A 72,089-nucleotide genomic window follows, 5' to 3' on the forward strand; every position below is an offset into this window, starting at 1 on the left:
TCCTCCCTGAATGAGCTCAGGATGTTTGGGGGTATGACTTCTGGGCTGGGAAAGAGGGCTTCAGACTCTCTTTATGCCCTGCACCTTACAAGTGACACCAGCTCTCTGCCCTGGTTCTACAGAAGGTTCCTGATGGTCTGTGGCTGTGTCCATGGCTCTATAAGGACCGGGAGTTGCCCCTGCTGACCTGGGCCCTTCTCACTGGTACCCGAGACCCAGCCTCACCGTCCCCCCAACCTTGCTCGGAGTATACATTCACTCCTGAGTGTTCTCTAGCCCTCTGACAGGGATGTACAGGCCCACAATTATCATCCCTGCATCACAGATGGGGAAACTGAGGCCCTTAGGGTTAAATAACTAGATCCTCCGGCTCCTTTCGGCACAGCTGGCTTTGGATCCAGGCACCGTCTGCATCTCCAGCAGCACGGCCTAGTGGGGGCAGTAATCTTCAGCCTCCCAACAGAACAACTGCTGGGACCCTACCGCTTTACATATGTGTACACATACCCCCCCACACACACTACCTTGTACCCAAAGCCCTGTACACACAAGCACCATTGCTCCCATAGACACACATCCTGTACACACAAACACGCACAACTTCTGGACACACACAGTCCCCTGTAAACACAAAACACATTTAAACACACACACACACCTGTACACAAACAGTCACACACACACACACACACAGACATACACTACACTGGACACAGACACACTGGACACAGACACAGGCCACCACCACCACCACCTCGCTCCCTGCCCAGCAAGCCCAGCTGACAGTCAACCCCTGGACCGTCTGCTGAGTTCTCTGCTGTGGCATCCGAGATATCCCAGCTCCTCTGTCTCTGCATTACTGAATATTCGGAAACAAATTACCCTAACACAGTGGCATAAAACAATGATTTTATTATCTCAGAATCTGTGGGTAGGAATTTGGAAGTGACTGGGCTCAGTGGCCCTGACATTCCTCTCATGAGGCTGTGGCCACACTTGTGGTTGGGGCTGCCATAGTTCGTAAACCCGTATAATTCCTACAAAGATATTATTCATCAAAGTCAGGAAGTGGACGCTGACACATTACTACAAGTAACAGTCAGAACCTTCAATTCCCCCAACTGTCCCCACAATGTCCTTTATAGCAGAAGGACCCCGCTCACACACTGAGATTACATGTCACCCCTCTTTAGTCTCTTTGGTTCAGTCTGGAACACTTCCTTGTTTGGTTTTTGATAAAAAACAAAATTCCAGCAAGGCAGCTTGAAGATCTAATTGGCTTTATTAAGGAATTCATGAATCGGAGCCATCCCACAGGCCAAGTTGACAGACGCTCCCAGGAGGTGTACAAAATGCAGGGTTTTCTAGGGAGGAGGGTGGGGCAGGAAGAGCACAGAAGGAAAACAAAGCATTGCTTCAGGCCAGGACACCTTCATTCTGGGGGATGGACTTGCAGGGTTTCTATCCTGCAGATGACTCATTAGTACCCAACAGGAAATTTCAGACGGACTCTTAAAAGGTCACCTTCCTGGGATAGGCTGATCCGGGTAATTAGGCGTTGCTTGCTGTGAGGTGCGGTTGGGGGCCAGTGACTCCACTCCTGGCTTGTCTTCTCCTTTTTACCGCTTTCAGGACCGGACTATGTAGAAGATTACACACCAGTACAGATTACGAGTAGATATTCCTTCATTTTGGTTTGTCTGACAGTTTGTGGGATTTCTTTTTGGGTTTGCCTCCTTGGCAAGAATATCCCAGAGGTGACACTGGGCTCCTCACCACGACCTGTCAGGTGATGCGCCATCACTTCCTCCTGTTCCTGATGATGCTCACTGGTCTGCCAGGTCTCTGCTCTGTGAGCTGCTCTTTCCTCAGTAACTCATGGGTGTCTGAGCTGTAGTACTTTGGAACTGTGTGAGTGTCCTCATCAACTGTAACCTATCCCTGAATTTATCTCCACCTCTGTGTACTCGAGTTTCCGGTTTTATTTAATGGGTTATAATTTCTGCCTTTCATTAGTTACCATGATGCCCAAATCCCGCCTGATGGGTGGGTGAAGCCCCTCACATTAGCTCTGCGTCCCGTGGACGTGTCCCCATCACTGTGTAGCACAAGATGCTCCAGGCTCGTCATGTGCTCTCTCAGCCTGGAATCACCCATTTCTCTAAAAAGCCCTAGTTCCTTTAAGAGGAAAAAGACATTTATGAGCCAAGATCTGGGCACAAGGTGTGCTCATTGCTCTCAACAGGTTCACCGTTTTAAGAGCTGTCTGTGGAGAGAGGTAGGGGGTATGTGTTTTTACACACAGACAGACAAACACACACATTTCTATCTCTCTCTACCAATCTACCATCTAGCCATAGGAAAGCATGACACTACACTGACACACTCACTTCCAGTCTCTGAATACACAGGCTTCATTTGGCTTTCTCCCTTTCCAAATCAGTGGCTCCCTTCTCAAACACCGAGAAACTCCTGAAACCATGTAGCTTTAATATATTTACTTATTTGATCAATCCCCCTTCATGTAACTAACCCTCAGTCCATCCCTTGACACTCATGTATGCCCCCACCATGCTCCTTGGGTTCTCCACACTGTAGTTCAGCTCTGGAGGCTCTCCCAGACCAGCCCTCTGTGTGGGCACTTTCTCACCTAGCTTGGGCTCCCATAGCCATGCCAGGCTGCTCCTCTATGTGGACACCCTCCCCACCCTACTCAGTCTCTAACTTGGAGTCACTGTGACCCCCCTGGTGTGGGGCTGCCCACCTGGCTGTGCCCTACCTATGGCTTTAGGACTGAATTATCCAGGAAGGAGAGCCAAAGGAAGAGTAGAGAAGGGAAAGAAGGGATGGGGAGGGGAGGGAAGGAAAAGGAAGAATCCTATGCAGCTCCTGATACCAGCTGAAATGGACACCTGCTTTGAGCATTTCTGTCCAATCACCTGGCCAATCAACCATCTCTGATTTGATGTTCACTGTGTCAGGACAGTTGGGAGCTGAGGCTGGAGCACAAAGGGAAAGCACGTTCCCTGCCTACCAGAACATCAGGGCAGAGGACATGAAAACTAATCATATAATCCTAAGTGCCTCAATCGAGAGTTATAAAAAACACGTGCTCCAAAACCGGTAGAAGTAAACTATGAATATACTTTCTGAGCCACAGGCAAAGTCACAGTGGATTAACTCTCACCTATCTTGACATATCACACTGGAAATCTGAACAAGCTCCATCCACCCAGTGACTGTGATGGTCAAAACGTTCGGTCACCGGCTCTCATTCATCGTTCTACAGAATCCCCCTTAATGTGCACGAAACCATCAGTTAATACTTTTGCAAAGTGATGCTCATTGACTTGCTCAGTGGGATATTTAATGTAGAATATTCAAAATTAGACATATGATAGAAATGTTCCTGCCACAGTCACCACAGTAATTCTTGTCTCCATTAAAGTTTGCTGATAAAATTGTTGAGAAAGTTTTAGTCTTGATCAGTGCTCAGGGGAGTAGATGATACTAACTGGGGGTCTCCTGTGTGAACCAGACAGGCTGAGTCTACATCTCTGGCAATTATTATCACCTCCTTTACTCTCCACAATATCTAATGCTCCACACAGACACTGGAGAAAGTTAACGAACGTACAGAATCCCTACTCGTCCGTCACAGGCAGTACATGAAGCTCATCTTTATTTCTGGGTTTTACGCACAAAGGAAATTGAGGTCTCTGGTGATTTGGGATACAGCTTCTTGAAGAACAAAGGGGAAGTCCTTAGGGAAAGTCTCAGGCTCCACTCACACTCCCATCTCTTGGCTCAACCTTGAGAACAATGGGTTTTTCTGGTTGAATTATCCCTTGAGTATATAATTTCAGGGGGATCTGCAACAGTTAAACAAGCACATGAGAACCAACAAATGAAACCCTTCCAACCACAGAAGCAAAGCAGGCAAGATACATGAAGGACAATAATCCATTACAAACATATAAATACTGTTTTTAGAATCATCTATCTCTGATTCTTTAAAATTACTCTGTAAACTGTCAAGACTGGAGCATGAAGCATTCATCCATCACTCTTTCAACAGATTATCCATTGAGTACTTACTCTGTACCAGGCTGGAGACACACTCATGTTGGCTGGTGTTCTTTTTTGATTTTAATTTTAAGGGAAAAGGATGAGCATTTAAAATTTAAAACAGGTTCCTAGCCATTATGGCAAAGAATTTTGAGAAGTGCCAGACTGAGTTTTCTATACATTGAATCCTGAGCATTTATTACACATTTTATCGTATGGACATCCACCCTGCCAAACATCCTGTCACCTCTGCCGTGGAAATATCCATTCATGATGACAGATTGGGATGGAAGGGAGCGTAGCCGGACTGGAGTCAGGCTTGCAGAAGGTGGGGCCAAGCAGCCAGGATGGCCTGGACCCTGGGCGTCCTTCACATCAGGCAGACATGCTTCACACCACTGATGCTCAACCTTGCTGGCCCTTCAGAATCATGGGGGCACTTTCAAAGCCACGCTCTGGGAGAATCATGTTACAATGTCTAAGATGACCTGGTCATCAGGATTTTTAACAAACACAGTGTTCCCATGTACAATGAGGGTTTAAGAACCCTGGTCACCAGAGTGTCTGTAAGTTGTGGTGGAGAAGAGCATCGTTCAAAAGTCACATCATGGTTTTCACTGCACGACGTGACTGTGCACAACGTGTTCCCTTCTTTTCAGCAGACTTGAAAGAAATCTAAAACACGGCCCAAGGTCATAGGTCTGTGAATAATGATGTCACGTGAACTGTATTGACTACATGACCCTTATGGTTGGGTGGTCATAAACCACAGACATGGCACTCAAGAGCTGAAGGACCCTTCAAGGTCACAGATGGCTCCAAATAGATTCTCTGGCTGACAGAACAAATTACTAAGCATAAATGAGTACATTCACACACACACACACACACACACACACACACACACATCTATTCCATATCTCTTAGTTTAAAAAAACAATGAAACATTCCTTTTGCAGAAAGTTCTCTCTCTGACCTGTGTTTCTTTACAAGGTTTGAAGGAGAAGTTCTGCAGGACTCTGACAAGGGCGAGTTTCATGTTCATGATCGCAAACCTCATCCCAAGGCAGTTTCGCGGTCCAGTTCCAAAAGGCAGGTATATATAAGGATTTATGCTGTCCTTGTTCTTCTTACTGAACCTGGTTCCACCATACATGTTGGAAACAAGTTAGGAAAACATAAAAACCACAAGAGCTACATATTCGGGGTTCTCAACCAGGGCTACATGGGAAACTTTGATGGGCCGGTTACTGAAATCCTGCTACGCTTACTCTGCTGTGACAATTATAAGCTACATTGGATACCCCTTCCCCTATGGGAGCATTCAGTGTTGTTGAAGAGATGAGGTGAATGGTTTTGCAAGGATTTATCTTCAACACTAGAATTATATTCATGGTGGTGAGATGTTCACACTCTGAAAGGCAAGGAAGAAACAAGCCTGACTGAAGGAAAGGTAGGATCCTGCCTCCACCGAATGATGTTTGTCATATATCCACGGACAAAGGAAGCAGGAGAAATGCCTCCCATGATTTACATTATTATTTTTTTCCCCTTTACTTCCCTACCCTCCCTGCTAGGACCACCCCAACCACTTACACAGAACAGATTTTCAGATGATTTACATAGGCACGTGGTGCTACTCCACTATAATCATACTCACAGATATGAACAATCACTATAATTACTGAGTTTTTGTCTATCTGTTCCCCAACGCTCTAAATTCCTTGAAGGTTTGACGTATACTTTATTCAAAATTAATTCCTCCATATTTATATCAAGGAAACGTGGATTTGGGGAAAGTGATAATGGCATTGTGGTGAGGTATTATTTAAAACTCATTATATCATGGAGAAGATGGTGGAATGTTTACAGATGATATGCTTTAAAGTAAAATGGAAAACAGATATGGAATTATAACAGTGTGCGGATGGGGCAGCTGATACAGGTTAGTGGTTGTTGGGCAGGTGATGGGCACACAGAGATTCAATGAAAGTATTTCATAGACTTGTGTCTATAGAATATGCTTGTGCATATGTCAAAAATTCTCCACAATAGGGGCACCTGGGTGGCTCAGTTGGTTAAGTGTCTGTGTTCAGCTCAGGTCATGATCCCAGGGTCCTGGGATCAAGCCCCACATTGAGCTCCCTGCTCAGCAAGGAGTCTGCTTCTCCCTCTCCCTCTGCCCCTCCACCCACTCGTGCTCTTTCTCCACCCTTGTCTCCCTGTCTCTCTCTCTGTCTCTCTCTCTCAAATAAATAAAAGTTTTAATAAAATTATCCATAATAGGCATGTTCAATACATGGATTCCACACTGCCTGGCACAGTCCTTGACACACACAGGTAAGCACTTCCTCTCATGACTGAATGAATCACAGACAAGTACCAGGAGTGCTCTCTGGTTTCCATTTGAGAAGCGACAGGAGAGGCAAATGCTGAGCTTGTGGGAACCATCAGGTCTCCTGGTCCAGAAAACAGATGCCTTGGTCATTTTTGAGTTCTTTCAGCAAGTACTATGTGTAGGTGCATTGCTAGCACTAGGGACACCACGCAACAGGATGAGGGCTCTGCCATCAGGGAGCTTAGAAGCAGGGGCTAAACGTCTAGATCCCTAAAAAGTTCATCCGAATTTTGCTCACCAGTACAATAAACAGGAAAGCATGGACTTAGCAGAATTCAAGCTGCACCCAAAGCCAGACTGTGCTCTGAATGATCAGAAGCTAGATAGCTCTCACATAGCTAGAGAGCAGAAGAGCTTGCTTTGGATGAACCCCAGGTACTGAGAGGGGTGGGAGCTGGCACAGGTCTGCAGCCACAGACAGCACAGGACCTGTGCACACCTCCATCCTCAGGAGGCCGCTCCTCCTGCCAGGGATGTGAACTCAGCTCCACAGCCTCTGCTGTCACACTACAGCTAGCAGAAACGGTGGCCCAGGGTTACAAAGATGGAATGTGAGAATGGGAGGAGTAAATTCAGAGCGCTAGAGAGGGCAAAAAACTTAATGAGAAAAAAGTCCCGTTTTCCTAAATAAGATAATGGTTAAGTATATCTTGGTATATGCATATAATCACAAACGCAAATACGGTATGTTGTTTACAGCTTACTGTTACATTAAGTAAGTAGTTCAAAAAAGATACAATAACATCCTAACTTACAGTAATCTATATATGCATAGAAAAATATCCACAAGGACGTACATCACATGATTAATAATGATGTATGTGACTGGTGATGACATTAACTTTCTTTTTTCTCAACTACAGTTTGTAAAAGTTTGACAACAATGATCATTTTGTAATAAGAAAAATACTTCTAAAAATAAAAAGATGTACAAATAAATAATTATACAACCACATGCTTGTCATCTATACTAAGGAAATATCAGAATATCCTCCAATATGAGGGTGGGTTCCCCTTTCCAGGGTTCTCTATACCTTTCAGGACGGAACTCCTCAGGCTCTGGCCAGAGATCCTGGTCTCGGTGAAGAGTAAAGACTGGCACCATCACCACTGTCCCTTTGGGAATGAACACACCACTGATTTCCACATCTTTCTTACACACCCTCTCAAGTCTACCACCGATTGGGTATAATCTGAGAGTTTCATTCAACACCATGTCCAGATATTCCATCTGTGCAAGGGCATCGTAAGTGGGCAGTGCCTGGAAGGAAAGAAACAGATTTTGATACATTGAGATTTGGGATCAACATCCGACTCACTCTATACACTACTACTGAAGTCTTAGGAACACCTAAGAATCATGTATTTTGTTAAAGGGCATTATGAACATTTTAATGTCTACCATGTCCTTTGACCTGCTCGACGGCCCACTGACATGTGTGTACTAGTAATGACAAGGGGAAACTGCTGGGACAATCCCCTAAACAGGGCCTGAAATCCTTCCCAGGTAGTGCTTTTTCTTCCTCCTGTGAACAAAAGTGACTAAGACTGTGACCCTTAATCTTTTTTTTTTTTTAATTCAATTTAGTTAACATATAGTATATTATGGGTTTCAGGGGTAGAATTTAATGATTCATTAGTAGCATATAACACCCAGTGCTCATTACATCAGGTCTCCTCCTTAATGACTATCACCCAATTAACCCCATCCCCCAACCCCTCCCCTCCAGCAACCCTCAGTTTGTTTCCTATACTTGAGAGTCTCTTATGGTTTGCCTCCCTCTCTGTTTTTATCTTATTTTATATTTCCTTCCCTATGACCCTTAGTCTTAAGTAAAATATGTTGAAATCACCATTTCCTTTCAAAACAGAAGTCACACATCCGCACCATGGAAGAACATACAACAAGAAATATCCCCTCTGCCTCACAATCTCTTCTAGTTGAAATATCCTGCTTCCTAGCTTTTCAATTATATTCACCGTATTTAGAGAGAAACACTATACTGTATACAAACCATAAATAATTGGGGGAGACACCAGTTCCTCTCAACACAAATAGGGCAAGAGAAGGGTAGGATTGGAGGCTACCAAATGTGGACACACAATTTCAGTTCTATGGAACGTTCAATAGGGGATCAGAACCCTATACTCAGCCCCACCCTCTGTTGCTGGAAAGGTCTCCTCATTGTTGGTCTGGGGTTTCACTGTTTGCCCAATAGGCCACTCCAGCCCCAGAGGCCAGGTCGCTTCACAAGTAGGGAACTCCAGGTTGGGCAGGGATCTCTAAACAGTGTGGGCAATATGTGCCTATCACTGGGTGTTATATTTAAGAGACAACATTGTACAGGTTAAGAGTTCAGTAAGGATCCTGGAACCCGGGCTCCTTGCTTGGCTTCTTCACCACTAGTTATGTACGAGTCTAAGGTCATTATGTTGTCTCTCTGTAGCTCAGTTTCCTGACTTGTTACATGGAGATAATTAGAATTGACACACATAGGGTGTGTGGCAGAGACACTCTCTGCTCACCCAATGTCCATGAATGGCATCTATGAACCCCATAGATCCCAGCCCATGTGAACTTAGGGGAAACTACTTTGCAAATGGGCTGTGAATTGATGGGATGTGTGTCAGTTCAGGGCCATTTGAAAAGCAAGTGAGCAATGCTCTAATTCCTTGTTCCCCAGCCAACAATTAGTCCCCAAGTTCCAGATAATGCAGGTACAAGAAAGTGGAGCCTCTTTCCCCAGTATCACCAAATGACTATATGAAGCAGAGACTCACCCCCATTCTCCACTATGCCCACGGTGGACATGCAAATGCGAATTAGAAGTAAACCTTTTTATGAAAACCCACTCAGTTTGAGGGCTAATCTGTTACTGAGACATAACCGAGCTTATTCTGACTCCCTCCTCAGGTATGAACCACTCACCTTATTGGGGAAAGTGGCATCAATCTCCTCCTGCAGTTTCTGCTGGACATCAGGGTGAGTGGCCAATTCATACACAAGGAAGGAAAGAGAAGTGCTAGTGGTCTCATAGCCAGCAAAAATAAAGATAATAGATTGGGCCACGAGCTCCAGATCAGAGAGAGCTAAAAGGAGAGGAATGACATTTTAGCTAGAGCAGGTGAATACAAAACATCACAGTTTAGGTGATAGAAATCTATTTGAAACTCCCAATTCCCTTGCAGGGAATATGTAAAAGCAATTCAGAATCAAATTCACAGTGGTTTGCACTCTGATGTCTATCTTACAGACCCAGAAAAGCCAGAAGTTGTCTTGATCTGGTTATTCCCATGGTCTAAACTATTCTTGGCCATCTGCTCCTGCTCATGCCATGCTCCCCACCAACACACATAGGTAATTTCAGGAGATGGCATTTCTGTCTAAAGTACACAGAGTTATTAGTACGTCCTTCGGAGAATCCTAAAAGGACTTCAGTCCTAAGTCACATGGGATAGCTTTCTCCCCCAGGAAAGTTTAAATCCTTCCAGCTAAAATGGAACTTAAATTTCTTCAGAGAGTTTGCAATGCTAAGGATTGATGGCCAGGAAACATGAATGATCGTTCATCTAAACATAGTTGCGGGAACTTAAGAGAATACCATTGGGCTACAGATAAACTCTTGCTGCTCAAAGTGCGGGATCGGCAGCACATGGAAGCTCATTAGAAATGAAGAATCTCAAACTTCACCCTAGAACTATCAGATCAAAATCTGACCTTCCATGAGATGTGGTGATTTGTGTGCACAACCTAGCTTGAGAAGCACAGATTATACCTTTCCAAGGTCTCAGCTAATAGAAGACCTGGCCCACAACTTCTCAAGTGGATGACCTCTGATATGTACAGAAACTACGACACAGACAAAGTGAGAAGAGTGGTGATTGAACCAGGATAATTCATGCCATTAAAGGAGCAGAAGAAGGAATGTGTCAATAGCAGGGTACTGGCCAGCAAGAAATAGAGACAAACTGAATCCAGTGAATGGAATTAGCAATGCCTATTCAATCATGGCCTCAAAGTCACCTTCCTTAGTGAACGGCCCCACTCTGAATATAAGTTGTTCTCTCCTTTGATTTTCTCCTGGCAGAAACTCTGTATGGTCATGCTCTAATCTCTTTCATCCGAACTGTATCAGGACATTTAAATACTTAAGCACTGAAATGAACACGGCGCCTGACACAAACATGTAATTCACAACTTAAAACAATAAAAAAGTGAAAAAAAAGGTCTATAGAGCTCTGATTTCCCAGTCATACTTTCTGTGATGCTGCTGTGGATAAATTTAACTATCGAATTCTTGCCCTTGATTACTGTGAACCCCATGATAATCAAAGTTTAGACCTGTGCTGTCCAATAAAGTAGCTACTTGCCAGATGCGGCTATTTATACTTAAGTTGTACTTAGTTATACTAAATTCAATATGGTTCCGATTTTCAGTGACACTGGCCACATGTCAAGTGCTCAATAACCACATGTGTGTAGTGAATCTGTACAGAACCAAGCATACATAGAATATTTCCTTCATCATAGAAAGTAGTAGAATGAGAGAGAGAGAAAGAGAGAGAAAGAGAGAGAAAAAAAGAAAGAAAGAAAGAAAGAAAGAAAGAAAGAAAGAAAGAAAGAAAGAAAGAAAGAAAGAAAGAAAGAAAGAAAGAATAGAAGGATACAGGGGCACCTGGGTGGCTCAGTCTGCCTCTGGCTCATATCATGATCCCAGGGCCCTGGGATCGAGCCCCACATTGAGCTCCTTGCTCAGCGGGGAGCCTGCTTCTCCCTCTCCCGCTCCCCCTGCTTGTGTTCCCTCTCTCACTGTCTCTCTCTCTCTCTCTGTGTCAAATAAATGAATAAAATCTTTTAAAAAATTTTTTTAAAGAATAGAAAGAGACATAGTACTAGATACAGATATATAGATATTAGTGGTGTAGTACAGTAAGCCCATCATTTGTCTCTAGAATAAACTGTTATATATTCAAGAATTTTGTGAGATGGTTGTCAAACCATACATAGCTTGAAATTAACCACAATGGGAATATTTTTGTCATAGAAACAACTATAAATCAAGCCTCTTTTTTCTTTCAGATGCAGAGACCATAATTAAATCACTGGTTATGGATATAAAAATATTTATGTTGATTACTCCTGCGTAAATATAGTTGATATTCTTGGCTTGACCCACTGAGAGGAAACAGAAGCAAAGAAACCCTCATAGCAACAAGCACTCCTAGGTCCCAGATTTTGGTTTTTAAATACGATTTTCACTAAAAAGAAACAGCTTCTTGGAGAAAATGGCTGATTTCAGGGCTCATCAAGGGAAACAGAAGAGAAACTGGACTGTCTTACACCAGAATATAAGGAAATGCTCAGAAAATAAAATGGAAAAAGGATACAGAATACTCTATGTGTTATAATGGTAGATATACATCACTATACATATGTCTAAACCCAGAGCATATACAACACCAAGGGTGAACTGTCAGGTAAACTATGGATTTTGGGTGGTGATAATGTGTCATTGTAGGGACATTGATTATAACAAAATTACCACATCGTGGGGAATTTTGATAGTGGGAGATGCTGTATGTAAGAGGGTCAGGAGGAATATGGGATAAATCACTGTGTCTTTCACTCAATTTTGCAGTGAACCTTAAACTGCTATAAAAAATAATGTCTATTGAGATGCCTGCTTGGCTCAGTTAATTGTCAGCCTTCGGCTCAGGTTATGATCCCAGGGTCCTGGGATCAAGTCCTGTATCCATCTCCTTGCTCAGCGGGGAGCCTGCTTCTCTCTCTGCCTGCCACTCCCTCATGTGTGTTCTCTCTCACTCTCTCTGACAAATATATAAATAAATCTTTTAAAATAAATAAAGTCTATTGAAAACATAAAAAAAGAAAAAGAAAGAAAGAAGAAAAAAAAAAGGACACAGGAACCCAATTGAAAGGGCTTCCAAAGGACATATCTGAGAAAATTAACAACCTAAATAAAAAATGACGTAATAGACTAAGTTAGTAATATATGAGATCATACTGAAATATATAAATACACATATACACAATACTGGGTGTTACATGCAACTAATGAATCGTTGAACACTGCATCAAAAACTAATGATATACTATATGCTGGCTAACTGGACATAATAAAAAATAAAATAAAATAAAATAAAATAAAATAAAATAAAATAAAATAAATAAGCAAATTCAATAATGATGATTAATGGAAAGCTCACCCTAACAATGGACTATCACTCCAAATGTAGAAGGAATGGTGGAAGTAGAAAGTCATCATTTTGCAACCATCATACTGATAATGGTTTTATCCAAATACCATCCATGGATGATTAAAGTAGTAGGTGACAGGTTAAAGAGAAATGTCATATGTATACAGTCCCAAAGGCATCCAGCACCAGTTACTTCTTAATTATAAAAGGAAAAACACCTTGCAGTAGATTAAGCCAGTGAACACAAGTTTAACCAAGTGTTCCAAGTGAAAGTCGCCTACACTGGGGCCTGGGGCCTTCTGATGTGATGAAGCTTTGATGTGAATTTCCAGACTGAGGTTCTGATTCAGTGGGTCTGGATTAGGATGGAGAATTGACATTGCAAACAAGCTCCCATATGGCAGACCACTGACTGCTTTGTCTATCATTGCCCTTTAAGCTTTGAACAAACTGTGGCTTTGTTCTTCTGGAAAATGCTTTGGCTACCATTTGTATCTGAACGTGTATCTTTCTTCGATTTTCTGATATTCCATCTGCTAAAAATCTCCCTCCATATCTCAGAACCACCCCCTATCTCTGAGCCACCCCATTAAGGCCATCTGAAGCTCTCCTTGCTTACCTTTATGGGTGTCCATTTCTTTGGAATTCTGGGAGTTAATCATCAGCTGGAGAAAATCCACTCGGTGCTGGAAACAGAAAGAGACATTTCAATGACAAAAGTCACCTGTGAAGTCAGAAGTAAATCAGGGGTGCAGCATCTAACTTCTCTCGAGAGAATGGCCCCTTCACATCCAGAAGTTTAACTAGTGTTGCCAGAGGCAAAAGTGAACAAAAATGTCCAGCTACAAATCTTGAAGAGCACGATATTTCTCATGCAGGAATCCAGCCATTACGTCCCACTGCTTTTTGGTTCTTGCTCTCTCTGATCCTCAGCTTCTCTGGTCTTTGAACACAACTTCCTGGCCCAAGAGGTGCCTGGTCCCTCTCCTGTCATACCTACTGCTCAGGAGAAAGTCCCTGACTTCAGTCCTTTTGTTTTTCCAGCCTTAATTCTTAATGAATGGCCACATAGACCAATCTCCTGACCTCTGCACAGTCCACGGGCAGCTTCTGTGTCAGCATCTTCGAATGCCCCACCCTCCCAGAACTCTGCACAATCTTCAGAGACATCCTGGGCTACCCAGCCCTGTCTCCCTGTCCTACACACATCCTAGTGCTGCCCACCAGGCCTCAGGAAGGCAAAGCCTGCTCAGCCAGCTTGCAGCCTCAGTACCCAAAGAAGACACCTGCACACTCTAGACTATGACAGGCTCAAATTTAACATGACCAGGTGCCTGAGGGGAAATTCCACGAGCGAATGTATAAGAAAAGAGGCTTAGAATTGAAGGGATCCTTTGCCAGTGTAATATCTGCCAAAATCATACTACCAGGAAAATGATTTTACACAGTAATTTTTATGTTTTGACAACTTACTGAAGGGAAGTCGCAGTTTTTCTCTCACCAAAGTTTATGCACTGACATACTCATTGGCATGCTTATCCTTAAATTTTAAACATTGTCTCTCTGACTCATCTTCTTATCTCCTTCCCTGACCTCCACCTTCTTCATTCTCTCTGAAATGTTAGAAATCTCCTGTTCTAAACCCTAGAGTTCCCTACCTGCCATTAAATCATACTTAGAAGTGTGCACGTCAAATGTATCCAGCTCAGTGAAAGATCAGAAGGGAACGTGCACATGTAACCACCACAGATTTACCTTTTGTTTATCTTTGAGGCGACTTTCCTTCATCCTTTTTACAGATTTTGTGAAAAAATCAGTAACTTTTTTTGGAAATAGCCAGATATTTAATATTTCAAAAACTGGAGTAAGGAATGGAAACAGTACTGCAAGGAAAAAAAAAAAACAATGGAAATAACAGTGAAGTGCAAAATTTTCTGGGAGCAATTACAATTTGGTCTACCAACCTGAGGACTAAAAGACACCAGGATTCATTCATATCAGGAGTTATTCCCTCTATGACCTTTACTCGAACTTGCAAGCCAATGGCTGAGCCAGAGCAAGTCACACATACGGGCCACCACTAGAGCAGTCAGATCAGTGTCCCTGGCACATCTTTGAAGTGACCAAAGGAACAGGATTACATTCCTGGATCTCTTAGCCTTTTATTTTTGGACCAGAGTTTCTTTGGAAACACCAGACCATAATATGCTACTTTAATTAATCATGCTGTTTAAGAAATTGTGTCAGGATGGAAATAATACGTAGTATGCCTTCAATTACAATGGAATAAAATTAGAAAACAAGAACACAAACAACATGGAAAACCCACAAATCTGTGGAAATTACACAATACGTTCCTATACAGCCAGTCGGCAGGAAAGAAATCAAAAGGGCACTTCAGAGTTACTTGGAGAATACAAAAATGAAGAAACCGCACACCAACACTCCTGGGATGTAGCAACAGCAATGACCAGAAAGAAGTTTTTCATTATATATGCCTACCTTTAAAAAGAGCCAAGATTTCAAATCAATGACCCAGTTTTCTGTCAAAAAGATGCCAAAAATACAAGGGCACACCAAACCAAAAGCAAGCAGAAGGAAGCACATAATACAGACAACAGCAGAAATTTAGGAAATAAGAGAATAAAAAACAGGAGAAACTTCAAAAAAGCAAAGCTGATTCTTTCAAAAGACATTTGGCTAGACTGACCAAGCAAAAAGAAGAGATTCCAATTACTATGATCAGAAGTGAAGGAGGAGATTACTGTGGACATTACGAAAATAAAAAGGACTATGGGGAATACTACGAACAACTGAATGCCAATAAGTTAGATGAAGTGGAAAAATTCCTAGAAAAAGATAAACTAGAAAGTGACATTAAAAAAAAAAGCAATCTGAAAGACAAATAAAAAGACTGAGTTATTAGTGAAGAAACGACAAAAAGAAGCTTGGCTCCAGATGCTTTCTCAGGTGAGTTCTAGCAAATATTTAAAGTGCAATCATGTATTGCATGGTGCACTGGGTGTTACACGCAACTAATGAATCATGGAACTTTACATCAAAAACCAGGGATGTACTGTATGGTGACTATCATAATATAATAAAAAATATTTTTATAAAAATAAATAAATAAAGTGCAATCAACATCAATTTTGCACAAATGCTTCCAAAAAATAGAAGAAGTAGGAACACTTCCAAACTCATTCTACCTGGCCAGTATTACCCTGATACTAAAACCAGATAATGATAACACAGAACAAGAAAACTACACGCCAACGTATCTTATGACACGGATGCACAAATCCTCAACAGAATACAAGCAAACTGAACCCAGCAAGGTATCAAAAGAAGGATAGACCATAACCAAGAGGGCTTTATCCCAGCAATTCCACGTAATATAATACTATATAACAACAAAATTTTTAAAAAACCACATGGTCATCTCAATACAGGCAGAAAAGGTATTTGACAAAAGTCCAACACCATTTAGCATAAAAACACTCAACAAACTAGGAGCAGAAAGGAATATCCTCAACCTGATAAAGGCCACCTACGAAAAACTCATAACTAATACACACAATGGATATAAACTGGACACTTTCCCTGAAGATTAAACAAAACAAGGATGTCTCTATCACCACTCCTATTCAATATTGTACTAGAAATTTTAGCCAGGAAAGGTAGAGAAAGAAAAGACAAGACAAGACAAGAAAAGAAAGAAGTTATTTGTAGAGGAAATAAAGAAGTAAAAGCATCTTTATTATAAGACAACATAATGTTGTACATAGAAAATCTGAAGGAATGCAGTAAAAGTCTATTGTAACTAATAAACCAGTTTAGCTGGGTGTCAGGATACAAGATCAACATAAAAACCAATTCTATTTCATACACTGCAATAAAAAATCGAAAAGTGAAATTAGGAATATAACTCTTTTACAATAACATCAAGAAGAACAGAATACTTAGGAATAGATTTAATAAAAGAAGTGCTTATACTCTGAAAACCACAAATATTGTTGAAATAAATTAAAGATGATCTATGTAAATGGAAAAACATCCAATGATCATGGGTTAGAACTTAATATTGTCATGATGGCCATACTCCTCAAACTGATTTACAGGTTAATGTATTCCCTATAAGAATCCTAGATGACTTCTTCGTAGAAATTGACATACTCAAATAAAAATTCATATGGAATGTAAGGAACCCAGAATGGCCAAAACAATATTGAAAAAAAAAAGGAATAAAATTGTAGAACTCCAACTTCCAGTTTCAAAACTTACCACGCAGCTATAATGATCAAGACAGTGTGGTCCGGGCATAAGGAGATCAATGGAATCGAATTTGGAGTCCAAAATCATACCCATGTGTTTATGTTCCACTGAATTTTGAGAAGGTTTCCAATACCATTCAATGGAATAAATAATCTTCAATAAATGGTACTGGGGCAGGTCACACGACCTCAGATTTTACAATAAATTCTTAAATACAACACTAAAATCACAGACGATAAAAGGAAAAATACACAAATTGTACAACATAACAATTAAAAATTTTGTACTACAAAGAACACTATGAAGCAAGTGAAAAGACACCTACAGAATGGGAGAAAAAATTTGCAAATCACTTATCTGATAAGGGTCTTTTATCTAGAAGATACAGACAACTCTTACAACTCAAAAACAAACAGACACAACTGAACTATAAATGGGCAAGAATTTGAATACACGTTTATCTAAAGAAGATATTTGCAAATGACATTACAGATAAAGGGCTGGTATCCAAGATCTGTAAAGAACTTCTCAAACTAGGGCACCTTGGCGGCTCAGTCAGTTAAGCCTCTGCCTTCGGCTCAGTTCATGATCCCAGCATCCTGGGATCGAGCCTCGCATTGGGCTCGCTCCCTGCTCACTGGGAAGCCTGCTTCTCCCTCTCCCACTCCCCCTGCTTGTAAGATCTCTCTCTCGCTCTCTCTCTCTCTCTCTCTCACAAATAAAGAAAATCTTAAAAAAAAAAAAAAACTTCTCAAATTCAACACTGAAAAAACAAATAGCCCAGTCAAAACATGGGCAGAAGACATGGACAGATACTTCTCCAAAGAAGACATACAAATGGCTAACAGACACATGAAAAAATGTTCAATATCACCAGCCATCAGGGAAATACAACTCAAAACCACAATGAGATACCACTTTACACCAGTCAGAGCGGCAAAAATTAACAAGACAGGAAAGAATAAATGTTGGCAAGGATGTGGAGGAGAAAGGGGAACCCTCTCAACTGTTGGTGGGAATGCAAGCTGGTATAGCCACTCTGGAAAACAGTATGGAGATTCCTCAAAATGTTAAAAATAGAGCTACCCTATGACCCAGCAATTACACTACTAGGTATTTACCCCAAAGATACAGATATAGTGAAAAGAAGGGGCACACACACCCCAATGTCCATAGCAGCAAAGTCCACAATAGCCAAGCCGTGGAAGGAGATGAGATGTCCATTAACAGATGAATGGATAATGAAGATGTGGTTCATATATACAACGGAATATATTACTCAGCCATCAGAAAGGATTAATACCCACCATTTACATCAACATGGATGGAACTAGAGGGGATTATGCTGAGTGAAGTCAGTCAATCAGAGAAAGGCAATTATCATATGGTTTCACTTATATCTGGAACATAAGGAATAGCATAGAGGACCACAGGGGAAGGGAGGGAAAACTGAATCGGAAGAAATCAGAGAGGGAGAAAAACCATGAGACACTCTGGACTCCAGGAAACAAACTAAGGGTTACAAAAGGGAGGGCGGTAGGGAATGGGGTAACCGGGTGATGGGTATTATTAAAGAGGGCATGTGATGAGCACTGGGTGTTAGACGCAACTAATGAATCATTGAACACGACACCAAAGTACTATATGTTGGCTAATTGAACATAATAAAAAATAAAGTAAAAAAAAAGAAGTTATGAAACAGGCAACAGGTATATAAAAGTTGCTGAACCTCACTAGTCATTGGAAATGCAAAACAAAACCACAATGGAATACCCTTCACACTCATTAAGGTGGCCATCATCAAAAAGATAGACAAGTGTAGACCAAATGTTGGCAAGGATGGGCAGAAACCGGAACCTTCACATTTTACTGGTGGGAATGTAAAATGGTGTCATTACTGTGGAAAACAGTTTGGTAGTTATTAAAGTAAACACACTAGACCTTAGCAACACAGCAAGTTACAATGCAAAGCATTGTATGAACATGACAAAGTTACTTTCACTATTCCACCGCTGATTACACACCCAAAAGAATTGAAAACAGGTATTCAAGCAAAAACCTGTGCATGAATGTGGATAGCACCACTATTCACAATAGCCTGGATAGCACCACTATTCACAATAGTCAAGAGTTGGAAACAACCCAAATGTCCATCAAATGATAAAACGATAAACAAAATGCAATATGTCCATACAACGCAATATTGTTCTGCCATAAAAAGAAAGTTCTGATGCATGATGCAACATGGATGAACCTTGAAAAGATGATGGTAATGAAGGAAGGCAGCCGCAGAGATCACGTGTTATATGATTCTATCTGTATGAAGAATCGAGAAGAGGCAATTCTATCAAGATAGAAAATAGATTAGTGGTTCCTTAGGGCTAAGTAAAGTGGGTAGTGATCGTAAAAAAGTACAGGATTTCTGTGTTGATAACAATATTCCAACAATTGACTGCAGTAAAAATTGCACATATCCTTGAATGCACCAAGCAGAGTTTTCCGTTTCCTTGAGTTACAACAGACATACAGGACTGTATATGAGACGGTGTACTGCACATACTCGACATACATATATACAAAATGGTTACCACAATAAGACTAGTTAACATCCATCATCTCATACAGTTATAAAAACAAAGTTTTCTGCCATTATGATGAGAACTTCTACAATCTACTCGCTTGGCAATTTATAAACACATCATACAGCGGTGTTAACTATAGTCATCATGTTGTATTTACCAGTCCAGTACCCATCTATCTTGTAACTGAAAGTGTGTACCTTTGGTCACCTTCACTGAAGTACCACCCACAACAACTGCCTCTGATAACCACAAATCTGATCTCCTCTTTGTATGACTTTGTTTCTTATATTGTTTTTTTTATTCCACATGTAATTGAGCTCATACAGTATTTGTCTTTCTCTGACTCATTTCATTCATCGTAATGCCTTCAGGATCCATCCATGTTGTCCAAATACAGAATGTCCTTCCATTTTTATGATTGAATAAGATTCCGTGGTATATCCATTCCATATTTTCATTATCCATTCCTTGGACAATGAACACTCAAACCGTAAAAATTGAATTGTACATTTCAAAAGGGGGAAGGTTTGTTAAATGAAGTTATATCTCAATAAAACTGTTGTAGAAAGGTAGGAAGGGAAGAAATGAGGGAGGGAGGAAGGAAGAAAGGGAAGAAAGGGGGAAGGAAGGAAGGAAGGAAGGAAGGAAGGAAGGAAGGAAGGAAGGAAGGAAAAAAGAAAGCTAGTACTGTACATACATAATGAGAAGAAAAATGGATCAAGGAAATCAAATTTTAAGAGCTTCTTGGCATTTTCCACAAAGGGATCCTGTGGGTTGTTGAGGGAATCAATGTTCACTCCAAACGATGTGCTGGTAATCACATCCATGCTATAGGCCCCAAAGACACTGTGAGAGAAAGAAAGACATGGATAATTAAAATCACCACCTCTTTTTAAATTATTTTATTATGTTATGTTAGTCACCATACAGTACATCATTAGCTTCTGATGTAGTGTTTCATGATTCGTTGTTTGCATATAACACCCAGTGCTCCATGCAATATGTGCCCTCCTTAATACCCATCACCGGGCTAACCCATCCCCCATCATCCTCCCCTCTGAAACCTTCAGTTTGTTTCCCAGAGTCCACAGTCTCTCATAGTTCATCTCCCCTCTGATTCTCCTCCCCTTCATTTTTCCCTTCCTTCTCCTAATGTCCTCCATGTTATTCCTTATGTTCCACATATAAGTGAAACCATATGATAACTATCTTTCCCTACTTGACTTATTTCACTTAGCATAGTCCCCTTCAGTTCCATCCATGTCAATGCAAATGGTGGGTATTCAACCTTTCTGATGGCTGAGTAGTATTCCATTGCATATATGGACCACATCTTTTTTATCCATTCATCTGTTGAAGGGCATCATAGCTCCTTCCATAGTTTGGCTATTGTGGACATTGCTGCTATGAACATTGGGGTGTTTGTGCCCCTTCTTTTCACTACATCTGTATCTTTGAGGTAAATACCCAGTAGTGCAATTGCTGGGTCATAAAGAACTTACCAAACTCAACACCCAAAAAACAAATAATCAGGTGAAAAATGGGCAGAAGACATGAACAAACACTTCTCCAAAGAAGACATACGAATGACTAACAGACACATGAAAAAATGTTCAACATCACTAGCCATCAGGGAAATTCAAATCAAAACCAGATTGAGATACCACCTTACACAAGTTAGAATGGCAAAGATTGACAAGGCAGGAAACAACAAATGTTGGAGACGATATGGAGAAAGGGGAACCCTCTTACACTGTTGGTGGGAATGCAAGTTGGTATAGTCACAACATTTTTCCTATCCTTATCCAACATGGAGCAAAAAGTGCATGTAGATTCCAATGTCCAGACAAGACAAAAGCCACACATTCAGTATCAGCTCCTGGATCATCTGAAGAGTTTATATGCCATCACACCCACTCATGTGGTGTTCATGTGATGCCATGATGCAACCGGCCTTGTGCTAGGGATCATGCGGACACTATGACAAGTTAAAACTACCTCTGAGCTCAAGGAGCTCAGTCATGGAGGGATAGAGACCCAAAGTTGGACAAATTACAGTAGTGTGTTGTGAGTATGGGCAGTAGAAGGTGGAGAAGCACTGTGTCTGAGCAGAACAGATGCTAGACTAATTAACCGTTCCTTAGGGAGTCAAGAAAGGTGAAATTGATCTGGTTCTTCTCTCACCACAGTATCTATGCTCGGAGCTGATTCCTCTTCAACACATGACAGAACACCAACACCCTGTTCTGTGCTGCCAGGAACACCATCCCTTCTCTACATCCCTGCTAAGTCTTCTGAAAGACCCACTCTATCTCATCTCCAGTGATCTGAGATTGCCCTGAGGACTCACTCATTTCTGGAAAATGTAAGAACTAAGAATGTTCCTAGTTTAGGGGTGCCTGGGTGGCACAGCGGTTAAGCGTCTGCCTTCGGCTCAGGGCGTGATCCCGGTGTTATGGGATCGAGCCCCACATCAGGCTCCTCTGCTATGAGCCTGCTTCTTCCTCTCCCACTCCCCCTGCTTGTGTTCCCTCTCTCGCTGGCTGTCTCTATCTCTGTCAAATAAATAAATAAAATCTTTAAAAAAAAAAAAAAAAGAATGTTCCTAGTTTAAAATATATATATATAATCACACCAAAATTAATTTAGGGGATGCCATAGCTAAGTGATTATATGCCAGTAGTTTTCCTAGGACAGTCCCTGATGTACATCTGTTCATCTAGTATAATTAAAATATATCCCAAGTTAGGCAAGAAAAAAAAATAGAGAGAGAGAGTGAGAGAGAGTCACCCTGCCATCCCATGAGCAGGGCCTTCTCTTTTTTGATTTTGAAAGGAGGGCAAGTACAGTCAAAGTTAATATTTAGTATTTTTCTAATATTCTCAACAAAATCAGGAAGGGACTTAAGTTGTTCCAAGTTCCACAAGTTAGTGTTTCTGCCCCACCCAGTGCCCAGCGATATGTACCAAGTGCCTTCCCGTCCCATCATTCCATACCCTCAGAACTCAAAGATTTGGTGCAATCGTGTTTCTTTTTTTCAAGCATGTATTTTTGTCTTCCAGAATATCTAAGGTGACAATTAAGCAGATAAAGTAATCCTGCCTCATGTACACAAACAACACCCTTTCTCTCCTGACCGCCCTGCCTTATTAGGCGAGCTACCTCGTCTTGGCTGGCCCACTGGAGTTGTAACACCACATGCGTACTTCAGCTGCTTCGCTGGAGAAACTCAACAGTGGGAATTTGGCTCTGTGGCAGCAGCTGGAAAGTGTTGTGACAGAGAAGGAATCCCAGCAGCCCCGCTCCTGCTTACTCTTTCAACATGACGTGGTTGCCTTTCTCTGCCTCCTTCCTCAGGTTCCTCACCAACACATCTCCATACTGGCCAATGATGGGGAACATCTACACACAAAATACAACACCACCTGAAGTTAAATCTGAGAATCAAGTCCTAGAATGATGTGGCTTTCACAAGCATGGAACAATGATTTGTAATAACAAATCTTATCGTATCTCTTGTAGGACATGAAAAGACCATTTTTAGGAAGCCCGAATTCAGCAGACTACCCCTTAGAGATGGACTATGATCTTATTTCCTACCAGCCCCCAGATGTATTCCTTAACTTTCTAATTGAACCTCTTCTTTTCTTACCTCCTTGAGCTTTCCGCTAGTGAAGGTTGGAGATAGCAATGTTCGTATTCTCTTCCATTCTTCATCCTCAGACAAAGAGATTGCACTTTTCATATATCCCATTGGACCAATAAACTAGAATCAAAGAAAAACACAATTTGCCCTATGTAAGTTTTGGAGGTCTCAAAGATTGTGGAAAATTTGTTAAACAGGCAGAAATTATTCAACAAATATTTAGTAATTATCAACTAAGTAGTAGGCCCTATGGTAGGTGATCAACAGATACTTATACCAAATGCCTAGCTTCCTACAAAGCTCAGGACACATCCAGACACCTGATGTGCTTTCCAGCCTTTATATTCCAGCTCCTTTTCAATGTAAATGTAGTGTGGGAAAATTTGGCAGGGAAACTACTCCTCCCGAGGAATACACAGGATTAACACTTAGTACATTCTCCTCAGCTGTGCAGAGTAGAATTGGACTGATGGAAGGCAGCCAGATAGCCTGGCAAACTGTATGATGCCTCACACCAGTTCTGCCTGTACATATATCCATAGCATGAGAAACTCAAAAGTGGATGTCATGATATGGTGATTTTTTAAAAAAATTGTAGTTAACACTAAAAAGATTAGGAATCTATTTGCTCTTCTGAAGAAATGGTGCAATAACATGGAAATCTCTTCCCCCTGTATGTTCCCCAAAGGAATTAAGGAAAAAGAGAGAAATAATTCTATTTCTCATCTTGGGACTGGCCTAGCAAGCCAACCAATTTGAATATTTCTTCCATTTTCCAAAACTGTATTTTGTTTTATTTTTTTTAATGTTCTTTTATTATATTATGTTAGTCACCATACAGTACATCCCCGGTTTCCGATGTAAAGTTCGATGATTCATTAGTTATATTTTGTTTTAAAATGGATATCTGGGGGCTTGAGTTAAGATGGCGGAGGAGTAGGGGACCCCTTTTTCAGCTGGTCCCCTGAGTCGAGCTGGATAGGTACCAGACCAGCCTAAACAACCACGGAATCAGCCTGAGACACAGGAAGATACATCTGGATCTCTACAAATGAACATCTCCAGAGCTGAGTATTGAGGTACGAAGTGGGGAGCCTTGAAACCGAGCACAGATATCGGAAGATAAACGGAAGGGGGAGGGAGCCGCCGCGTTCAGGCGCCGGGAAGCGGCAGCCACCTGCACGGGGGAGCGGGCGGACTCACGGACCGCACCCGCATGAGCCAGGAGCACGCGCCACCAGGCTTCTCACGGAACTCCGGAATCCCGGTGTGCTCACCGGGCATAGACTGAGACCCGAAGATCCAGGAGCGCGCGGGGGCAGCTGGCGGCTGGCGGCCTTAGAAACACAAAGGACAGAGACGCGCTGGCCCTGGAAGTGAGGGCAGGGACACCGGGTGTGGGGCGCACATCCCGGGACGCTGCAGGGTTGAGCAGCACCAACAGTAACGGAGTTAAAGTGGCCAGAACATCAGTGGAGAACGGGCCACAATCCCTCTGTTCTGTGACAATTCAGCCTCTGCTGCTCTGACTCTCAGAAGAGGCATAGCAGACCACCAGGGAAAGCCGCCAGAGAACAAAAGCCTGGAAATACCGGCTCACAGCGTGCCCATCCACATCCCCCCTCGCAGGGGACACGGAGACTCTACCCAAACAGGGTTGCCTGAGTATCGGCGCGGCAGGCCCCTCCCCCAGAAGGCAGGCTGAAAAATCAAGAAGTCCACAACCCGGGCGCCTGGGTGGCGCAGTCATTGAGCACCTGTCTCCGGCTTAGGGCGTGATCCCGGTGTTCCGGAAAGGAGTCCCTCATCGGGCTCCTCCGCTGGGAGCCTGCTTCTTCCTCTCCCACTCCCCTGCTTCTGTTCCCGTTCTTGCTGACTGTCTGTCTCTCTCTCTCAGATAAATAAATAAATAAAATCTTTAAAGAAGAAGCCCACATCCCTAAGATCCCTATAAAACAAGGGGCACGGCCTGGGACCCAGTCAATAATTTGGGCTCTGGACAACCCCACAACCTCTCCTCATCAGAATGACGAGAAGGAGAAGCCCCCCCCCCAGCAAAGAAAAGACAGTGAGTCTGTGGCCTCTGCCACAGAAATAATGGATATGGATGTAACCAAATTATCAGAAATGGAATTCAGAGTAACAATGGTCAAAACGATGAGTAGAATTGAAAAAAGTATTAACGAAAAGGTTACTGAGAATATAGAATCCCTAAGGACAGAAATGAGAGCGAATCTGACAGAAATTAAAAATTCTATGAGCCAAATGCAGGCAAAACTAGAGGCTCTGATGGCCAGGGTCACCGAAGCAGAGGATCAAGTTAGTGAATTGGAGGATGGGTTAATAGAGGAAAAAACGAAAATAGAAGCTGGTCTTAAAAAAATCCACGCCCACGAATGTAGGTTACGGGAGATTACTGACTCAATGAAACGATCCAATGTTAGAATCATCGGCATCCCCGAGGGGGTGGAGAAAAACAGAGGTCTAGAAGAGATATTTGAACAAATTGTAGCTGAAAACTTCCCTAATCTAGCGAGGGAAACATTCGTGTCCAAGAGGCAGAGAGGACCCCTCCCAAGCTCAACCATGACAAACCTACGCCACGTCACGTCATAGTGCAATTCGCATATATTAGATGCAAGGATACAGTATTGAAAGCGGCCAGGGCAAGGAAATTTCTCACGTACCAAGGCAAAGGTATCAGAATTATGTCAGACCTGTCTACACAGACCTGGAATGAGAGAAAGGGTTGGAGAAGCATTTTTAAAGCTCTTTCAGAGAAAAACATGCAGCCAAGGATCCTTTATCCAGCAAGGCTGTCATTCAGAATTGATGGAGAAATAAAGACATTTCAGAATCACCAGTCATTAACCAATTTCGTAACCACGAAACCAGCCCTACAGGAGATATTAAGAGGGGTTCTATAAAGGTAAAAAGGCCCCAAGAGTGATACAGAACAGAAAGTCACAACCAATACAAACAAACACTTTACTGGCAACATAGCATCATTAAAATCATCTCTCTCAGTTCTTAGTGCCAATGTGAATGGTTTGAACACTCCCATAAAACGCCACAGGGTTGCAGATTGGATAAAAAGAAATGACCCATCCATTTGCTGTCTACAAGAGACTCATTTCGAACCCAAAGATGCATTCAGACTGAGAGTAAGGGGATGGAGTACCATCTTTCACGCAAATGGACCTCAAAAGAAAGCTGGGGTAGCAATTCTCATATCAGATAGATTGGATTTTAAACTAGAGACTATAGTTGGAGACGCAGAAGGGCACTATATTATTCTTAAAGGAAGTATTCAACAAGTGGATATGACAATTATAAATATATATGCCCCCAACGGGGGAGCAGCAAGATACACAAGCCAACTCTTAACCAGAATAAAGAGATATATAGATAAAAATACATTAATAGTAGGGGACCTCAACACTCCACTATCAGAAATAGACAGAACACCCTAGCAAAAACTAAGCAAAGAATCAAAGGCTTTGAATGCCATACTTGACGAGTTGGACTTCATAGATATATATAGAACACTACACCCCAGAATCAAAGAATACTCATTCTATTCTAATGCCCATGGAACATTCTCAAGAATAGACCATGTTCTGGGACACAAAACAGGTCTCAACCGATACCAAAAGATTGAAATTATCCCCTGCATATTCTCAGACCACAACGCTCTGAAATTGGAACTCAACCACAAGGAAAAATTTGGAAGAAACTCAAACACTTGGAGACTAAGAACCATCCTGCTCAGGAATGACTCAATAAACCAGGAAATCAAAAATCAAATTAAACAATTTATGGAGACCAATGAAATGAAAATACAACAGTCCAAAACCTATGGGATACTGCAAAGGCAGTCCTAAGGGGGAAACACATAGCCATCCAAGCCTCACTCAAAAGAATAGAAAAATCTAAAATGCAGTTTTTATATTCTCACCTCAAGAAGCTGGAACAGCAACAGAGGGACAGGCCTAATCCACGCACGAGGAAGCAGTTGACCAAAATTAGAGCAGAAATCAACCAATCAGAAACCAGAAGTACAGTAGAGCAGATCAACAGGACTAGAAGCTGGTTCTTTGAGAGAATCAATAAAATTGACAGACCACTGGCAAGACTTATCCAAAAGAAAAGAGAAAAGACCCAGATTATTAAAATTATGAATGAAAAAGGAGAGGTCACGACGAACACCATTGAAATTGGAAGGATTATTAGAAATTTTTATCAACAGCTATATGCCAATAAACTAATCAATCTGGAAGAGATGGAATCCTTCCTGGAAACCTATAAACTACCAAGATTGAAACCGGAAGAAATTTATTTCTTAAACAGGCCAATTAATTATGAAGAAATTGAGTCAGTGATAAACAACCTTCCAAATAACAAAACTCCAGGCCCGGATGGTTTTCCTGGGGAATTCTACCAATCATTCAAAGAAGAAATAATAGCTATTCTCCTAAAACTATTTCAAAAAATAGAAACAGAAGGAAAGCTACCAAACTCATTCTATGAGGCCAATATTACCTTGATCCCCAAACCAGGCAAAGACCCCATCAAAAAGGAGAATTACAGACCGATTTCCCTAATGAATATGGACGCCAAAATCCTCAACAAGATACTTGCTAATAGAATCCAACAGTACATTAAAAGGATTATCCATCACGATCAAGTGGGATTCATACCTGGGATGCAAGCGTGGTTCAATATTCGCAAATCAATCAGCGTGATACATCATATCAACAAGAAAAGACTCAGGAACCATATGATCCTCTCAATTGATGCCGAAAAAGCATTTGACAAAATACAGCATCCTTTCCTGATTAAAACCCTTCAGAGTGTAGGAAGAGAGGGTACATTTCTCAATCTCATAAAAGCCATCTATGAAAAGCTTACTGCAAATATTATTCTCAATGGGGAAAAGCTGGAAGCCTTTCCCTTAAGATCAGGAACTCCACAAGGATGCCCACTCTCGCCACTATTACTTAACATAGTACTAGAAGTCCTTGCAACAGCAATCAGATGACAAAAAGGGATCAAATGTATTCAAATCGGCAAAGAAGAAGACAAAATGTCTCTCTTCACAGATGACATAATACTCTATATGGAAAACCCAAAAGAAGCCACTCCCAAACTATTAGAAGTTATAGAGCAATTCAGTAACGTGGCGGGATACAAAATCAATGCTCAGAAATCACTTGCATTTCTATACACGGATAATGAGACCGAAGAAAGAGAAATTAGGGAATCCATCCCATTTACAAGAGCACCAAAAACCATACGTTACCTTGGAATTAACTTAACCAGAGACGTAAAGGACCTATATTCTAGAAACTATAAATCACTCTTGAAAGACATTGAGGAAGACATAAAACGATGAAAAGATATTCCATGCTCATGGATCGGAAGAATTAACATAGTTAAAATGTCCATGCTACCCAGAGCAATCTACACTTTCAATGCTATCCCGATCAAAATACCGAGGACATTTTTCAAAGAAATGGAACAAATAGTCCTTACATTTGTATGGAAACAGAAAAGGCCCTGAATCTCCAAGGAACTGTTGAAAAGGAAAAACAAAGCTGGGGGCATCACAATGCCGGATTTCGAGCTATACTACAAAGCTGTGATCACAAAGACAGCATGGTACTGGCACAAAAACAGACACATAGACCAATGGAACAGAATAGAGAACCCAGAAATGGACCCTCGGCTCTTTGGGCAACTAATATTTGATAAAGCAGGAAAAAACATCCAGTGGGAAAAAGACAGTCTCTTCAGTAAATGGTGCTGGGAAAATTGGACAGCTACGTGCAAAAGAATGAAACTTGACCACTCTCTCACACCATACACAAAGATAAACTCCAAATGGATGAAAGACCTCAATGTGAGACAGGAATCCATCAAAATTCTAGAGGAGAACATAGGCAGCAACCTCTACGACATTGGCCAAAGCAACCTTTTTCATAACACATCCCCAAAGGCAAGAGAAACAAAAGATAAAATGAATTTATGGGACTTCATCAAGATTAAAAGTTTCTGCACAGCCAAGGAAACAGTCAGAAAAACTAAGAGGCAGCCCATGGAATGGGAGAATATATTTGCAAATGACACTACAGATAAAGGACTGGTATCCAAGATCTACAAAGAACATCTCAAACTCAATACACGAGAAACAAATAAACAAATCATAAAATGGGCAGAATATATGAACAGACACTTTTCCAATGAAGACATACAAATGGCTAACGGACACATGAAAAAATGTTCAAAATCATTAGCCATCAAGGAAATTCAAATCAAAACCACACTGAGATACCACCTTACGCCAGTTAGAATGGCAAAAATAGACAAGGCAAGAAACAACAATTGTTGGAGAGGATGTGGAGAAAGGGGATCCCTCCTACATTGTTGGTTGGAATGCAAGTTGGTACAGCCACCCTGGAAAACAGTGTGGAGGTCCCTTAAAAAGTTAAAAATTGAGCTACCCTATGGTCCAGCCATTGCACTACTGGGTGTTTACCCCAAAGATACAGACGTAGTAAAGAGAAGGGCCATACACACCCCAATGTTCATAGCAGCATTGTCCACAATAGCTAAATCGTGGAAGGAGCCGAGATGCCCTTCAACAGATGACTGGATTGAGAAGTTGTGGTCCATATATACAATGGAATATTACTCAGCTATCAGAAAGAACGAGTTCTCAACATTTGCTGCAACATGGACAGCACTGGAGGAGATAATGCTAAGTGAAATAAGTCAAGCAGAGAAAGACAACTATCATATGATTTCTCTCATCTATGGAACATAAGAACTAGGATGATCAGTGGGGAAGAAAGGGATAAAGAAAGGGGCGTAATCAGAAGGGGGAATGAAACATGAGAGACTATGGACTAAGAGAAACAAACTGAGGGCCTCAGAGGGGAGGGGGTGGGGGAATGGGATAGACCAGTGATGGGTAGTAAGGAGGGCATGTATTGCATAGTGCACTGGGTGTTATACGCAACTAATGAATCATCGAGCCTTACATCGGAAACCGGGGATGTACTGTATGGTGACTAACATAATATAATAAAAAATCATTTAAAAAATAAATAAATAAATAAATAAATAAATAAATAAATAAATGGATATCTGCATGGCTGAAGTTAACAACTCAGGGAACAACAAATGTTGGCAAGGATACGGAGAAAGAGAACCCTCTTACACTGTTGGTGGAAATGCAAACTGGTGCAGCCACTCTGGAAAACAGTATGCAGGTTTCTCAAAAACTTAAAAATAGAGCCATCCTACAACCCTGCAATTGGACTACTAGGTATTTATCAGAAGGATACAAACATACTGAGTTCAAGGGACACATGCACCCCAATGTTTATAGCAGCAATGTCCACAATTGCCAAAACACTGAAAGAGCCCAGACACACATCTGGTCCATTGACAGTGGAATGGATAACGAAGATGTGGTGTGTGTGTATATATATATATACAATGGAATATTACTTAGCCATCAAAAAGAATGCTATCTTGCCATTTGCAACAACATGGATGGAACTGGAGGGTATTATGCTATGCAAAATAAGTTAATCAGAGAGAGCCAATTATCATATGATTTCACTCATATGTGGAATTTAAGAAACAAAACAGATGGACATAGGACAAGGGAAGGAAAAATAAAGTAAGATAAAAACAGAGAGGGAGGCAAACCATAAGACACTCTAAACTATAGAAAACAAACTGAAAGCTGCTGATGGGGAGGTGGCTGGAGGAATGGGGTAACTGGATGATGGGTATTAAGTAATGAAGTAATGAGAACTGGCTGTTGTATGCAACTGATGAATCACTGAATTCTACCTCTGAACCTAATAATACAGTATATGTAAATTAAATTCTTTTAATTTTAAATTTTTTAATTAAAATAAAATAAAAATAAAAAATACAATGGATACCTGAAACACCATTTCATGATAAAACTCACAAACTAGGAAGAAAGGGAAAGTTTCTCAACTTAATAACCCTACAGCTAACATCACCTCAGTGAAGAAAGACTGATGTTATATTGTGAAGATGATGGAACAGACACTCCAGTCTCTCTCATCCCACAAACAACTATAATTAGAAAGCTATCCACAAACAAAAATAGGCCCAAGTTCTTCGAAGTCCATTTAAGAAGCTTCAACAGCACAGTGGAGCAAAACTCTTGAGAATAACTGTACAAGAAAAGTAAGGAGAAGAGCTTCATTTTGCCTGCATCACCCCACGCCCCAGGTCAGCGCTGCTCAGCACCAAGAGGACACTCCCTGACCTGAGATAGGTCCCCTTTCTGGGGAACAGCGAAAGGGTGAGCAACCATGAGCCTCAGCCCTTCGGGGCATGGCACAAATGACCTGTTTTGGTTTCAAACCTCCCACAGACTGGCATGGCTGACACATCCAGACACAGACACACAAGGGCAGGACTACCAGTATCAGCCATGTGACATGAGTGACCGTGTTTCTCTGTGTCCTGCTCTGCAGAAGTCTCAAGCAGGCTTTGCTGCTGAGGAACCCACAGCCAGCCCAGCACTGTGCACCCTCTAAGAGTTTGCTGCTGATCATCCCAGAGGTTTTCACATTTGCAGACTCCAGCTACCTGAGTCCTCCTGTGGCCCATCTGCATTCACTGGAGTTGCCTCAGCCAGCACCATCGCCAACACTGCGAGACCCAGAATCTACACCACGAGTCAGTCTTGGCTGAGCATATGGACAACACCAGCCCAGGCCCCAGCAGCTATCAGGTGCCTGAGGCCAGGCCTGGCTCCTGTCACTGCACTGCACTGCCACATGAGACCACAGCTAAACCCTGAAGCTGTACACCTTCACACTGCCAGCCTGAACTCCACTCATGAGCCCCCACTGCTGTGCATGCACTACTGGCTAGCCCTGAAGCCACGTGAGTGCACACAGATAGCCCAGGCACTCAAAGCTACCTGTGTGCCCACAGTTGGCACAGTCCCCTCCACTGGCAAAAGTTCTGTTTGGGCATGAGCCTGCTCTCAGCCTCCACAGAGGAGTGTGTGCATAGCACCAACTCTTGCCACCATTCTCCTTCCCCAGTCTCCTGGCGCTGGATCTGGTGGTGCTGCTGAAGACCCCAACAGGCACCGCAGCCACAAAGAACCCTCCACTACTCTTGCTGCCAAGGATCATGCAGTTCCTGAAGTTGTGGCCCCCAACTGCCTGAACCAACCATGCCCTCCTGGATTATTTAAATTATCAAGTCTGAGTGGGATACAGTCAGACTGGGGAAAAAAACCTACAGGCCTTACAGGATACCATCAAGTGAAACAATATTCATATTATGGGAGTCCCAGTAGTGAAGAGAGAAGTGGGCAGAATGCTTACTTAAACAAACGATGGCTGAAAAGTTCCCAAACCTAGGGAAATGTATGGAAATCTTGGGACATTCAATCAATAAGATTGAATCTGAAAAAGACTTCTCCAAGAGACATTATAATAAAACTGTCAAAAATTAAACCCAAAGAAAAAGTCTTGAAAGCAGCAAGAGAAAAGGAGCTCATTAGATACAAGGGAACACCTTGGGGCTATCAGTGGATTCCTCAGCAAAAATCATGAAAGGCGGAAGAGTGAGTGACTTATTTGAAGTGCTGGAAAAAAAATACCGAGTAAGAATACCTAACCCAGAAAAACAAGACTTTCAGAAATGAGAGAGAGATAAAGACATTTCCAGACAAACAAAAGTGGACAGAATTCATTACCACTAAGTCTGCCTTACAAGAAATACTAAAGGGAGTCCTTCAAGCTGAAAAACAAAAAGGGCAGTTACTAGTAACATGAAATCACATGAAAGGATAAATCTCATTGGTCAATATAAATGTATAAATTCAGAACACAGTGACATTGTACTGGCGATGTACAAATTACTTATAACATTAGTAAAAGCTTAAAACACAAATAATCTTAAAAACTATAAAATAATTTGTTAAACACACGATATACAAATATGTAAATTGTGACATCAAAAAGATAAAATTGGTGAGGAGGAATAAAAGCATTGAGTTTGGATGTAAACAAAGTTAAGTTCTTATCAGCTTAAAACAGACTGCTATATCTAGAAGATACTTTATGTAAGCCTCCTGGCAACTGCAGAGCAAAAATGTAAAGTAGATACAGAAAAGATAAAGAGAAAAAAAATCAAAGCACACCACTGTAAAAAAAACAAACAAACCATGAAATTACAAAGAGAGATGTGCAGGAGGAACACTTGATCTATGAAACACCTGGACTAACAAAATGACAATGAAAATCCTTATCAATAATTACTTTAAATGTAAAGGAAAAGATGAATGGATAAAGAAAATGAAATATTACTTAGCCTTAAAAAGGAAGGAAATCCTACCATTTCCAAGCATGGATGAACCTGGACAACATGGACAACATGCTGAAGACACTAAGCCAGACACAGAAGGACCGGATTTGCAGGATCTCAGTTATAAGTGGAATCTAGAAAAACTAAGTCAAGTTCAGTAAAAAAGATAGTAGAATGGTAGTTATCAGGGGCAAATGAGAGCTAGAAATCAAATGGTACAAACTTTCGGTAATGAGATGAAAAAGTTCTGGAGACTGAATATACTGCATGGTGATTATAATTCTTTTTTTTTTTTTTTAGATATTTTAGTTATTTATGTGACAGAGAGACAGCCAGCAAGAGAGGGAACACAGCAGGGGAGTGGGAGAGGAAGAAGCAGTCTCATAGCGGAGGAGCCTGATGTGGGGCTCGATCCCATAACGCCGGGATCACGCCCTGAGCCGAAGGCAGGCGCTTAACGACTGTGCTACCCAGGTGCCCCAGTGATTATAATTCTTAATACTATACTATATATTTGAAATTTGCTTTAAAAGCAGATCTTACATGTTCTTAACACACACACACACACACACAGGGAAAGTCTGGGTGATGATAGATATGTTAATTCACTTGTCATCATCACTTCACAAGGTATACATAAATCAAAACACCACACTTAAATATATACAGTTTTCATTGTAAAAAATATATATAAACATTTAAATGGTGAAAGACTGAATGCTCGCCCCTAACATCAGGAACAAGACAAAATGTGCATTCTCACCACTCTTCTTTTTTTATAATAATTTGTTATTATGTTATGTTAGTTACCATACAGTACATTCCTAGTTTTTGATGTAATGTTCCATGATTCATTATTTGCGTATAACACCCAGTGCACCATGCAATACATGCCCTCCTTAATACCCATCACCAGCCTATCCCAATCCTCTAGCCCCCTCCCCTCTGAAGCCCTCAGTTTGTCTCCCAGAGTCCATACCACTCTTATTTAACATCTTACTAGAAATCCTAGCTAGTGGGGCACCTGGGTGGCTCAGTCCTTAAGCGTCTGCCTTCGGCTCAGATCACGAACCCAGTGTTCTGGGATCGAGCCCCGCATGGACATTTCCAGACAAACAAAATTCTTCCTCCTCAGCGGGAAGCCTGCTTCTCCCTCTCCCACTCCCCCTGCTGGTTTACCCTTTCTCGCTGCCTCTCTCTGTCAAATAAATAAATAAAATCTTTATTTAAAAAGAAAGAAAGAAAGAAATCCTAGCTAGCGCAATAAGCCAAAACAAAGAAATAAAGGCATAAAATTGGAAATATAAAAATAGGAGTGTCCCTTAGTGTGGTTTTGATTTGAATTTCCCTGATGGCTAATGATTTTGAACATTTTTCCATGTGTCTGTTAGCCATTTGTATGTCTTCATTGGTAAAGTGTCTGTTCATATCTTCTGCCCATTTTATGATTTGTTTATTTGTTTCTCGTGTATTGAGCTTGAGAAGTTCTTTGTAGATCTTGGATACCAGTCTTATCTGTGGTGTCATTTGCAAATATATTCTCCCATTCCGTGGGCTGCCTCGTAGTTTTTTTGACTGTTTCCTTGGCTGTGCAGAAGCTTTTTATCTTGAGGAAGTCCCACAAGTTCGTTTTTTCTTTTGTTTCTCTTGCCTTTGGAGATGTGTCATGAAAAAGGTTGCGTTGGCCAATGTCGTAGAGGTTGCTGCCTATGCTCTCCTCTAGGATTTTGATGGATTCCTGTTTCACATCGAGGTCTTTCAACCATTTGGAGTTTATCTTTTTGTATGGTGTGAGTGAGTTGTCAAGTTTCATTCTTTTGCATGTAGCTGTCCAATTTTCCGAGCACCATTTATTGAAGAGACTGTCTTTTTTCCACTGGGTGTTTTTTCCTGCTTTATCAAAGATTAGTTGCCCAAAGAGCCAAGGGTCCATCTCTGGGTTCTCTATTCTGTTCCACTGGTCTATGTGTCTGTTTTTGTGCCAGTACCATGCTGTCTTTGTGATCACAGCTTTGTAGTACAGCTTGAAATCCGGCATTGTGATGCCCCCAGCTTTGTTTTTCCTTTTCAAAAATTCCTTGGAGATTCGGGGCCTTTTCTGGTTCCACACAAATTTAAGGGCTGTTTGTTCCAGTTCTTTGAAAAATGTCATTGGTATTTTGATCAGGATAGCACTGAAAGTGTGCATTGCTCTGGGTAGCATGGACATTTTAACTATGAATTCTTCTGATCCATGAGCGTGGAATATTTTTCCATCTTTTTGTGTCTTCTTCAATGTCCTTCAAGAGTGATTTGTAGTTTCTAAGATACCACCTTACGCCAGTTAGAATGGCAAAAATAGACAAGGCAAGAAACAACAATTGTTGGAGAGGATGTGGAGAAAGGGGATCCCTCCTACATTGTTGGTGGGAATGCAAGTTGGTACAGCCACCCTGGAAAACAGTGTGGAGGTCCCTTAAAGAGTTAAAAATTGAGCTATCGTATGATCCCGCCATTGCACTACTGGGTGTTTACCCCAAAGATACAGACGTAGTGAAGAAAAGGGCCATATGCACCCCAATGTTCATAGCAGCAATGTCCACAATAGCTAAATCGTGGAAGGAGCCGAGATGCCCTTCAACAGATGACTGGATTAAGAAGTTGTGGTCCATATATACAATGGAATATTACGCAGCTATCAGAAAAAACGAGTTCTCAACATTTGCTGCAACATGGACGGCACTGGAGGAGATAATGCTAAGTGAAATAAGTCAAGCAGAGAAAGACAACTATCATATGATTTCTCTCATCTATGGAACATAAGAACTAGGATGATCAGTGGGGAAGAAAGGGATAAAGAAAGGGGGGTAATCAGAAGGGGGAATGAAACATGAGAGACTATGGACTAAGAGAAACAAACCGAAGGCCTCAGAGGGGAGGGGGGTGGGGGAATGGGATAGATTAGTGATGGGTAGTAAGGAGGGCACGTATTGCATGGTGCACTGGGTGTTATACGCAACTAATGAATCATTGAGCCTTACATTGGAAACCAGGGATGTACTGTATGGTGACTAACATAATATAATAAAAAAACATTAAAAAAAAAAAGATGTGGTCCATATATACAATGGAATATTACTCAGCTATCAAAAAGAACGATTTCTCAACATTTGCTGCAACATGGATGGCACTGGAGGATAATGCTAAGTGAAATAAGCAGAGAAAGACAATTATCATATGGTTTCTCTCATCTATGGAACATAAGAACTAGGAAGATCGGTAGGAGAAGAAAGGGATAAAGAAAGGGGGTAATCAGAAGGGGGAATGAAGCATGAGAGACTATGGACTCTGAGAAACAAACTGAGGGCTTCAGAGGGGAGGGGGGTGGGGGAATGGGATAGGCTGATGATGGGTAGTAAGGAGGGCATGCATTGCATGGTGCACTGGGTGTTATACGCAACTAATGAATCATCGAACTTTACATCAAAAACCAGGGATGTACTGAATAACATAATATAATAAAAATATTATTATGAATTAAAAAAATAGGAGTGTCCCTATTTCAGGTGACATAATTGTCGATGTAGGAAATCTTGAGGAATATAAAAAAAGAACACCTCTGCATCTAATAAATGAGCTAAGCTAGGTTGTAGGAAACAAGATCAACGGAAAAATCACCCCATTTCTATATAATAACAAGAATATATCAAAACACATTAAAAACACAATAACAATTATAATCACACAAAGAAGGTGAAATAATTTAGATGTATATTTAACAAAACGTACATGGTTTTCCTGTGCTGAGAACTAAATGTTGGTGAAAAGAATCAAAGAACACCTAAATAAGCACAAATTGTGTTCATGCATTGAAAGACGTGACTTAGTAAAGATATAGATTTTCCACACATGGATTGATCGGTTTAAATCATGTCTTAAAAAATCCTGGCAAATATTATGTAAACATAGATAAGCTAATTCTAATTTGTGTGGAAAAGCAAAAGACCTAAAATACCTACATCAATTCCCAAAAAAAATAAAATGGGAACAATCAGTGTTCATGATGCGGAGACTTACTATGTGGCTATAATAATCAAGAGAGCCTGGCATTGGTAGAGGGAGAGATACAGAGATCAATGAACAGAACAGAGAATGAGAAACAGACACTCACAAATAGGTCCAACTCAATTTTGATACTGGTACAAAACCAATTCAGTGGAGGAAGTATAGCCTTTTCACAAATGGTGCTGGAGCAATTAGACATCCATAGTCCAAAAACAAAGATCCTTGACCTACACTTCACCCCTCACTATCAACACTAAAAATTGACACAAAATGAATCGCAGACTTAAGTGCAAAACATAACACTACATAAGATTTACATTATAAATATAAAACATAAAACTATATACTTAAATATAAAACAAAAAATTAAATACTTGGAGAAAATCTTAGGGACTTAGGGCCAGGTGAAGATTTTTCAAACTTGATGCCTAAGTCACAACCCATAAAAGGATAAAAGGATAAACTGGCCTTATCAAAAAAAAAAAAAAAATGTGTGCTCTGCTGAAGACCCTGAGACAACGAAGAGACAAGCTACACACCCTGCCTATAAAAGGTTAGGAAGAGAGAGACTTTTGGTGATGGAACAGCCCTGAAACGTGACTGGGAGGGTGGATACACAAATCTACATGTAAGATAAATGTTCAGAGAATAACACACATACAAACACACACACATGAGTGCATATAAAACTGTTGAAATCTAATGTCAAACTGGGCTTGGACACTGTACTATAGTTAAGCAAGATATTACCTTAGAGGAAACAGCTTAAAGGTTACATGACATGGGACCTCCTGTGACAACTTCCTGTGAATCTACTGGTATTCTGAAATAAAAGTTTTATAAGTAGCTATGCAAATTTAAAATAAATCCATGCCAAACTAGGGATGTACTGTATGGTGACTAACATAACACAATAAAAAATTATTATAAAAATAAATAAATAAATAAAATAAAATAAAATAAAATAAAATAAAATAAAATAAAATAAAATAAATTCATGCCTACCCGCCGGTTTGTGAAGACAGAATAACATTCCTTCACTAGTACTGTTTTGATCATGTCTGGATCCGTGATAGCCAACACAGGCTGTCGCCCATCATATAACCTGTGTGGGGAAAACAGAGCTGATTACACTTAACACAACAGGTCCTGCAGCTGCAGCCACGCCTGGAAGTCCAGACTTCTATCCTGATGGTACCTAATCCATTCTCTGAGATCATGGTTAGAAAAAACATGAGAACATTTATAAAGTTTAGATGTGTACGTGGGTATTTCTTAGTCCATTCTCCCTTATTTTTCGTATGTTTAAAATACTTTAAGTTTTTTAGAAAAATTTCAAACATTGCAAATAATTTATGTATATTATCAAAAAGGAAGTTAGGGAGGTAAATAACTGAAGGCAAGTAACTTATCTAAGAACAAAACAATAATGGAGAGTCCACCCATACAGTCACTAAAAATTATAATTTTAAAGATATATCAAACACATGATGCATAGGAGAGAATATTAGATGAAAATTATAGACACAGTGATCAGATATATGTAAGAGGTTCCTGCAAATAAAAAGACTTGGAATGCTCAAAAAGTGACGGCAAAATTATGAATTATTTCTTTGCCCTATTTACTAAAATAAACTTCCTAGTTACATTCTAAAAGAAATATTATTTTAAATATTATAGAGGTCCTTGATAGCATTAGGTCAGAAAAATTTGAAACAAAAAAACAAAGAGATTAAAGAAATACAGAGGAACATGTATAATTTATTTTAGACATCTTTTCTTTCCATTACATATATTTATTCATACACGTGGATCCCAAGTGTGAGCTCCTTCGCCTTTGTGTAGATGACATCCCGGAGCAGCAGGGCAAACCCACTTTTGCACATGTCTCACACAAAGCGGACTCTTCATGTGTGGTCCATGCCTATTCAGCCTGACCTCCTGACCGTCAATATGGCCTGTTAATGAGACTCTGTCACCAGTAGGGGTTTACTTTAAGCTTAATTACATCACCATTGGCATTTTGTTTTCCAGTTTAAATCATTTGCATGTACTAGAACAAAACGAAAGATTTCCCACAAGTCCTCTATTCTTTTTATGATGTCACAGAGGAATTTCAAATGGTTTCGTGATCACACCTAAAAATGGATGAGACCACTACACTAAATGCTACCCATCTCCAAACAGTATTCTTTTTTTTATAACAATTTTTTATTATATTATGTTAGTCACCATACAGTACATCCCTAGTTTTTGATGTAAAGTTCCATGATTCATTACTTGCATATAACACCCAGTGCACCATGCAGTACCTGCCGTCCTTACTACCCATCACCGGCCTATCCCATCCCCCACCCTCCTCCCTTCTGAAGCCCTCAGTTTGTTTCCCAGAGTCCATAGTCTCTCATGGTTCATTCCCCCTTCTGTTTACTCCCCCTTCTGCTTCCCTTTCTTCTCCTACCGATCTTCCTGCTATTTCTTATGTTCCATACATGAGTGAAACCATATGCTAATTGTCTTTCTCTGCTTGACTTATTCAAACAGTAGCCAAACAGTATTCTAAAACTCAGTGTGTTTCAGTGGGAGTCATGTACACGTAGTGTTAAAGCAGTGATAGAAGTTACTGAGGTGGCACTCAGGTCTACTCTCCCAGCAGCCTGATCATATTTCTTGGATGATTTCCCTCGTCCCATCCTGTTTGTTCAAAAACACCTGGGTGGACAAGGGACAGTGCTTTTGGGTTACTGTATATATTCATGATCTCACATGGCCCTAATACAGCTTCCACTACAGTCAAACTGAGATTCCTGAGACCCCCCGCCCTCCAACCTCCAGATCCAGTGTTACCGGCAGATGGGGCTCAAGAATCTGTATTTTTAACAAGCTCTCCCACATGGTTCCTACCCACAGCCAAGCATGAGAACCATGTACTAAGGTCAGAACTGGGGCCCACGATGTAACACTGCCTCCACCCAGAGCTGACTAGTACTGAATGTGGGAAGGGACAGTGGAGCTGAACCAGCGGTGATCCAGAGATCTGGGTTCCTTCCGTGCCATCACGTTGCATATGGCCCATGCCACTCAGAGCCCTACAGTTTCTGAGGACGTGACCAGAAAAGATAAAGAGGTGCAGGGAGAGAAAATCCTGGCTGTGAGCATCCCAGCACCACACTGTATCTCTCCAGGCCTGATTCACACTTGGACTTGCACACCTGGTGATGCAGGGGATCCCAGGAAGCAGAGGTTCCAGAAGCTTTACTACAGCAGGCTTCATCCCAAGGGGCTCTCGACTGAGACTGATCACACCACGGGAGCTTCATCGTAATAAGCCTATCCAATAGAAGTTTCCAGAATACTCACCCCCACATTCTTCCATACTTTCTAAAACATTTCTCGTCAAAAACAGTAATACCCTGCAAGAAGAAACAAAACAGATTACTAATCTAAATGTGCTGAGCCCTATCTCCCACAGGGACAAAAATGACTCAGATGCATGAAGTGCAGCTTACTACCTCTCACTGGCAGTGACAGGGAAGCTCTTATTCGCAGGTGTCTTTTTGGAAAGGAGAGAAAACAAGAGGATATTGAAATGGAGAAATTCAAGTCCCTCTTGAATTCTCTGCACGTGTTATAGATACTGAACAACTTACCCCGTCTGTGAAGACTACATAACCTCGGTATTACTGGCGTGTTTGGCCTGTGCATGTGTTGTCTCTAAATCTCAGAACCCTGTGAATGATTACCTCAGGGCCACGTGGGAAACTGTAGCTGAGGGAAAATCAGTGTGTCCTGAACCCTCTGAACCCCCAGTCAGCATCCTGGTCATTGATCTCGGGAGCCCTACTAGAATTCCAGTGGATTTAGGATATTAAGACACCAGTGACCTCTTTTAGTCTAGCAAATTTACATAACTCTAACACATGTTTCTTGAGTGAGAAAGTGAGAGATGAGTGAATGAAAGACAAGGTGGATTCTGCCTCCCAGTCACCCAGCCAACACAGAAGGAGGGGACCATGCCACCATTCCACAAAGGGCAGAACAAATTAAAATACCTGATAAGAGTTTTCACTTTTGTCACTTAAGAAAAAAACAACAAAACGTCCCATCCCTAAGTTTCAGCTGTGATTCTGATGTTCTAACCATGCAACACAGGGTCCCAGAGATGTGGATCTTGGGGTGCTGGTATTAAGGAAAAGTGGAAAGGAAATTAGTGCTTTTTCAGAGAGAAAAAGTCCAGGAAGTTCGTAGGTGCTAACTGGGCACCGAGGGTCTCAGCAGGGAGCAGTGGGATCTGAGAAACAAGCCTCAGGTCTGGGGGAAAGGAACTCCACAGCAGAGAGCAGCCTGCACGTGAGACTCTGCCTGCGGCCTTCTGCTGTGAGCTCCTAACCTTCTGTCCAGGGGCCGGGCTTCGGACAAGCCATCAGAGCTGGATGAGCCACAACGGCTCCATCTCCATCAGTCTGTGTGTCCGCTAGTACGTTCCATTCAGTACATTAATTTCTTCATAATTTTGTCAAAGCATCTCTTTTCTAGTGATTTTGTATGAGTGGTTCTAGCTTTATGCGTAAAACAACACACACATACACACAACTCGATCGAAGATTAAAATCTGAAGTCGATAGACAAGCACCACCTCCCATCAGCAAAGTTCCCTCCCTGCTCAACTCACCCAGAAGGTGCCTGCAATGAGGGTAGAGAAGGAAAGCAGAGAGCTCTGGGGCAACCTCTCAAATCCCAAGACACGGCGCCATTAGCAACGGGTGAGGTACAGCTTGGAAATAACTGCAGGGGGGTGGCAATGCTTGACAGAATTCCAGTACGTGCACATTCCCAAGGTGAAGTTGGGCTGCCCAATAAACTGAAGTTCCAGAGCTATCCAGCAAAACAAAAGGCTACCCAGAGCTCGTACTGTGACAGAAAAGTCTGACTCTAGCATACACAGCTTAATGGACCACTGGTGTGGACCCCCTTGATGCTCTTCTCCTAAAACTGAATATGATGATGCCTTCCTGGGAATCCACACCTGCCAGAAACAAAAGCCTCTTCTCGATGCTAGAACATCAAGCCCTGGATTGAAGCAGCCAGAGAGCTGGGCTGCCCACTGAGGCAAACCCTGAGGCTCCTAACAGCTGACGATAGAGCCCTGGGGTCGACCTGGCTATGTGCTGGGTGGGGCCTGTGACATGATTTCTGGAAAGTCTCAAACATAAGCACTTCTCCCAAGGAGAAGCCTTTTTACGATGAAACTAAGCTGGGATTGACAGCCATAAGAAGCGAAAGAGGGAGCTCAAACAATACTCACATTTCGGTAGGCCAGAATGGTTCCCACAAAAGGCAGAGGTGTTGGCCCAGGAATTCCCAGCTTCTTAAAAAGTCCGTGTGTGTAGGTCCCGTATCTATAAAGTGAAAGAGAAAACCAGGTCACAGGGATGGTGGGATAGGTGCTGGGGCTGCCTGGTCACGGACGCAGAACTGGGACAGGCAAGGGAGGGAGGTAACATGTCGGCCAGAAATAATAACAGCAATTCCAACAGCAATAATTACATTCACTCATCATCTCCTTTCCCACCTCCACTGTGAGCCCCACAAAACGTCATGATGCTTCGCTAAGAGCAGCTGAAATCTTCATGGTCCCAAACCTAAAGTGAAGACTTGATAAGTGTTTCCACACTTGAGTGCTTCTAAAAGGGTCATGCTTATTTCTTCCAGGAAATTCACTCATGCCTATTTAGTAAATGACTCATCCATGATTTTGGAGATTCTCATTCTAGGTGGAAAGAGGAAAGATTGTTTCTCTCCTCTGATGAAGAGATTTGGCTTAATTGCATCCACTCAAGAGCTGAAGGTTACTGACAGCTTAGAACGAAAATGTTCAGATGGTCTGCTCAGAGACGTGTTTTTCCTTCCTTGTAGGCCCTGTTCCTTGTGGGCTGTGGTCCTTCTTATATCTATCTTCATAGGGAGGGTTTGAGCAACGACAGGGTTCTTATTTCTGTACAATGAAAACTGTGTCCAAGGCTCCACTGGCCTCATTGAAAAGTGAGATGCTTTCAGCTCCACCCAAGTCTCTGTTGTCAGGCACTCTGGTTCTCTTGAGCTGCAGAGAAGGGGGACTGACCCACATGTGCCCTAAGTGATACCATATAAAAGAATCAGTAAGGAAACAATCCATTTCCAGACCATTCTTCCCCTCATGGCATCTGGTCCTTCAACCTGTGACACTCACCTGCTCAGCACAGCGTCAGATACACTCATTTTGTTCAAGATGGTCACTCACCAAGCAGTTCGTTTACTGCCTCTGCGCATCAACTGTCTCAGACCCTTTATGGGTGGTGCTCCCTATGGCGGGCCTGCTTGCAATCATCTCATGGGTCTCGTGTGCAAACCCACAACTGCATCCTTGCAAGCCTTCCACTTAGGTGTTGCTGAGAGATGGCAGAGTGGAGGAAGAAAACAGGCTGAGGGAAGGAGCCGCCAGAAACCATTTTAACCATGAACTTGCTAGGCCTACAAGGCTAATGCCAAAGAGGCAAATTAGGAAAGTATGGTAGGAAAGGATGCTAGGTAGAAATGGTCACATGCCCCACAAGGCTTTCAGCTAACAGATAGGGGGCCTTCCAAAGTCCAGATACCTCCAGTTGACAGCAGAATACATGTTATGCAACATAAAATGAGTAATGATAAAATGTTCCATAGAACGGAATGAAGACCTTGTCTCCTCATCTCTGGAGTCTAACCTTTAACACAGTACAGTTTCCAAATATTCTGTAAATCCGGCAAATCTTATATTATTATATAGTCAAATAAACTCACAAAACTGCATGAACAGACATGTATTGAGGGACCAGCAGAGGGCCGTAGCAAGACCCAGCTGAGTGTCTGGATGCTACCTCCAGAACAGTTGCACACATGAGTCCCAACTGCCAGAAGCTGGGGGTGGCCTTGGTTAGTCCCACCTCTGTTCCTTCCTCGCCATCACCACCACAACAACTCACTTCCTGTTTCTAAATATTTGACGAGCTCCATGAACTCCCAAGTGAGGCCAAGCAAGTGAGTGAATGTGTCAGCAACACTGGTCCCAAGGAAATATCTGGTTTAGTGTCTAAACTCACATGGCTCCATAAGAAGGCAGAGGGTGGGCTGGGTGAATTTTTCTGATTCTTTCCAGCTTCCCTCTTCTTTTTTTTTTTTTTTAAAGATTTTATTTATTTATTGGACAGAGATAGAGACAGCCAGCGAGAGAGGGAACACAAGCAGGGGGAGTGGGAGAGAAGCAGGCTCATTTCGGAGGAGCCTGATGTGGGGCTCGATCCCATAACGCCGGGATCACGCCCTGAGCCGAAGGCAGACGCCTAACCACTGTGCCACCCAGGCGCCCCTCCAGCTTCCCTCTTCTTGACAGAGTCATGTTGCTGCTGGTACAAATGAAGGAGCTAAAAATAAAGTCTCTCACTTTTATTGCCATTACATTGCATTGCATGCAGAGGGCACTATCCACAGCTACTGACTCTTGGCTACACCAGTGTCTTCTCAGTCTACACGGTTGTCTGCCTGGTGGTGACAATATCCAGTGACAGCCCCACTACAAGACAGACTACACAGTGTGGCTTACATGGTGGTCCTGTCCCCTGGCTTCTAGCAGATGAGATGCTAACCCTGCAGTCCCGTGATGACCTCCTGTAGGACCAGGATCAAGGAGTATCTCTTGGAGGTCTGCTCTGAGGGAGGAATATTCTCCCACTCCAACCCCAGTCCTATCTGAATGCTTCTCACATCAGCACTGGCTCACAGTCTCACTACGCATCTGTGCTGAAAGATTAAAATAATCTTCTGGCCCATGTATTTAAAAAATACACAATCTATGCCATAGAAGTATGTATGGGTACTTCAAATTCATATTGCCAACATTACTCTAGAAGGCTGAGGTTATCTTTATAGTCACAAAAGCTGAACAAACAGCCCTGTTGTATTGCTCAGAAAGAACATGCTGGAAATAGTCTTATCTCAGTAGAAAACCTGTTATTAAATAGAATGAAATTAAACCACATCAATTACTCTTAAATGTCATCATACAGAAAATGTGTTGCCACAATACCCAGCATTCCTAACATTTCTCTCAGAAAATGAAAATGACGTCTCCATGTTCTATGTTCATGTCCCCATTATTTCCTACACTTAAAGAAAGTGAAATTTAGACAGAGGTCAAATGTGACATGGAGGAGCCATCCCTACCCATGCTGTGAAACCAAATCCTTTCACAACCTGCTCCATGATGCCAGGAATCCCACCACTGAAAGGAATTCCTCTGCTAGATGTTTTATTTCCTCCTCCTGTACTGTAAGGTAAAGGCAAAAAAATATTTAAAATCCAAAATGGGAGGCACCTGGGTGGCTCAGTTGGTTAAGCATCTGCCTTCAGCTCAGGTGATGATCCCAGGATCCAGGGATCAAGCCCCACATCAGGCTCCCAGCTCCGTGGGGGAGTCTGCTTCTTCCTCCCCCTGCTCCTCCCCCTGCTTGTGCTCTCTCTCTCTCTGACAAATAAATAAATTTTCTAAAAAATTAAAAATAAAATAAAATTAAGTCCAAATTGGCTTTCAGGATCTGTCTTTGTGGCTGCTGGCAGATTTCATATGCGGGGAGGCGGGGGGGTGGAGGGCATCTCGATACGGATGTTAACCCTCCCAGACACTGGAAGCAAAAGGTGAAATGAATAAAATTTTAAGAAATCTGCCAAGTCTCCTCAGCTCTAAAGATGCTCACTTAGGAGTAAGGAGTTCTGCATATTACACGGTCAGGGATGGCTAGGAGAGGGATAGAGAAAAGATGGAACAGCCCAGTCATAGGAGGAAGATGAGGCATCTCCAGCCCCCCGGAAGTCTGGGTGCACCGGGTGTCTTGTGTACATGTTGCCTGGTGGTGGATGGAGGGGAGCAGGACCACCTGAGAGACACAGTCCCAGTCCTTCTACACGTCTCCTGCAGCGGACACAGACCAGAAGGTGAAGATAATGAGACAAAGACCCAAGCCATTCCGTCTGTCTCCAGAATGCCCACAGCTTGAGAAGGGGGTGAGGACCCCAGAGCACTGGGGCCTGTTGATTTCTCTGCCTCTGCTGAATTCTGCTTGATTAGTCTAGGTCCCAGCTGGTAGTCAAGCAGAAGATGATCCCTAGGAGCAAAAATGCCACTCTACCTCCCAGCTACAGAAATGGGAGTTGAGGTGTAGCGGCTTCAGCAGATCAGCAGATCTGGTGAGGTCAGTAATAACCCTTTATGTGTTCCTAGCATGTTTGAAGCACCCAACACTTAAGCAACGTCCCCTCTGTTAACTCTTTTGATCCTCAAAGCAGACAAGGAAAAGGGGGTGGATGCTGATTAGCAACCGAAGTCCAGGGTTCCAGAGGCAATGAGCCTGGACAGTTACTCACAGATAGAGGAGCACCAGGCTGGTAGCCAGGAGAAGCCAGGTTTCCATGGAAAAGCTTGGAATCAGGTCCATGGCCCCTTTCTCTCTGCGAATCTCCTCTACTTTCGTTCAGCAGTGCGTGCTAGTCCTTGCTGGCCTGTGTGTGCGGAGCTTCCCTTCTCACCAGCGGTGATTCAGTGAGGCTGGAATGTATATACTGAAAAGGGGGTGGGGCTGGAATGACAGCCAGTAGCAGGGCCGCCCATCTGCAGCGGCCCCTCAGCCATGAGTGTTGGCAAAGCATCGTGGACACTCCCAGTTTGACCTCCTTTGAGTTCATACTCTGTGAGAAATCAATAAACTCAGTGTTATCAGTAATCTCAAAGGTTAGAGAAACTCATGGTAAGCCACTCTCCTTAAATCTCTAACCTGTCCTTGTCACCATGGCTGCCTGTACCCCTAAATACTTGAAATCCTTCAAACAAGCTAGGTCTACACATCTTTACTGATGTAGTTTCCTCTGCCTAGAAATGTCCCTGTGCCCCCTGCGAGGATCCTACTCATCCTCCAAACCCAGCTCCGACAGAATCCCCTCTGTTAGAGTCTTTCCTCCTCAACCTCCTTGAACAGATATAACCACTTTGTCCTCTGGGAAGTTTCTGTCCCCCCAGCCCCAGTTCTATTATTACCCTTTCTACCCTCCAGTCCCATCGTTGGTCTACACAACTATTTGCCTTACAGATAAAGAGTTTCTCAAGGGTGCCATCTGAGTGCTTGTCAACATTATGTCCCTAGGCCCCAGCCAAGCACTATATGCTCAGAGGAGCATCCGGAAACATTGGTGGAGTTAAGTTCATAGAGGTGAAATTGCTCAGCTCCCTGTATGTCCTTTCTGGGTGGATCATTGGTGACCAGGCCACATACCTGCTGGGAGATATCTAAGAACATAGTATCTGGAAATTACACTGCTCATTATCATCACTCTGACCCATGTTCTGTGTCTGCATGGCCTGAGAAACCATGGATTACGTGGCATATCTCTGGAGTCTCTGGGACAATGGAGCCCTGTAGAGATAATTAAGAAAGAAGTGTCTGCAATCTTGAATAGCAACAGTGGACAGACATAGGAAGCTGGAAAATGATCCCCAGGTAAAGTAGGAGACAGAGTCCCAGGAATTCTGAAATATTTCTGCCCCGTTTTGGTTCCTTCACTGGGCACCATTCCATGAGGTCATGCTATTATTCCTGTTTACAGATGTAGAAACTGAGACTCAGTGACTGCATTGGGTTTCCAACAGGCATTGATCACAAGAGCATATTGTAAATAAGCAAACATGAAGAGAGACTGAAAAGTCTGTGCTCTGCAACATCAGTATTCAATGCTTACCCTTCCCTGACAAGGGTCTCTATGGGAAATAGTGAGAGCCAGGCTACAATAGCAAACTGGTTAAAATTCTGCCCCCACCTCCATGGTGACCCACACAGCAGCCTCCTTGTGGGTCTTCCAGAACAAAGGACTCCACCTCATCTCAGCAGAGATGACAGATGCTGGTCAAGATGATAGTAAGGGTATTGTTAAGTGGGATCTCCCTCCCTATGATCCCCAGCAGAGAGGTACACAGAATACACACAAACAAGGAAGATTCCTGTCATCTGATAATCTGGACATTTTAATTCTCTTACCTAAACACAAAGCCTTTCTTATTTTACTTGGAAACCAGCCTCTGTGGAAACTATGTAGTTTCATCCTTCTCCAAATCCCATGATTGGCTATGATAACTCGTAACTCAGCCTAATATGAGCATCCACCTACCCTATTCACCTCAGGTCCTGCCCCAGCTGCTTGGAATCTCTCCCAACAATGATAGGCTAGTCATTGCTGGGGACTGAAATGCAGCACCGAACCAATACAGATGGCTTTGTTTGCAAGGGGAAATAATAGAGGCATGAGCTTTGTGCCCCATCCTTCCCCAGAAGGGAACACCAGAACTGATGAGACTCGCATCCTCAGAGTTGTACAGAATATGTGTGAAGGAAGAGACTGTGCATTGGAAGAACACCCCACACACCCTGTGGCTCTCATCTACTCCTTCCTGTACTATGTTTATCATGTACTTTCTCTAAATGCGTGGGGTAAAATATATAACTAAGACCCAGACATCATTCAGTTGTAGCTAGAGAAAACTAGCAATTACAGTACAGCCAAGGAAAAGTAACTATGCATTCTCTTCAACAGGGAATGGCTTATCTGCTTTCTGTTTCCTTAGATATTGGTCAAGTTGAATCTCAAATAACATTCAAGGAAGCTTGAGTTCACAACCTATTCAGGTGTAATCTGAAACTGGTTCCTATATGCAGAAGGCAGGAAGAGATCCAAGTAATAGAATACCACCCCAGATCAGCAGTTTTAATAAGCAAAAGGAATTTATTCACAAGTCTTGCCTTGGGCAGCTGCAAGACAGATCTCCGCACCTGAATTCCACATCTTAAAAGTTTATAGAGAGGCCTTAACTTGGTTCAGTCACGTGTACTATCCAGATAGTCCCAACACCACATCACTATGTCAAAGCTGTGTCTTTGGGGCAATTTCTGGGATGGGGAAGGCAGCAAAACACACATTCCAAGGAGAGAGGAGAGGGTAGTAGCCTCCAATTGCCTGGACCAATTCATGGGTCAACAAGCAGTTGTCCCTAATTGTTGACCTCCTAGTGTGTTTTGCCTGACCCTCGGCTAGCAAATCTAATTCAGCTGTGATTATACACCCTCACCAAGTTGGATTTGACTCTGGAACTTAAGGAAGGTTAACAAGAAAAACAGAAATATCAGTTATCACATTAACCAATTAAGTAAGAAAAGTCCTATCATCAAAATACTTCTAGAAAAAAGCATTTGATAATATTCAATTCCCATTTATGACATAAAAAAGTCTTTAAGTACTAATAGGGAATTTTCTTAACATGATAGAAGTATCTACCAAAAAACCTACAGGAAATATCATTCTTCATAGTATAAAAGTACTTTCCTCTTATACCACTTTAATGTTTTACTTTGTGTACATACAGCCTTTTCAAAAATAGTAACTTTTTTTAAATAATAAAATCTCATCAATTAACTTTTTGCTGTACATGGGAAGAACATCATTACTTCTTTTTGTCAGGAACCCAGCTTGGGGATCCTAGGGTGAAAACTTCAAAAATCACTGAAAAAATTATGTATTTTTCTATCTTCCTGAACTGTTCAGCAAGGGGAGGAGGGGAAAGTAGGCCAGAGGGTTCATTTGGCCAAGATTATCTAGGTTCACGGGCTGGAGTTCTTGACCTTTAGTTAGAACACGGGCTTCTTTGATACTCAGATGAAAGTAATGCAATCTCTCCCTAGAAAATACACAAACACTCATCAAACATTTTTGCACACAGTTCCAAGGGATTCCCAAAAGACATGGCACAATGGTAGCTACCAAGCCCACTGATTTTTTTCCAGAGACCCTGCCTTGCCAACTGTGGCCTACTGCCAAGCTCCAGCAGGAGATTCTGATTGGTGACATGGTTATTTCCAGGACCACAGGGACCTCTCTATCCGTCTGAATCAGTCTTCACTGTGCCTCGTGCTAGAACGCACCCTGGAGGCAAAAAGTGAACATGACTATTACCAAGGGAAGGGCGCCTGGGAGGCTGAGTCGGTGAAGCATCTGGCTCTGGATCTCAGCTCAGGTCTTGATCTCAGGGACATGAGTTCAGGCCCCATGTTGGGTTCCAAGCTAGATATGGAGCCTACTTCAAAACAAAAACAAAAACAAAAACACTATTACAAAGGCGCTTACACAGAGGACCTAGGTGGGGTACTCCGCTGCATGCAGACACCTCCAAAGGTATCAGGAGCTTGGGGGAAGGCAGAGAAATGTGGGATGTGGAGCCACCCTGCAGGGGGTGGGGAGGGTGTTTCCTATACGAAAGTGACACAGGTTGTACCATGGACAGAGGAGTGTTTGGCCAGAAGAAGAGAAGGAGAGAGGGCGTTTTGAGCTGTGAGAATGCCCAGTTTACCATCATTATCATTGCTGAGTATGTTTATCATTTCTTGGTTGCAAAGTCAAACCGATTTTTATTGCTGCTAATAAGGAAGTAATCAGATCACAGCCCCAGGTAAGGATCCTCTGCTTCTAGGCCAAAGCTAAGGCCTACACTGGTCAGCAGGAGGCTGGAGACTGGGCAGAGCCTCTGGAAAAAGTGACCATAGTGACCTGTCTTAACAATAGGGTAATTTCTGGATTTTAAAACATTTATTGAGGTAAAATTCATATAATGTAAAATTAACCATTTTTAAATTTTTTTATTTTATTTACATTCAATTAATTAACATACAGTGTATTATTAGTTTCAGAGGTAGAGGTCGGTGATTCATCAGTCTTATATAACACCCAGTGCTCATTACATCACATGCCCTCTTTAATGCCCATCACCCAGTTACCCCATCCCCCCTCCCACCTCCCCTTCAGCAACCTTCAGCTTCTTTCCTATGATTAAGAGTTGCTTATGCTTTGTCTTCCTCTCTGATTTCATCTTGTTTTATTTTTCCCTGCCTTCCCCTATGATCCTGTTTCTTTCTTGATTCCATATATGAGTGAAATCATATGATAATTGACTTTCTCTGATTGACTTATTTCGCTTAGCATAATATCCTCTAGCTTCATCCACATCATTGCAAATGGCAAGATTACATTTTTGGTGGCTGCATAATATTCCATTGCACATACATACCACATCTTCTTTATCCATTCATTTGTCGATGGACATCTAGGCTCTTTCCATAGTTTGGCTATTGTGGACATTGCTGCTATAAACATTGGGGTACAGTTGCCCCTTTGGATCACTACATTTGTATCTTTTGGGTAAATACCTGGTCATGCAAAATCTATAAAGAACTTAACCAAACTCAACACCCAAAAAAACAAATAATCCAGTCAAGAAATGAGCAGCAAAATTAACCATTTTTAAAGTGAACAATTCAGTGTCACTTTGTATTGTTCAAGGTACCACAATCCCAAGATGGAGTCACTTATGCTAGGCCAACCCACCAAACCAAGGCTTAGTACCTAATCTAACTGCAATTTCAACCTCTCTTTAGAAACGTTGTCTTAACCAGTTAGTCAGGAATCTTTCGGTCAGCGCCAATGAGGTAACCTGTCACAGGGGCCCTTTTCCAACCTCCAAAGGAAGAGGAGGTAATCCATCTAATAAGATCCCTGCCCTTCCCCCTAGGGAGGATGACCTTGCTGAAACAATCTTTCTTTTGCCAATAACCCTTGCCCCACCCTCCTGCCTATAAAAATCTTCCATTTTGTACAACTCCTCAAAGCATCGACTTGCTAGAGAGGATGTAGCCTGAAGATTCATGAATCGCTTCATAAAGCCAATGAGATCTTCAAATTTACTAAGTTGAATTTCATTTTTTAACAATACATTCACAATGTTGCACAACCACTCCCTCTATCTAGTTCCAAAACATTTCCATTACTCCAAAATAAAATCCTGGTGCCTGTTAAGCAGGTTCTCCCCACTCTCTCCTTTCCCCCACCCCTGATAATTGCCAATCTACATTCTGTCTTTAGGGATTTACCCACTCTAGATGTTTCATGTAAATGGAGTCATGGACTATGTGATTTTTTGTGTCTGGCCCCTATTAATTTAAATTTAAACATCTAATTGGCTTTATTCAACAATTCATGATTCAGCAGTACCCCATCTAGTAAACAGAAGTGAGTTCCCAGGAACTATATGAAATGGAAGGATTTTACAGATAGAAGGAGGTGGGACAGGAATTTAAGAGTGTATTGTTTCAGGAAAAAAAAAATGTACTATTTCAGGGAAAATTACCTTCCCTTTAGGGAAGGCAAGGGGTTTTATATTGCAGACGTTCTCACTGGTGCTGATTAGGAAATTCCAGTCAGACTGGTGTAAAATTGCACTCCTGGGAGAGGCAGAAACTGCAGTTGGGTTAGGTATTAAGTGTGGGTGGGGCTTAACATAAGTGATCCATTTGAGGCTTGTTTCTTTTGAACAGTTCCTTCACTTAGGATAATGTTTTCAAGGTTTGTTCCTGCTCTGGCATTTATCAGTACTTCATTCCTTTCATGGCTGAATAGCATCGTATGATACGTACTATCAACCTGAAAATAAACAGCCACAATGAGAGGCAAACCAGTGTTTATTTGGGATCAAACAACTGCAATCCAGAGAGCGCAGATTCAGGTAGAAACCCACAGACGGTTCCACTTTAGGATGAAAGCAGGACGTTTATGAGACAAGGGGAGGGAGCAATGATGTGAGTTGAAGAAAAGAAAAACAAAGTTTTCTATGGAGGTTTTGACAAGCTAAGCTACTCTGACTGCTGGTTTTATTTTCAGAAAGTGTGTAACTATCAGTCTTAATATCCCCCTGACTTCTCAAGCAATTGCTTAAAACAACTGCCATTTTGCCTGGTCCAAAGGTTTTGGCCCAGTTCAAACTAGGCTGCTAAGACAGTTTCTCCATAGTGCCTGCTCCAGCTCTATTCTTTTTTTAATTTTTTAAAATTTTATTTAAATTCAATTAATTAACATATAGTATATTATCAGTTTCAGAGGTAGGGTTCAGTGATTCATCAGTTGCATATAATAATCAGTGCTCATTATATCACGTGCCCTCCTTACTGCCCATCACCCCAACTCACCCCCTCCCCTCCAGCAACCCTCAGTTTGTTTCCTATAGTTAAGAATCTCTTTGGGTTTGTCTCCCTCTCCGATATCATCTTATTTTATTTTTCCCTTCCTTCCCCTATGATCCTCTGTTTTGTTTCTTAAATTCCACACGAGTGAAATTATATGATAATTAGCTTTCTCTGATTAACTTATTTCGCTTAGCATAATACCCTCTAGCTCCATCCACATCGTTGCAAATAGTAAGATTTCATTTTTTGATGGCTGAGTAATACCCATTGTGTATATATACCACATCTTCTTTATCGATTCATCTGTCAATGGGCATCTGGGCTGTTTCCATAGTTTGGCTATTGTGGACATTGCTGCTATAAACATTGGGGTACAGTTGCCCCTTTGGATCACTACATTTGTATCTTTTGGGTAAATACCTAGTAGTGTAAAATCTATAAAGAACTTAACCAAACTCAACACCCAAAAAAACAAATAATCCAGTCAAGAAATGAGCAGAAGACATGAACAGACATTTCTCCAAAGAAGACATACAAATGGCTTACAGACACATGAAAAAATGCTCCAGCTCTATTTTCAAATGACTCCAGTCACATCAACTTTTCACCATATATACCACAATTGTTTATCCATTTGAGACAGGGAAACTAAAGGGATCCCATGAAAACTGCTTCTTAGCTCCTTTTCTTGCTTCTATTCTCACTAGGACTGACACCACATCTCACATACGGCTTATAGAACAGATAATGTATGTCTTCCTTGTAAAGGTCAAGGAGTTAATGATTTCTTTGGAGTCTTCCAGCACAACAGATAACACCTAAGGAGTGACTGGGCGGATGATCATGAATGCTTTCCAAGACCACTGACTCATCAGGACCCCTAGTTCCAGGGCATAAGTGCCTTACGGAGAACACCTAAATATTCATCTTTGCTCCTGGATTACTGAGAATACACTGTGCACCAGACCATCATCCTCGATAAAAACTCCAGGCCCCAAACAACGATGAGACTCATTCTTCTTTCCTTTCTGAGTCACCCAGACAATCTGTCCATATCTACACTCTCTATATATATCTTTAATAAACTCTGCTCTTGTTTCCTATTGGCTTGTATTTTATTTCTATCCTGTGCAAAGCCAAGGACCCTCTTGGCTTGGCTTGCAGGACCCACCCCCCTGGGTCCTCAGACCCACCAGCCTGCATCACATCCATCCATTAATTTCCATCGTTTCCACATTTCGGCTATTGTGAATGGTGCTGCTATGAACATGCAGGTAGATGTGTTTCTTTGAGAAACTTGTCAGTTTTCTTAGGTATTTAACTATAACTTGAACTGGTGGGTCATATGGTAGTTCTATGATTAACTTTTTGAGGAACTGCCAAACTGTTTTCCACAGTGGCTGCACCATTTTAGAGTGCCACCAAAAATGTATAGGGGTTCCAATTTCTCCACAACCCCACCAATACTTGCTATTTTTCTATTTTTATAGCTATCTGAGTGGTTATGAAGTAATAAGATTTCTGGGCTTTTTGATTCTGTGCAACCAAAATGGTTAAGAATCTGAAAGAATATAGTATCCAAAATTCTATAAAGAACTCATAAAACTCAATACCCAAAAAAATAAATAATGCTATTAAAAAATGGGCAGAAGGGACACCTGGGTGTCTCAGTCGGTAATTGTCTGCCTTCAGCTCGTGTCATGATCCTGGGGTCCTAGGATGGAGTCCCAAGTCAGGCTCCTTGCTTGGCGGGGAGCCTGCTTCTCCCTCTGCCTCCACTTCCTCTGCTTGTGCTCACTCTCTGTCTCTCTCTCTCTGACAAATAAATGAATAAAATCTTACAAAAAATGGGCAGAAGACATGAACAGACATTTTTCCAAAGAAGACCTACAGATGGCCGATAGACATGTGAAAAGTGTTCAACATCACTCATCATCAGGGAAATACAAATCAAAACTACAATGAGGTATCACCTCACACCTGTCAGAAGGGCTAAAATTAACAATACAAGAAACAACAGATGTTGGTAAGGATGTGGAGAAAGGGGAACCCTTGCGCACTGTTGGTGGGAATGCAGACTGGTGCAGCCGCTCTGGAAAACAGTATGGAAGTTCCTCAAAAAGTTAAAAATATCCTATGATCCAGCAATTGCACTACTAAGTTTTTACCCAAAGAATACAAAAATACTAATTCAAAGGAATACATGCACCCCTATGTTTATAGCAGTTATTTATAATAGCCAAATTATGGAAAGAGCCCAAATGTCCATGGACTGATGAATGGATAAAGAAGATGTGGTATAGATACACAATGGAATATTACTCAGCCATAAAAAAGAATGACAGCTTGCCATTTGCAACATGAATGGAGCTAGAGAGTATTATGCTAAGTGAAATAAGTCAAGCAGGGAAAGACAAATATCATATGATTTCATTCAAATGTGGAATTTAAGAAACAAAACAAATGATCATGGGAAAAGAGAAGCAAACCAAAAAACAGACTCTTAACTACAGAGAAGAAACTGAAGGTTACTAGAAGGGAAGTGGGTGGGGAGATGGATGAAATAGGTAATGGGGATTAAGGAGGGCACTTGTGATGAGCACCTGGTGATGTATGTAAGTGCTGAATCACTAAATTGTATACCTGAAACTAATATTACATTGTATCTTAACTAACTGAAATTTAAAAAAAAAAAAAAAGAATCTGAGAGAACATGCCAGAGATAGAGAGGGACAAGGAAGGGTGTAATTGGGAACATGGCCCAGGTGGCCCCTGAGCTTTCTGTAGACTCCAGGAAAAACCCTGCTTTCTATTGTGTAGACAGTCAGCAAATAGGGATCTGCAGAATTGACTGATATGGAGGCCCTGTGTGAGTTATTTAAACACCCTTAAGCCTCAGCTGCCTAGCCTGTTAACAATTAAGTCTTTTGCTTCCAAAAGAAGGACCAGACCAGACCCTGTGCATGACCTGCAGGGACCTGGGCCTGAATCTGCAAGTCTGGCTCATGGTGGTTTAGACTTAAGAGAACATGTGGCCAGAGAGATACCTGACCCGTGGGCAAACGTTCACTCCATATGAACTCATAAACAGTTCAACTTGTGATTGAGAGAGGACAAGAGTTATAGAGTAACCCCAAATTGGGTAACATATTTTCTTTGAACAAGAGGAGGAAATCTGAGTTTAAGATTTAATTGACAAAATGATTAAAAGTTGGTTTACTGGATGCGGACTGTTTATCTTCTTCCTTCTTACCGATTATGTTTAAATGGCTCTTTTTACTGCCTGCTCTGTGAGGAGCCACTGAGATCATAAATGTTTAGAGACTTCATTTCCTGGGTTCTAATTGGAGCCTGCAGTGTTTGTCCGGTTGTGTAAACACAGGGCAGGGAGCAGGACCACCACACCTCACTTTTCCCCACCCCTGTGGGATCTAAAGACCCACTTGGTTGAGATCCCTCTCATCCTCCTTCTCCTAGTCTAGGCAGAATTTGTCTCTAAACAGTTTCCTAAGTTGAGTGCATAGTAGGACAAGAAAAGGTAAATCCCAAAGGAACCAAAAAACAGGTGTAAGGAGAGCTCATTCTCTCCTTACCAACACAGTGTGTTCATAAAATTCAGTCAGGACTTGTAGGCAGGGCTGGGACCAGGGTGAGGGGAGTGAGGCATTCCAATGAGCCCAAAATTGTCAAAAATCTTAGTAATCAGATAAATATTATAATGCAATCAGATTATATTCTAAGGCAATATTTTAAAAAATCAGGGGCACCTGGGTGCCTCAGTCAGTTAAGTGTCTGACTCTTGATCTCAGCTCAGGTCTTGATCTCAAGGTTGTGAGTTCAAGCCCCGCATTGGGCTCCACTCCACTCCAATCAACGTTAATGCAAAAAAATCAATGAGGGACAAAATATCAAAATTTTAAATAAAGACACGATCAGTGGGTTAATTTTATCTACACACCAGGGTCCATCTACAGTGTTTAGGGGTGAAGTGTCCTCATTCTGCAACTTAACACCAAATACATTAAAAAGTAAAATGCATTGACTTAGGATGTATAAAGGGAGAGACTGACAGATGATAAAGCAAATACAGCAAAATGTTAATTGTTCTATCCAGGTGATGAGGACACAAGTGTTCACTATACAATTTTTCCATCTTTCTGTTCAAATTTTCCATATCTGAAATTGTTGTTATAAAAACTGGTAAAGAAACTATTTTTTTATTATATTATGTTAGTCACCATACAGTACATCCCTAGTTTTCGATGTAAAGTTCCAGGATTCATTACTTGCATATAACACCCAGTGCACCATGCAATACATGCCCTCCTTAATACCCATCACCAGCCTATCCCATTCCCCTACCCCCCTCCCCTCTGAAGCCCTCAGTTTGTTGGTAAAGAAACTATTAACAGTATTTCCCCACTCCCCAGCCCTAGTCAAACCCCCATCTCTGCCCCTGACAATAACTACAACCTCCTGGCTGATCTCCTTGCAGAAGGCAACATTTGCACATCTAATCAGGGCTCCCAATTTGACACCCCCACAGTCAGGTGCTGCCTGTGCTTGATCTAGGTGAGAGGTGACTGCCCCAGCTGCATTCCTAGCACCCCTCTTCAGACCCCATGCATCACACTGGAGTCTTTGCAGCTCCCGGCACACCCTGTGCTACCTCTGTACCTCTGTGCCTTTGCTCACGCTGTGCCAACTGCTTTATTCTCCCCTGAATGCCTCCTCATCTTTAAGATTCCTCCCAGAACTTAAACATGGGGGGTTGAACACAGTATTTACCTCTGAAGCCTCCTGAAGCCCCAGTAAAATGCATTAAAAGGCTTTCTTAAATGACATAAATTCACAAGGACCAAGACAATCAGACAGGAGACAAGAGCCACCAAACGTTTGAAATTAGCAAGTACATGTAGCCAAGAGTCATCATGAGCTCTTCACACCAGGTATCTTCCTAAGCACTCTCCTTAGTCTTCAGAAAAACCACATGCAGTACGCACTTTTATCATCAACCCCCTTTCATAGGCACAGAGAGGTTAAGTTGCTTTGGCAAGGTCACATAGCCACAGGGCCAGGCTGTAAACCCAGGTGGTCTGGCCCCATAGTCTATGCTAAGACCATTGTATGTCTGGCATGAGAGGTCACTTGGCATAGCAGACAAAGCGGAGGCCTGCAGCACTAGGGAGACCGGAAGCAAACAGAACCAGAAAGACTCAGGAACTAAGTGTACTCAGTACCTCTGAAATCGGGAGATGTGAGTGAGGCTACAAAGAGTCTGTACAATAAAGAGTCAGACTTCCAGATTCCCTGCTATACTGGGCTGGATAGTGTTCCCCTGAAACGTCATGTCTGCCAGCAACCTTAGAATGCGGTGTTATTTGGAAGTAGGGTCTTTGCAGATGTAATTACTTAAGAGGAGGTCACAGTGGAGTAGAGTGGCCCTAAAGCAATGACAGGTATCCTTATAAGAAGAGACAAAGGGACACAGAGAGGGAAGGTAGCTGTGTAAAGGTGGAGGCAGAGATTGAATGATGCTACCACAAGCCCAGGAACGCCAAGCACTACCGGCAACCACCAGAAACTTGCAAGGGACTTGGAGCAGACTCTCCCCTACAGTCTCCAGGAAGAACCAACGCTGCCCACACTCTGATCTCAGACTTCTGGCCTCCAGAACTGTGAGAGAATACATTTCTGTTGTTTTAAGCAACCCAGTTTGTGGTACTTTGTTACGGCTACCTAGTCTACCCTGCAGAAGACCGAGGGACTATTCTCTGCACATGCTGATATACTCTGGACTTGAGACCCCAGGCAGAGAGGAGGACAGACCACGGGACTGAAAGCAAGAGGATCCAGAAGATTTCCATCTCCCTCTACCACCCAGCAAGCAGACCACACTTCTGACTCCAAGGCAGAAGATCAGAGAACCCCTTCTTGGGAAACAGAGTAGCCCTACAGATCTACTGACCCTGATATTTAGGGAGTCTCCAGCCAGATGGCTCTTCACTGAAGCCTATCACTGACAAATCTCAGACATGCCAGATATGAGCAAGACAGGCAGGAACAGGCTCGCATTCAAGGGAAAGACCAACACAAACAGGGAAAGGAGCTCTAAGGAACAGAAGGAAAGAAGGGAAGGAAAGGAGCTTTGGAAAACAGCCACAGTAGCCTGAAAGCTGTGATCAGATGAAACCGGAGCAGGCAGTTTAAAAGAACTCTTGTAAATAAAAAGTATAACGGAAGACGTAAGATTCCGTAGAAAGGTAGGAAGGTAAAGTTAGAGAATTCACTTGGAAAGAAAATTAAGACAAAGACATGGAAAATGGGAGAGAAAATATAAGAAAACTAAAGGATCACTGCAAGAAAACTAAAGGATCACTGCAAGGTAAAGTTAGAGAATTCACTTGGAAAGAAAATTAAGACAAAGACATGGAAAATGGGAGAGAAAATATAAGAAAACTAAAGGATCACTGCATGAGTTCTATCCTGAAACACATTGGGGTTTCAGAGCAGAGAATAGAAAAAAATGAAAGAAGTAATTCGAGACAACTCCCCAGAACTGAAGGGCAAGAGTCTCCAGATTGAAAGGAGCCCCTGGACACATGTGCCTAGTGACATTGTAATATAAATTTATTAAAAATAGATAAAATCAGGAATGCAGTTCCTCAGCCACACTGGCCACATTTCAAGTATGCAATAGCCTCATGTGGCTGGAGGCAACCATATTGGACAACACAGATACAGAACATTTGCATCACTGCACAAAGGTCTCTGGACACCTCTGCCTGGCTTAATGAATGAAGGCACACCTTCATGAATGTTCAGAACACCAGAGACGAAAAGAAGCTTCCCTCAAGCTTCCAGAAATGGGGTGGGGTTGGGGTGGTGCAAGAAACAGGTCACATACAAAGGCTCAGACATTAGAGGGCATTAAAGTTCTCAAAGCAATACCAGAAGCAACATCCCGTGTCTTCAAGGGCACGTGGTCAGGGATGGGAGAGGAAACCAAACCAAAACAAAACAAAACAAAAAAGACTCTGTGTCTTGAAATTCAGAGAGAAAATTCTAGCCTGCCGAGAATTCTATGTCCAAACCATCAATCAAGCATGAGGGTAGAAAAGAGGTATATTCAGACATGCACATTGTTAAAAAAGAACAAACAAACAAAAACTTACTCCTCTGCATCATTCTAATGAAAGCTACAAAACGAGGGAAAAAAACAAGAAAGAGGCACCACAGGAACAGGAGAGGTGAGGGAAATGCCCAGGATGACAGTCCCACACAAGCTGCAGGAAACAAGCAGACTAGGCTAAAGCAAGGAGAGAGCCTCAGGAGGGTCTGGCCGTGCAGAGAGGGGAGTGACGCTTCTGGTGGAAAATGGATAATGGGCCACAGAAAAATCAAATTGTACAAAAAGGAAATATTGATTCCAAGTAAAAATAAAAGTTGTCGAGAGAACAGAAACAGGAGCACAGACGTGCGTGTGACTCAACTGTGAATATCAAGTACTTAAATCATATTGATGCAGCACTGAATAGGAATCAAACTCCCACCCCTACTTTGGGAGGGTGGGAAGTGGGTGTGAGGCAAGAGGATATTAGCAACCTAAACTCTCAGCTTCCAAGTAATCAAGAAGTAAGCAGTAGGAGTACGCCATTTAATGACACAGTAGTAAATGCCAGAAGAAACTACTAAACTGGTTGAAAATGGACTCTAGGGGGAAAACGGGAATGGAGATCAGGTGGAGTAAGGCACCACTAGCGTTGTTATAACCACTGTAGTACTGTTCAACTTTTTAAAGCATGTCCATCTATACATTTGATTTTTTAAAATAAATTTTTAGACACCTCAGACCAGGTATCAGCTCCTCCTAACCCCCTTTGGGGTCAAGTATGCCTTCTGTGTGCTCTCAAAGCACCGAGGCTGACCTTCCACCATATTGAATCAGTTTGTTCATGGGTCTAACTTTTTCCCACCAAAGGCATCTCTTGCCTGATCCAGAGTGGTGCTCAGGAAATGCTTGTGGACCTAAACAAAAGCCAGGACAAGAACCTTCCTGCTGACTTTCTAGGCATGTTTCAGGTTCTGATGAACCTCCTGATAGCAGGTGTTGGAAAATGCCCAAATGACAAAACCATGAGTGGTACTGGTGGAAGTCCACGTGCTGTTTCCAGTATGTGTTTCACAAACAGCCACAAAACACACAAAAAAAGATGTTTTCACTGAAGGCCTACTGTGTGCTCATCAGTGTGTTAGGCCCTGTGAAGACATCAGTGGGGCCAACGTTAGCCTCAAAGTCATCCCTGTTCACTGGGGACCCCTGGGCTTCAGCCCAGCACTGGGACTAATGAGCTTGTCTGGAAATAGGTCAGCATAAGAGCGAGGCCACAGGTCTGGAAGGCTCTACCTTTTCTACTCTTTCACCATGAGCAAGTCATTAACCTCTCTGTGCCTCGGTTTCCTTAGAGGGTTATTAGGAGGATTAAATGAGAATGTATAAAATTAAAGCCTCAGACTCAAACAGCAAGACTCTTTTCAGCTCTCTGATTCTTTCATCTGTGTTGATCAATCAACTGTGTTATGGTACCATTTGCAGAAATAAGAGACACAGTCCTACTGAAAACACACAAATGCTCAAAGAAAATAGAGCTTTTTAACTTTTCAAAATGAGTTCATCGTTGCTCCCCACTGCCCTTTCCCTGCTCCTCCCAGAATGAGCTCAGGATGTCTGGGAGTGTGACTTCTGGGCTGGGAAAGTGGGCCTTAGACCCTCTCTCTGCCCTGGACCTTACAAGGGACACCAGCTCTCTGCCCTGGGTCTACAGAGGGTCCTTGATGGTCTGTGGCTGTGTCAATGGCTCTATAAGGACTGAGAGTTGCCCCTGATGACCTGGGCCCTTCTCACTGGCACCTGGGACCCAGCCACACTTCTACCCAGCCTTGCTGAGAGTGTATAGTCACTGCTGTGGGTCCCCTAGCGTTCCTGTGACAGCCATGTGCAGGCTCATGGGCTCTCTCCACAGATCCTGGTATAGACTGAATCGTGTCCCCACCAAATCTGTATGTTGACATCCTAACTCCCAGCAATTCAAAATGTGACTGCAGTTGGAGATGTGGCCTTTAAGAAGGAAATAAAAGTTAAATGAGGTCACTAGTGTGGGCCCTAATCCAACATGACAGACATCCACAGAGGGTAGAACATATGAAGACACAGGGAGAGAATGGCCATCTGCAAGCCATGGAGATAGGCCTCAGAAGGAACCAACCTTGCTGATCCCTTGATCTTGGACCTCTAGCCTCCAGATCTGTCAGAGGATAAATTTCTATTGTTGAAACTCCGCAGTCAGTGGTACTTTGTTATGGGAGCCCAGCAAACTAATACAGATCCATTCTCTCATGGAGGGGGCATCTGGGTCCCAGTCACCACATTTGGAGCAGGGGTGCCTGAGGGAGAGTAGGGGAGCCATGGTTTCTGCAAACCATGCTCTGCTTTCAAGGTCACACTTCGGACATCCCCGTGTAGCCCTGGCCTCACCCTGTACAGCAGCCTCCTCCCACACCTAGACCCCTAAATGAGGGGAGTCAACATCCTGACTTCCCTTTAGCCTGCATGACCCTCCCTCTAGGGTGAAGCCACAGGGTGGATTCAGGTTAACCCCACTCCTGACCATAGAGATCTGCAAGGCCCGGAGCAAAACACGAGTCTGAGGCCCACCTTCTAATTCCCATAAGTCCCAACCCCAACATCATCTTGGAGGATGAGAGAAAGGGGGAAGAAATCACTAAGACTGAACTCAAAGAGCCCAGGCTACCCAAACAAGCCTGAGAAGCTGTAAATAAATGCATTAAAGTGTGAAGCGGACGTCCAGTCCAGTTTCTGCGTCTGGCCTCTAGTTCAGCTTTTCTGGGATTTTACCTTCATAACGAGCCCCTGGGGTACCCAAAGAAGTCAGATCTGAGTCTCCCAAAGCACAACAGGTATGTATAGATCAGGTCAGAAGAAAAATCATGGTGAGTGATGGCAAAGTGCTCAAGCCGGAACCCCTTGATTTCTCTCTCTCTCCCTCTCTTTCCCCCATTCCATCCATCCTCAAGGCCGGTCCATTTCTCCCACGGAATGCATCTCCAAACCACCACCTTCTGCTGTCATCTGGGTCATGCTGTCATCATCTTTCTCTCAAATACCTAGCATGGCTCCCAAGCATCCCCCCACTTCCACTCTGCCCGCTCCCAGCCAGTCTCCACGCTGTCACTGCAGGGAAAGCCCATTGTCTCACTCTCCTGCTAAAGACCCTCCGGTGGGTTCCCCATGCACTTAATACAAGTCAAGACTCCTGCCACTGGCCCCCGGGGTCCCTGCCCACCCCTGCAGCCCCCTCTCCTTCCACCACCAGCCTCACTCACTGCCCACTAACCACATGGGTCTCATCATTGTCAGATGAAGCTAAGCCCTTTCCTGCCTCAGGGCCTTTGTATTCCTTGTTTCTACCACCTGTAATGCTCTTCCCCTGGCCCTTCATGGGGCCTAATTCTTCATGTTTCAGCTTAAAATACCATCTCCGCAGAAAGGCCCTCTCTGGCCCTTCAGGCTAATCAGATCCCCCAGCTGCAATCTCAGCACCAGTGCATTTCTTTCTTGGCTCATCAGCAACATCTAATTGTTATATTTGCCTTCTTACTGGCTGTCTTTCTCCTCACTAGGACGTAACCCCATGATGAGGGCAAGAACCCTGACTATCGTTTGCCCTTGTATCCTCAACACAGAAATAATGCCTGGCACAGAGCAGGAGTCCAACAGGTACTGGTTGAATAAATCATAATTCTGGAATGCTATGAAACATAATGCAAGATACTCCAGATGGCTCCAAGCTCTTTTCACAGAACTGTTGCTTCTGAGACTGATGCCCAGCATTGCCAGTTCCCTTGTGAAGGCATTTCCTCTCTTCACTCCAAATGAGTGGGCTTTTCAGCTGTCCCCAGAGTTTTGTGTCTCTGCAGGAAATGGAACCATTTTTCTGCTGATTTGGCACCCATCACTCCCTTAAGAGGACAACTTAACAGGAGGTGAAAAGTTTGGAGCATTCAAAAACAGAACCTCTGTGCCTGAAACTAATGTGACCTTTCCTGTGACCTTCCCCTCCCCACACAGCAAAGGAAGTGCCTGCCCTCCATCACACAGCGGGTCTGTGTTGGAGTGCAGTTGTTTATTGGGGGGGGGAGGGTTATGTTGTTTTTATTTTATTATTTTTTAATGTTTTTTTATTATATTATGTTAGTCACCATACAGTACATCCCTGGTTTCCGATGTAAAGCTCGATACTTCATTAGTTGCGTATAACACCCAGTACACCATGCAACACGTGCCCTCCTCACTACCCATCACCAGTCCATCCCCTTCCCCCACCCCCCTCCCCTCTGAAGCCCTCAGTTTGTTTCTCAGAGTCCACAGTCTCTCATGTTTCGTTCCCCCTTCTGATTACCCCCCTTTCTTTATCCCTTTCTTCCCCTACCAATCTTCCTAGTTCTTATGTTCCATAGATGAGAGAAATCATATGATAATTGTCTTTCTCTGCTTGACTTATTTCACTTAGCATAATCTCCTCCAGTGCCATCCATGTTGCAGCAAATGTTGAGAACTCGTTCCTTCTGATAGCTGTGTAATATTACATTGTATATATGGACCACAACTTCTTAATCCAGTCATCTGTTGAAGGGCATCTCGGTTCCTTCCACGATTTGGCTATTGTGGACAATGCTGCTATGAACATTGGGGTGCATATGGCCCTTCTCTTCACTACGTCTGTATCTTTGAGGTAAAAACCCAGTAGTGCAATGGCTGGACCATAGGGTTGCTCAATTTTTAACTTTTTAAGGGACCTCCACACTGTTTTCCAGAGTGGCTATACCAACCTGCATTCCCACCAACAATGTAGGAGGGATACCCTTTCTCCACATCCTCTCCAGCAATTATTGTTTCTTGCCTTGTCAATTTTTGTCATTCTAACTGATGTAAGGTGGTATCTCAAGGTGGTTTTGATTTGAATTTCCCTGAGGGCTAATGATTTTGAACATTTTTCCATGTGTCTGTTAGCCATTTGTATGTCTTCATTGGAAAAGTGTCTGTTCATATCTTCTGCCCATTTTATGATTTGTTTCTCGCGTATTGAGTTTGAGAAGTTCTTTGTAGATCATGGATAACAGTCTTTTATCTGTAGCGTCATTTGCAAATATATTCTCCCATTCCATGGGCTGCCTCTGAGTTTTTCTGACTGTTTCCATGGCTGTGCGAAACTTTTTATCTTGAGGAAGTCCCACAAGTTCATTTTATCTTTTGTTTCTCTTGCCTTTGGAGATGTGTCATGAAAAAGCTTGCTTTGGCCGATGTCGTAGAGGTTGCTGCCTATGTTCTCCTCTAGGATTTTGATGAATTCCTGTTTCACATTGAGGTCTTTCATCCATTTGGAGTTTATCTTTGTGTATAGTGTGAGAGAGTGGTCAAGTTTCATTCTTTTGCGTGTAGCTGTCCAATTTTCCCAGCACCATTTATTGAAGAGAATGTCTTTTTTCCACTGGATGTTTTTTCCTGCTTTATCAAAGATTAGTTGCCCAAAGAGCCGAGGGTCCATTTCTGGGTTCTCTATTCTGTTCCATTGGTCTATGTGTCTGTTTTTGTGCCAGTACCATGCTGTCTTTGTGATCACAGCTTTGTAGTACAGCTCGAAATCCGGCATTGTGATGCCCCCAGCTTTGTTTTTCCTTTTCAAAAATTCCTTGGCGATTCGGGGCCTTTTCTGGTTCCATACAAATTTAAGGACTATTTGTTCCAGTTCTTTGAAAAATGTCATCGGTATTTTGATCGGGATAGCACTGAAAGTATAGATTGCTCTGGGTAGCATGGACACTTTAACTATGTTAATTCTTCCAATCCATGAGCATAGAGTATTTTTCCATCTTTTTGTGGCTTCTTCAATGTCTTTCAAGAGTGATTTGTAGTTTCTAGAATATAGATCCTTTATGTCTCTGGTTAAGTTAATTCCAAGGTAACGTATGGTTTTTGGTGCTATTGTAAATGGAATGGATTCCCTAATTTCTCTTTCTTCAGTCTCATTATTCGTGTATGGAAATGCAACTGATTTCTGAGCATTGATTTTGTATCCTGCCATGTTACTGAATTGCTCTATAACTTCTAATAGTTTGGGAGTGGATTCTTTTGGGTTTTCCATATAGAGTATCATGTCATCTGCAAAGAGAGACAGTTTGACTTCTTCTTTGCTGATTTGGATACCTTTTATCCCTTTTTGTTGTCTGATTGCTGTTGCAAGGACTTCTAGTACTATGTTGAATAATAGTCGCGAGAGTGGGCATTCTTGTCATGTTCCTGATCTTAAGGGAAAGGCTTCCAGCTTTTCCCCATTGAGAATGATATTTGCTGTAGGCTTTTCATAGATGGTTTTTATGAGATTGAGGAATGTACCCTCTATCCCTACATTCTGAAGGGTTTTAATCAGGAAAAGATGCTGTATTTTGTCAAATGCTTTTTCTGCATCAATTGAGAGGATCATATGGTTCCTGAGTCTTTTCTTGTTGATATGATGTATCATGCTGATCGATTTGCGATTGTTGAACCACCCTTGCATCCCAGGTATGAATCCCACTTGGTCATGATGGCTAATCCTTTTAATGTACTGTTGGATTCTATTAGCCAGGATCTTGTTGAGGATTTTGGTGTCCATATTCATTAGGGAAATCGATCTGTAATTCTCCTTTTTGATGGGGTCTTTGCCTGGTTTGGGGATCAAGGTAATATTGGCCTCATAGAATGAGTTTGGTAGCTTTCCTTCTGTTTCTATTTTTTGAAATAGCTTTAGGAGAATAGGTATTATTTCTTCTTTGAATGTTTGGTAGAATTCCGCAGGAAAACTGTCCGGGCCTGGAGTTTTGTTTTTTGGAAGGTTGTTTTTCACTGTATCAATCTCTTCATAATTAATTGGCCTGTTTAAAAAATCAATTTCTTCCTGTTTCAGTCTTGGTAGTTTATAGGTTTCCAGGAAGGCCTCCATATCATCCAGATTACTTAATTTATTGGCATATAGCTGTTGATAAAAGTTTCTAATAATCCTTCCAATTTCATTGGTGTTAGTTGTGACCTCTCCCTTTTCATTCATAATTTTATTAATTTGGGTCCTTTCTCTATTCTTTTGGATAAGTCTTGCCAGCGGTCTGTCAATTTTATTGATTCTCTCAAAGAACCAGCTTCTAGTTCTGTTGATCTGCTCTACTGTACTCCTGGTTTCTAATTCATTGATTTCTGCTCTAATCTTGGTCAGCTCCTTCCTCGTTCATGGATTAGGCCTGTCCCTTTGTTGCTGCTCCAGCTTCTTGAGGTGAGAATATAAAAACTGCATTTTAGATTTTTCTATTCTTTTGAGTGAGGCTTGGATGGCTATGTATTTCCCCCTTACGACTGCCTTTGCAGTATCCCATAGGTTTTGGACCATTGTGTTTTCATTCTCGTTGGTCTCCATAAATTGTTTAAATTGATTTTTGAGGGGCGCCTGGGTGGCACAGCAGTTAAAGCGTCTGCCTTCGGCTCAGGGCATGATCCCGGCGTTACGGGATCGGGCCCCACATCAGGCTCCTCCGCTATGAGCCTGTTTCTTCCTCTCCCACTCCCCCTGCTTGTGTTCCCTCTCTCGCTGGCTGTCTCTACCTCTGTCAAATAAATAAATAAAATCTTAAAAAAATAAAAATAAAAATAAAAATAAAAGAAATAAATTGATTTTTGATTTCTTGCTTTATCAAGTCATTCCTGAGCAGGATGGTTCTTAGTCTCCAAGTGTTTGAGTTTCTTCCAAATTTTCCCTTGTGGTTGAGTTCCAATTTCAGAGCGTTGTGGTCTGAGAATATGCAGGGAATAATTTCAGTCTTTTGGTATCGGTTGAGGCCTGTTTTGTGACCCAGAACATGATCTATTCTTGAGAATGTTCCATAGGCATTAGAATAGAATGAGTATTCTTTGGTTCTGGGGTGTAGTGTTCTATATATATCTATGAGGTCCAACTCGTCGAGTATGGCATTCAAAGCTCTTGTTTCTTTGCTGATTTCTTGCTTAGGTGATCGGTCTATTGCTGATAGTGGAGTGTTGAGGTCTCCTACTATTAGTGTATTTTTATCTATATGTCTCTTTATTGTGGTTAAGAGTTGGCTTGTGTATCTTGCTGCTCCCCTGTTGGGGGCATATATATTTATAATTGTCATATCCACTTGTTGGATACATCCTTTAAGAATAATAGAGTGCCCTTCTGTGTCTCTAACTATAGTCTTTAGTTTAAAATCCAATCTGTCTGATATAAGAATTGCTACCCCAGCTTTCTTTTGAGGTCCATTGGCGTGAAAGATAGTATTCCATCCCTTTACTTTCAGTCTGAATGTATCTTTAGGTTCAAAATGAGTCTCTTGTAGACAGCAAATGGATGGGTCATGTCTTTTTATCCAATCTGCAACCCTGTGGTGTTTTATGGGAGCATTTAGGCCATTTACATTGAGACTGATTATTGAGAGATATGATTTTAATGATGCCATGTTGCCAGTAAAGTCTTTGTTTCTGTAGATTGTGACTTTCTGTTCTGTATCACTCTTGGGGCCTTTTTACTTTTATAGACCCCCCCTTAATATCTCCTGTAGGGCTGGTTTTGTGATTACAAAATTGGTCAATGACTGGTGATTCTGGAAGGACTTTATTAAAGATACATTTAAGATACATTCAGACTGAAAGTAAAGGGATGGAATACCCTCTTTCACGCCAATGGACCTCAAAAGAAAGCTGGGGTAGCAACTCTCATAGCAGACAGATTGGATTTTAAACTAAAGACTATATAGTTAGAGACACAGAAGGGTACTATATTATTTTTTTAATAATTTTTTATGTTATGTTAGTCACCATACAGTATATCCTTAGTTTTTGATGTAATGTTCCATGACTCATTATTTGCGTATAACACCCAGTGCACCATGCAATACGTGCCCTCCTTAATACCCATCACTGGCCTATCCCAATCCCCCACCGCCCTCCCCTCTGAAGCCCTCAGTTTGAACCCAGGCCATTGAACTCCAGGGCAAGTACTCGAACTACACTGTCATCTGAATGAAGATGTTCCTCGTGACAGTCCTTACTGCAGCAAAAATGTGGACACAAGGCTCTTTCTCAACTCAGTTTCCACTGTTGCACAAAAAACTCTTGAAATTAAGCCCTGGGGTGGGAGGGGCCTATTGACCCCCTGACCATTACTTTTCCTTTCCCAATTCTTGACCCTCTTTCAGGCTTCTTTTCCTTCCCCAGGCAAACTGTCCAATACGGCAGCCACTGGGTTATTGAGCACTTGAAATGCAGCTGCTCTGGATCGATATTTGCTATAAAGCATTATAGGAATTTACTGGATTTTGAAGATTTAATATAAAAAAGTAACACATTTAATTATTAAGTTGCATGTTGGTCACATGTTTGAAAATGATAGTCTTTGGGATATATATTGCATTAAATAATATATACTATTAAAATCAATTTCATCTCTTCCTTTTTATGTTTTCAATATGGTTATCAGAAAATTTGAAATGCATATATGTTCTGTCAGACACTGTTGTAGACTCTTGCTTCCTCAGGGCATCACTGTGATTTGCACAAGAAGGGGTAGCTATGTGGCCAGAGACAAAATTACCCTCAACAAACCAGAGGATGAAATGCCGGGTCAAGACTGCAAACCCTTTTGATGTAATATCTTTTTTTGTAAACCTGAAATACTAACATAATCCAGCAGGGAGAAAGAATGGGGGCTCCTAGGAGACAGACAAGGGAAAAATAAGACATTATGTGTCAAAGAGGCCTCTTTCTTTTACAAGTAAGAAAAACCCAATGTGAATGGATATAAATGGAAAAAGGAATTCCCCCGCTCTAGTAACCACGTTGGCTTTCCTCCCCAACATTTTCCCCCTGACAGTGGAAGGTGGCCAGCAGCAGCTCCAAGCCCACATCCTCATAGTTTTAGTAATCCAAAAATGGACAAAAAACGAAAAACAACAACAACCATGTCTCTTACCTCAATTGTTCTAGCAAAAGCTGCAAGTCTAACTCTCATTGGTCTGAATCAGGCACATGCTCAGCCCTAAACCAGTTACTCTGACTCTGATTGGCCAGGCCTAGCTCACCTGCCCAACCCCAGTGCAGAAGAATAGAGTCAATCTATTGATAAGAAATGAACTTGGAGTAGGAGACGGGTGTTTCCCAAAAAAGGGTGAAGAGAAGCTGGAAGGCAAGAGCAACAGATCTGGCTACACACAGCCTCTCCCTTTCAATCCTATGAAAGGACCTGAATATACTGCATGCATGGTCTCCAGCACACTCCAGAGGTGGTAGTTTCTTTCAAATTGCAAAGAATAGAGATATGCTTAGGTGGCCCTAGGTAATGGTAGTTTATTTCAAGGATACATAGAAATGTGAAGAGACACAGAATATCAACTATATTGGAAAGGAGGTGAGGCTTCAAGTAATAGACGAATAATAGGGACAAAGACATTTAGTTACCTCCCATAAAAAGGATTCTGGAGGCAGGTAGGGCCAGGATTGGTACAATGTGTTCATTCAAATCTTTTAATCTTTCAACTTCATTTAAACTTTCATCTTCATTTGATCTTTCAACTCTGTCATCCTCAGAGTACCCGCCACCCCCCACCCCCCATCCTCCACCATGGCTGCAAAATGGCTGCTGCAGCTCTGAGCATCACATCTTCACATAAATATGGGAAAACATAGGAAGAGAAGGTAGGGGTAAAAGGAGTTCTCTCTTCACACACTTCTCTCTTATCATGGAGGAAAATGCTACCCAGAAGCCCCTAGAAGATTTCCTTTATGTCTCGCTGGCTAGAACTGCAAACATATGTGCGCTCCTAGACCAATTACTGGCAAAGGGGATGATGGCCACATTTAGCTTTCACCAGTGATGACCCATCTCCCATTGACCTTGCCACTCCAGTAAAATTTCTGGATTTTAAGCCACCAGCGTATGGTAATTTGCTATGGCAACCCTAGGGCACTAATACAAGTGTCATTCCTAGGTTGCTGTGGCAAAAAAAAGCGGGGGGGGGGGCTCAAGGCTCACTTCCAATGGGCATCTTCTGAACTTTCTGCTAGAGTTGGGTCATCAGACAGCCATAGTTCTTAAAAGAGAGACACACTTGTCATCTCAGGAAGTGCCAGCTCACTACAAAAGAGCTTCAGAAAATGGGAGAAACCAACGTGAGGTAAACAGCATGATTCACAAACCATAATAGTAAAATGGGGGAAGAAGAGGGAAGGCAGGGGAAGAGAA

General features: G+C 42.2%; 1 protein-coding gene across 1 annotated transcript; it reads right to left on the bottom strand.

Moving 5' to 3' along the window:
- Nucleotides 1-3,655: 3,655 nt before the first annotated feature.
- On the bottom strand, nucleotides 3,656-47,817 carry LOC113249444 (cytochrome P450 3A12). The gene is made up of 13 exons (XM_048224737.2): nucleotides 47,045-47,817; nucleotides 42,918-43,011; nucleotides 40,973-41,025; nucleotides 38,618-38,717; nucleotides 23,195-23,308; nucleotides 22,856-22,944; nucleotides 20,240-20,388; nucleotides 14,441-14,568; nucleotides 13,305-13,371; nucleotides 9,396-9,556; nucleotides 7,501-7,727; nucleotides 5,045-5,207; nucleotides 3,656-3,872 (listed from the first exon to the last, which is right to left on the bottom strand). The coding sequence occupies exons 1-13, from the start codon at nucleotides 47,113-47,115 to the stop codon at nucleotides 3,777-3,779; spliced, it is 1,512 nt and encodes a 503-aa protein (XP_048080694.1). The 5' UTR covers nucleotides 47,116-47,817; the 3' UTR covers nucleotides 3,656-3,776.
- Between the last annotated feature and the right edge of the window lie 24,272 nt (nucleotides 47,818-72,089).

The sequence above is a fragment of the Ursus arctos genome, unplaced genomic scaffold (genome assembly GCF_023065955.2).
Source record: "Ursus arctos isolate Adak ecotype North America unplaced genomic scaffold, UrsArc2.0 scaffold_2, whole genome shotgun sequence".
NCBI lineage: Eukaryota > Metazoa > Chordata > Mammalia > Carnivora > Ursidae > Ursus > Ursus arctos.

Coding starts and splice junctions, on each gene's coding strand:
- LOC113249444 (XM_048224737.2), bottom strand. CDS start 47,115: ATGGACCTGATTCCAAGCTTTTCCATGGAAACCTGGCTTCTCCTGGCT. Junction 23,309..38,617: donor CTGTCTTCACAAACCGGCGG/GTAGGCATGAAT, acceptor CTTTGATTCTAG/TTTATTGGTCCAATGGGATA. Junction 14,569..20,239: donor TCCATTTTTCTTCTCATTAT/GTATGTACAGTA, acceptor TTTTCCTTGCAG/TACTGTTTCCATTCCTTACT.